At 44.7% G+C, this 72,089-nt stretch overlaps 3 protein-coding genes across 3 annotated transcripts in view; 1 reads left to right on the top strand and 2 right to left on the bottom strand.

Annotated features, from left to right (window-relative positions):
* Positions 1-9,094, bottom strand: part of LOC119457014 (L-asparaginase) — a 15,153-nt gene extending 6,059 nt beyond the window's left edge. The window contains exons 1-8 of the mRNA XM_049668657.1: positions 8,903-9,094; positions 8,562-8,679; positions 7,424-7,535; positions 6,025-6,150; positions 3,764-3,847; positions 2,103-2,229; positions 375-484; positions 51-236 (exon numbers count right to left, since the gene is read on the bottom strand). Of these exons, the coding sequence (XP_049524614.1) occupies positions 51-236; positions 375-484; positions 2,103-2,229; positions 3,764-3,847; positions 6,025-6,150; positions 7,424-7,535; positions 8,562-8,679; positions 8,903-9,065 (1,026 nt within the window). The 5' untranslated portion in view covers positions 9,066-9,094. The remainder of the gene's footprint in view (positions 1-50; positions 237-374; positions 485-2,102; positions 2,230-3,763; positions 3,848-6,024; positions 6,151-7,423; positions 7,536-8,561; positions 8,680-8,902) is intronic.
* A 6,280-nt stretch (positions 9,095-15,374) lies between these two features.
* Positions 15,375-31,290, top strand: LOC119457013 (tetraspanin-33-like). Its single transcript, XM_049669178.1, has 7 exons — positions 15,375-15,509; positions 16,345-16,602; positions 20,662-20,745; positions 21,096-21,102; positions 23,508-23,767; positions 29,524-29,798; positions 31,149-31,290. Exons 1-7 carry the CDS (start codon positions 15,375-15,377, stop codon positions 31,288-31,290), a joined length of 1,161 nt encoding a protein of 386 aa, XP_049525135.1.
* A 5,657-nt stretch (positions 31,291-36,947) lies between these two features.
* Positions 36,948-40,346, bottom strand: LOC119457012 (acetylcholinesterase). The gene is made up of 2 exons (XM_049669177.1): positions 38,866-40,346; positions 36,948-37,096 (listed from the first exon to the last, which is right to left on the bottom strand). Exons 1-2 carry the CDS (start codon positions 40,344-40,346, stop codon positions 36,955-36,957), a joined length of 1,623 nt encoding a protein of 540 aa, XP_049525134.1. The 3' UTR covers positions 36,948-36,954.
* Positions 40,347-72,089: the final 31,743 nt, after the last annotated feature.

The following is a 72,089-nucleotide window of genomic DNA, read 5'->3' as shown; positions in this document are numbered from 1 at the left end:
AAGCTTTCTGAAGTATGTTCCGGACCACTGCTGACAAAGCTATTACTCACGTTCCCTGTCTCATAGGCGGGATCCACGGCTCCATTAGGACACTGAGAGCAGCTCACTATGAGAACGCCTCGCATAGTGGCGCGACGAATTGCATGCATGATGTCCTTGCGGTTTGTGGGTACGTTCCCTGCACCGTAGGTTTGGAGCACGACACCTTCCATTGGTAGTCCAAAGAAGGCCTCCACCTGGGCAGTGACAAATTGTTAGAAATACATGTTCGACCCATTCGCACTGCATACATTTACCGCATTACAGAGAACGCGCTCTTAGCGGTCCTACCTTCGCGACTACACCTATGAGAATGACGAGACCAGCTTACTTACCAATTCACCAGTAATGCTGGGAAATAGGCGAAGTATGCCCACATTTCTATTCAATATCGTGTGGGCGTAGAATGTACCTTCTGGAGGCGGCAAGATGAGGTCCCAGTTGACTGAAAAGAACATCATTTTAGCACTTCCTGCATGACTATTACCATATTCGGAGGTTTGTTTCAGAGCGCTCTTGCAGCGTTACAAATATAATGTAAAAGGGTAACCAACCGTTAGTGTTAACATAAACCGGCTGCACTGGTGATAAAGAAGCAGAATCATTACTTACATATAAGATTATTCTAGCAATGCAACTGCAGAGCTGCTTTTCACCATTTTTTATGGTTAAAGGGCTCCGAAATGACCCTACTAGCAGCGTGCTGGTGAGGAGCTACAAATGTATTCAGTATGTTCCATTTTTTGTATTTCTGGAAATGCTTATTTTTGTACGTTACAATAACTTCGGCAATGAATGTGCCGGTAAACTATATCGTGAGTATGCAAAGACCACCTAATTGGTGCAGTAGGAACAACTCACTCCTTATTTGGTAACACTTAAATTCAGTATAGTACCTGTCTTGGGGACGAGAACCTCCAAACAGAGGTTTTTCTTCTTATTACTGGGGTTGGTCGGTGTTCATCATGCCATTTATTATGCAAGACGAGTGTAGATTTTGCATTGGTGGCAATTAATACAAATGCATAACATCGAAATAAAACGCAAATTTATACCACAATACGAAATCATCTTATAGCGGGATGCCTGAAGCTATGGCTGCCTTATTACATTCGACAGGTATTTTTTTTTCGGTACGATTTGCGGCAAGGCACATAGGGAATAAAAGAAACTCCAATAAAAGCTTCCGATCCTGCATTGTGCAGAAACTGCAGCAATGTCTCTGCAAAATTATTTTTAGTCAACCAACTTGCGCAGTTTTCAAATACGTCTGGGTTCAGTCAACGCTTTCTTAAAATCCCAACTCTGCCGCCTACGTTTTCATACACGTACAGCGGAAATAATCAGCGCTTTTCGTGCGAGCTGCAGCTTGTGGAAAAGCTTTCTCCTATCGTGACTCATCCCCAGGGCACAATCTCACGAAGCTTTTTGTTCGTAAGGAACGCGTTTGCAAGAAGACGTTCAACACACGTGCAACATTACCACTGTTTGGCAATTGCTCTTACGAACACCTTCTGGTGTGAGTGAGTGAGTGAGTGAGTGAGTGAGTGAGTGAGTGAGTGAGTGAGTGAGTGAGTGAGTGAGTGAGTGAGTGAGTGAGTGAGTGAGTGAGTGAGTGAGTGAGTGAGTGAGTGAGTGAGTGAGTGAGTGAGTGAGTGAGTGAGTGAGTGAGTGAAATAACTTTATTTCGGTCCAGAGAAGACGCAGGGGAGACCCACACCACCCGGCGAGCCCGACGTAGGGACCGCCAAGGTGACCTTGACGGCCCGATCGCGAGCACTCTGGACAGCCAAGGTTCTGGTGTAAGAGTTTCTTTTTTTTTTTTTGGGGGGGGGGGGGGGGGAGGTTGGAACATGAGCTTGTGATCCTGTTGGTACATCTGTCATGTCTTGCTTTGACCATTATTTACGTAATACCTTACTTACGTAAACTTACTTGCGTAAACCTATTGCTTACGTAATACTTACGTGACATCTCATGTCGCATAGACCACTAGATTAGATGATCGAACTTTCTGCACCACGATCTTAAGTTGAAGTAGCACGCCTTTAGCCTGAACTCACTTTGAACATTGATACCGATGGTCGCAAGCGGGGCCATGTTGAATGATGCGAAGGCATCCAAGTGAGATATGCTGAACTTGCTGACTCGGTTTCCGCGAAACAGTTGGTTGTGGAACATTAGCGTCACCTGCGCGTTGAGATGGCAGCTTTAATTCTGCTTTCCATGGCCGTAAATATTGAAAAAAAAAGACTATAACAAAAATAATAAAAATTTCACGACGACACACTGAGACGGCCAGGAAATGTCTTGTCGTGAACCACTGTTGGGAAATGTGACCAGAGAGCATGAGTGGTTTCGGCGGTAAGTATAAACACGTATAATATCGTAGTGATCGAATGTGAACAAAGGACCAGACTCAAGAGCAGCAGGCAGCGTTGGCAGTGTCTCAACTAGAGCAGCCCAGACAATCTCGAGCTCACGCCTCTCGGACGACTGGCAATGTGGCTGCAGCGCCAGGCATTCCTCTTCACTGCAATATATATATATGCAGTGGGAAAGTTTAAGTTTCACAGAGGCTCAGCAAAAAGATAAAAGAAAGAAAGCACAATTATGGGTTGAACAGCCATGAAAATGGATAAATAGATAACTTAAAAGATACGGAGGCAATGACGTAATTTGCCGTAGCAATGAAAACTACAATTAGAAAGTGTGCTAGAAAAGACATCGCACTTCAACGATTACTTGAGTTCTTAGCTCATTGCAGTGTTCACTTACGCTATGCACTACACTATGCTGCAGTGTTCTGCAGCGTACATCTGCAGAACAGCTGATAAATTTGGAATTCTTTAGAATTTTGTTGAGTTTACAGAAGGTGCACTGTATTCGACAACTATATACAAGCACGTCCGGATGTGAGAACATCGATTACTTTATGTATACCATACTTGTACAGTACCAATCCCGTCACTTGTAAAATATGGCTCATGTAAATTATCGTGAAAAAATAATGAAACTTAAAAGAAAGTAAGCAACTGTTACACGTTTGTAAAACGTGAAGACGAAAGCCTGCCAGCTGTGGAAGACGACGATGAACGCGCGAGCTGTGGCACGAGCGCGTCTCTAGTGACCACGTGACGTGTGCAATAAGGCACACACTAGGCACATCTTTAGTAAGCCATAATCGTGGAGCAGCCATGGCTTCAGGGAAGCGCGCTCGTCTCTCACCGCGGAGGCCCGGGTTCGGTTTCCACTCAGACCGAAATTTACCAAATTTTCTTTTCAAAGCTAATAATTTACTTTGTTTACAGGAACCTCCCTGAGAAATGTGACGTCAATACCAGCATTTTAGACGTATTTTTACTCCTTAGGGCGTCGGCCATCTTTCGTCACAACACAGCTTCGCCAAGGTCAGTCACGGAAAGATCACCGCAACATAGACACCTAAGGCTTTCGTCTTAAAAGGGAAGTGCACCCGGCTGCATGAGCAAGCACCCAGCTGTGTACCTTCCAACTTGCTTTACTAAAACATTTTGCGCACACTATTAACGTTAACTTGCTGTACAGGTACAAGAAGAAGTGTTTGAAGATGCACGCGCCAAGTCTTAAATATCCATATTTTCATAAGTGATATAGCTCTTGATGCACTATCTTGGCATGCGCAACTGTGCACACAGCGCCGTGAAGGGTTTATTTTATTTAGCGGGAAATCTTGCGTACTTACTTCTGGTATAACGTAGTTCCCAGCTATGATCAGGGCATTTAGCAAATTATCCCTGCCGTCACTACGAGTTTCAAAAACAGGAATCTGAAGTGAAAAGCGCACAAAAGTGAATGGAGAAAGAAATAACATATACGTGTAGTATAACGATCCTCTAAAAACAGCCACAAGGAAGTGAAAAGCATTTGATCAGCTCTCAAATCTCTTTTTCTTCCACTCGCTTTCGCACTGTATTGTAAATACATAAAGAGCAAGGGCGAAAACACTACTGAGGCATGCGTAGACAGGGCTGCTAGCACGCACAGTGTTTATTCGAGGGGTATGATGTAGAACGTTGCCTGTATATAATAACCATGGCTAGGGATGTGCGCATCTTCATGGATGAAATAACTGTACCGGAAAGGCAGTTTATTTTTATTTCGTGAATAACTACAGAAGGGGGGCGGGGAATACTTCATGAGCAGCTTACGGATACTGAACAGGTTTCTTGCCAGTAAATGATAAACTGCCTGAATTTAACACTAAGCATAGAACTACGACATTCACGCGCTGTTAGAATACAACCAAATGGCTTCTTTCATATAAGAAAGGCTTACGAAAAAGTTTTCCAAAATAATGGGTGGCACCATGCGACTCTCAACGAAATCCAGTAAATTTACGACGGATTTTTTATTTTTTTCTGCGGAAGAACAATCCGTCAGCGGTACGATGGCACTACGCATTATTTTGGACAAAATGTGAAAGCTGAACACCAAATGCATTAGGCATACTGACAGTAAATGCAATTTAAATATAATGCATAACAATGTACAGAAGTACACTCTCCTTGGGCTGGTGTCCCTCAAAGCAGTGAATTTTGTCGGTAGTCACAGCAGTAGGCTTGGTAAAACCAATCACAGCCAGAGTAACACTAGTAGTGTTGCGATAACAACTGCTTTTTGTAGTGAATAAAAGAGCAGAGCCAATAAATTAAATTAAACAAAAAAATTTAATCGCTGAACAAGACACTACTGCGTGGGGCTAGTTTCAGTTAACTTTCTTGTGATCATGCACCTTAAACGCAATGACGCCTTGGCTTCTTATAAGCCTTGCAACGTTATACCAAAGTTTTACGCGTTCATTTATTCCCCTCATTATTAATGGGCGATTGCTGATAGAATCCGCCAGTTTCCTCCCGTGCTACATTCCACGATGTTGTGACTGCATTATATGCTGTCGATTATTTTATTTTATTACAGACGCGTAATGTACAGCCAGCATCCATTTCTACAAATTATGTTATGTTTAGGAGCGGGATTGTTATTGCGAAATAAGGGGTTTGAAAAACGTTCCAAATGACTATGTGTATAACTTACTTTGAATGACTCTCTTTACTGAAACTTACATTAGAGAGGCAAAGTAAGAAACAAAACACAATTACATATTTTATTCCACTCTGCCTTTCCGGTAGACAAAGCAAAGGCAGGGAGTCCAGATTATCAGCTTTGGACGCAAGCGATAACAATGCATGCTAGATAAAATGCCAGCAATAAGCATTCATGAACTGGAACGATATTCACTGTCAACACAATCTATTCACAGACTATTATAAGGAACGAAATTACGACATTAATGCAGTATTTCAAACACAGACAACGTGTATTTGCTTCCAGAGGCCATTTTAAAAAGTCTGATAACGAAGGGCACAACATAAGACTAAGCTGTGGCATTAGTGTATCGGAAGGATTCCTCCCGCGGTTTGCAGAAAAAACATTCATTACTTTCGAAAAAGGGACAGTGGAATGTTTTTTTTTTCTAGTATAACTTCAATTGCGCTCGCACGATAACCGCCACCGGGATGTCGTCGCTCCTATAAATCCCCGATTTTAGAACATTTTTTTTGCATCCATTAAAAAAGAAGCACGAAAAAATGTCACATGCAATTTGCTACTGTTTCTCAGTGGATTCGAAACAATATTTAAAATTATCAATAATCGCGCAAGCTCTGGCATTACCTTCGAAACTAACACGTCACTGCCTTTAGAACGCAGAGTTTAGACACTTGAGATTTTGGGGTAAACACTTGGGCTTGTCACTTAGACTAAGTTCTGGTTTTTCGTCTTTTCCTCACATCTCAAGTATTTTTTAATGAGAACGACATATTGACGATTCAGGAAGTTTTATATCGCAGTATACCATAAGTTGTTCTTTTCATTGATGTGTGCTTGATGTATGCAAGGACACCTAACAACGTATTTCCAAAAGATATTTTTGCCTTTCACTACCTGTGCGCCGGTGAGGACGACCGATTTTCCCAGAGACTCAAGAAGAAAGGAGAGAGCAGATGATGTGTACGCCATTGTGTCCGTGCCGTGAAGGATGACGAAGCCATCGTATAAGTCATAGTTATCCTGCGCACAGACATATGCATTTTCTGAGGCGTAGGGTGTTGTAGATCAGCACGGACGGGAGAAATAAAGAAATCCCATAACTTTCAGCATGCTTTAAGCGTGGAAACTTGGGTTGTAGTTCATTGCGATGGCTATTTTAGTTATTTGCTTGTATATTCACTTGTATGTTTTTTTTTGTATTCTTCACCAGTGTTTGAAAAATGCCTGCATATTTGATGAATTTTGTATGTGTTTACATGCTTCCATATTTCAATGTACACCCACCCTGCTATGATCTGACTTCAGATCGCAGTATCTATAAATAAATCTATAAATAAATGGCTTCCACTAGTGCACGAATGATTTAGGAGATAACGCACAGAAAAATATTGAAAGAGCGCTGACTGTAAACAGATTTTGGTATTGTGAAACACTGAATATATGCACTCGAGTCAAGAAAACTAAGGCAAAATAAGAGCAGGTATACATTATTTGAGATTGCAGCTTTCTCTATCTAGCATGGGCCTCAAAACGAATTTGGTTATTCACTGGTGTGTATAGCCAAATGGTTTCTCTAGGAACAAGTTCGTAAGCACTATTGGCTGTCACCTCCGCTCTAGCGTTGCAAGTGCTTTGTGAATATAGGTCACTGAGTAGGAAGCTAAGCGTGCAGCAATGCTAACTTCTCCACTTAACATTAATCATAAGATCTCTATATTATGATCACTGTTCTGATCTGGAAGCGTTTCGACATCTGGATGCATTTCATTTTCATATGGACCAGAGTCTAGCGGAGTAACTTAGCGACTTGTAGAGTTGTAGACTGACAATATGACTCCGCGTAAGAAGTTTAGAATAAATAATTTTGCAAATTGGTAAAATGAAGTTTCATTTCTGAAGTCTAAGCTGAGACATACACGTGCTTGCTAATATTTGACATATGGACACATTTGTAGAACATTTCACTTGTAGAAACTGTGGCCTGGCGGAGCCGAAGGCCAATATAACTTAATTTTTTTTTTCATTTGGCTAAATATTTATTTATTAGAATTTTCCTGGCTAAAGCAGGAGTGGGTACATCAGTGAGTATGAAACAGTACAAATAATAATTACAAAGCATATAGGCATACAAAGCGCATTTCAAAGCCCACAAAACACATTTCCAAGCGCACAAAGCACATTTCAAAGCATACAAAGCATAGAAAGCATAATTCAGTAGTCGTAGGCAGGTATTTTGATCAGGAAAAAACCGAGTGGGCCCTATGACCTTGCAACCTCGGAATAAAGTTATCACCTTAATGTCGCTGGCGATTTTCGTCCAGTCATTAACCGTGACGTTAGAAGAGTCTATCAGTGGACTGTACTCCGATATGGTGTACACAACCCGCCGTGGATCTCCTGTCGACCTACAGGAACAGCCAAAATAGAACAAGAACGGACAAAGAAAGCCGTTTATTGGAAAGCCTTTTTCTCCTGCCAGTATTTTCCAAGAAGCCACTCTGCAGGGGAAAGCGCAAAAAGTGGCAAAGACTCAAGAAAGAGTTGGGCAAGCAATATAAACACAAAAACATGCAGAACACGCAATCTTGTATTTACAAAAATGGCTTTACGGAATGAAGGCAGGTTTCTGTCTTAGAAGTTGCAATGTTGGTAATATGAAGAAAATGTATTGGTGAGTAGAGAAGGGTGCGCCAACGTTTACCGGGACAGCTTATTGCATTAGGCCGTCTAAGCAGGAAGTTCTGAAGTTTGTGTTGTTTCGATGAGCGAGGCCAGGCATCTGACATGCAGAGTTGAAATGTCCAGGCACCGCCGCGGACTTGACGCAAGAACATGCGAGACAGTAGAAGGCGCTGCGCCGTAGTTCTGCAGTGTCACGCAGCTAGTCGTTTTCGAAACAATGCCAGTACTTTCATACCATCATACTGCCGCATAAAGGGCCACTTATGAAGATTGGTGAGAAATCGAAGAACCGAGTACTTCGCATAAAAAAAAAGGCATACAGAGTTAAGTGGTCAGCCACTTTGTTCCGCAACGCCTGTCGCTATGCTTACAAGGCCGAATTCACAAAGCTTTATTCCTCTTTGTATTCTAAGTCTTTTTCAATTTAGCAGTCACATTCACTAACGTTATGTCCAGCATCAAGGTTGGCTGACATCTGCACTAACGAACATTCCTTGCATAAGAGTTTTTTTTTAATTCGAACCATGATTCTTTGCATTACGTTTACGTAGCAGTACAGGTGCCATAGTCTGCCTCTACATTTTTTTCTTCAACATGGCACACCCGGGAATTTTAAAATGCGGAGGTTGCAGTGCGGCACGGTGTGGTGTCGCCGGCAAAGTGCATATAAACGTCGCTATAGGTATGAGTAGGTTGGAACAATTTTGCGACTTCTAATGATGCATTCGTGTCAAATGAAATTAACTTACGGCAAGGCCAGTGGAGAGTTTTCGCAGTCACCGAATTGGCTCCTCATGTATTCTTCGTCATGTAGCTGCGGAAACTCACGCAGGCGCTCGTGCAGGATACCCGATGCCGGTTTGAGAACTACGAAGAATAGGTAACTGATTGATTAATCAATAATTTTTAACGTTTAAAACAAGAAAGAACCAACAAGAAAGACTGTAGCAAACTGCTCCTGTTTATTCTGAACACATTCAACTAGAGTACATTTTTTAAGGCTGCTCATGCTTATAAACTGTACGTGCTATTGTTGCTAGGCTACACAGAGGTAGACGGAAAGGGAGTTAAAAATAACCTTCAAACGTACACCCTTTTTCGTCCTTGACCATGCCTATCGTGCCGCCGGTGTAGATAACCAAGACACAGGCCTGATCGGGGTCGGTACACGAGCACCGTGCGTATCTGCTGCCCGTCAGTGAGCGCAGCACCTTGGGGACATAGGAAGTATCTGTCGTAGACCGCTCAGCCATCTGAACGGGAATCCGACAAGATCAGTTGATACATCGACCATATACACGCACAGATCCAGCCGAAGGGCTGGTGCACACACACCAGAAGCTCCTCTACACAGTTTTCTGAAGTTTCATTTGAAGTAGTGAACATAGTCACGATCTGGAACCCAGCGGCTTCTTGGACTATACAATTATGAGTGACATTTTTGAACTCCCTTGGTTAGCAACAGAATACAAAACTAGCGTCCACTGTTTTGCATCCCTCTTCAGTGTCGCGATCATCATATCGCATCAAACCTTTGCGTACCCGTTACCCTCCCTCTGTGTGAAATGGCAGGCTGGAGCGCGATAGCTCAGGCCGGCCACTCCACCTTGCTTCAAATAAATCTCCTCCCCCCCCCCCCCCAACCCTCTCTCTCTCACTCTCTGCAGCCGATGGACGCCCGGTCTGTGGATACCTAGGGTGCTTAGACCGTTTAGACACAACTCAGAGAGTATACCTGTAACGTAGGTGCACATAGCCAGAGAGCACTGAGCCTTCTATCTCCCACCAGACTGTCGGCGCCAACATTGACGAGGTGAATTCGATGCCGAGACTGATGACACAAGACAATTTTATTCGTTAGCCGAAGCAGTTGTCATCGACCTTTAACGGTATGATGATGCAATGTAGCGGTCGCAACCAGTTGCAATGTAGCTGGTGGCTGCTAGAAGCCACCATCCACGAGAAACATACAAAATAGTTCAATGCAACACGCATGCGCAGAGGTGATTGATGATTGATAAGGGGCGTCATCCCGTGTTGGACAAAAAGATCTTGTTGTCGGCCCACTGATACCAATCTTTGCAACAACAAGATATGTAGTTACTATTTATGCATTATTGTAGGCACGCACGCACGCACGCACGCACGCACGCACGCACGCACGCGCGCGAGCTATCACTAACAGTTATTTCCCAACTGAAGTCAGGCGGTAACACAAAATAAAAAGCAGAGTACTTGCCGCTGTTCTACCTTGTTTCTTTGTGGTCTGAATGTACGGGTAAGTAAACTGCCCGTGTATTTCTTATCAAAAGCTGCGTCGCGATGTTAATGCCGCTTGTGGCGAAGTTAATCTTCGTAACGAACGCTGCCTTTACGGAGCAGCAGATTTCGTTGTTCGACCCACCTGCACCTGGCACTCTGACGAGCGCTCGTACATCACCAACGGCTATCTACTTGCTCTATTCTCTAAGATTGAATGACGCGCTAGAATCCATATAGCATGAAGATTCATTACAGCGAGAACCTGTGGAGTCGATGTGCAAAGAAGAGGTGCTACATTCTTATCCCGAACTTTCGGTAGCAATATTGCATAAGTGTCGTTAACATGTAGTGCGGTGCTATGCCGAATCTTCGGGCGTTTGTCGTCGTCAGGACATTTCAACAGTGACACAAAGGACAGGCTCCTGTATTGGGTAACTGCAAAAATAAAAAAAAAAAGAAACAAATGCAATGAGAGAGGTGGATCAGGTTAGCTTTGTCTCTGAAACCGCGTCTCGCGCAAGTCATCGGTGAATCTACGGTCCTCACCATAGATGTCTGCTAGACTCTGTGGTACAAAGCAAGCTATATATGCCTATATGAGATGCACATCCCCATTTCCGTTGAAGGGTAAACTATAAAACGGATAACTTGAAGAAAATAAAGCAATAAGACTTGAAAAGAGCCTTGACGTGCTGTGTGCATGCCCACAAACTCTTTGGTCACTCCCGCATCCGCTGATTTGGCTTAGGTCAATAAGTGCGGACTGTAAGGGATACCCGCAAGAGGTTAATTAATTTAATTATTGCTGAAACAAAGAAATAAATATATCGAAAGTAAAAAGGTAATAGAAAAATTAGAAATAGCCACTTTTTGAAAAAATTAATAGGAAAGAAAGAAAAATTAAAGCCCCTTTCTTAAAGAAAGATGCTTGAATGCGAAGCTTTCCCCCATGCTAAACTGAATCAAAATCAAAGTTCAAAGCCAAGGACCACGCAACGAGCCCAAGAATTGCTGAGCGACTCGATGTGATGCATATGTGATTTGATTGCTTGTTTAGGGTTGTATTTTTATAACATTGAAATAGAATGAAGATACATTTCGTTAAGTTGTATAGCCTTTACTTTAGATGGTGTAGCCGTTGATTACACACACACTCACACTGCAGTTGTGGCCTAGTGGCAGAGCGCCCGCCTCGGCTGCGGGAGGTTGTGGGTTCGATTCCCCCGCCGCCGGGCACCCACTGGTTCAAATGGGCACAAGCGTACCCCGGCCTGGCATTCGTCTTCCTTCAGGCGTGATGCGCTTGGGAAAGGAGCCTGCGCCCGGAATTCCCATCGAAACCCTCGTGAGCACAAAAAACAAAGCGATCGCCAAAAGCTTGTTTGGTCGCAGAAACGATGCGCGGAGCAAAGATGGTGCAGATTTAGCGCGTCGCTGGCATCAGGACAATGCGCTGCGACGAGGGAAGAAAACGAAAGTGAACAGCTAGGCAGCTCCTCACAGAGCCGTTCCGATGGTGATGGTGCCATCGGGACGAAATCTCAGGCGCCGATCATGATGTCTCAGGCGCTATTTCTTGCGTCGGTTTCGCTTTCAAAAAAAAAAAAGATAACGCTATCAATGCAGAATCATTCGTTCTTGTCTCATGGATTTTAATACGAGTTTAAAAAGTCACAGGCCAGCGCGGCTCACGCAGCGCAGTCACAGCGTAAGCTAGCGGAGCGGCTCAAGAGTAGTTCCGATTTAGGCACCACGCACAACAGGGACTTCGCGGCAGTCTGTTCGCCTCGTTTTGACGAGAACGAGCTGAACTGTCCTCGCGGCGTCGACGGTGAGCTGCGGCTTGTAATGCTCTCTGCACAGCACTCTGCTGAGCCCGGTCAAGCCTTAAAACTGCTACTTACATGTCGGGCACGCTGCGTTTGCAGGCACCTTAACTAGATGGTACTACCATACTGGTGGAGGCTCGGCCGCTCGGGATCGCGTTGATTGCGCACCTCGTCCGAATCGCATCTCGTCGTCTGCGCCTGCGCACGCTGCGTTTGCAGGCGCCTTACCTAGATGGCGCCACCATACTGGCGGAGGCTCGGGTCGTCTGCCCCTGCGCGCTTGCCTTATAGGGCATTTTTCCGCTGCCCGATAGCAAGCGCTTGCGTAGCTCAGTGGTAGAGTATCTGGCTCCCACGCAGCGGGCGTGGGCTCGATCCCGGCGGGAATCGGGTACTTTTTCGCATTTCCGGAGATAGCGGTTACGGCGGCGTACACCGTCGGCAGCGGCATCATCGCGAACCGAAATGGCTTTTGGAATGAGCCCATAACAGCTTACGTTGTAATAACCTCTATATAATACATTCGTCCCCTACGGTGGATGTAATGTATTGGTGGTGCTTTAACGCAACACCAATGTCCCGACTAAGTGCCATAAATGCATGTGCTGTTAGATGGTTAGTTGAAACTTTGTAATACTCGGACGATGTTTTGAAGTTTTCTAAAACATTTTGCCCATTCAGTTACGCTTGTGCATTGCCGTGATGTTTCTCGGAATGCTGAAGGGGCAGTGTCCAGAATACATGGGTATGAGCCAATGAGCGTACAGCCTGTGCAGTAAGTACTTACCGGCGACGCTGAAGATTTTTTAGTCGGAACACCTTACTTGCTCGATTGACTGAAGTTGTCGAATAGAGAAAAATAAAACGACGTCAATAAGCAGCTTAGATATTATAAGTACATACATCACAATCAATCTCCATGATCGCTGGAAGTGCGCGACCCCGTCGCCTAATCGAAATCCTTGACCACACCGACTCTATCTGCCCATGCTGGAAATGAACATATAAAAAGCAAGCAGTTCATTTTAGACAAGTTAATATGATACAGATAGAATTGTCTTGTATAGATGGCTTGCACTGACGTCATTGTAGCCGCCATGTTGGTGCACCAACACGATGATAAGCTGGGTGCGTAACGTCACGTAAAAGCTTTCAATAAAATGGATTGGACTGAAGTGCTCGTAGATCACCATGCTGGTGCCCTAAAACAGTGATAAGGTAGGTGCGTGACGTCACGTGAAAGCTATCAATACAGGGATGCCAGTTTATACTCCTTTTATTGCGAGAGCCGTTATATGGACACTCCAAGCGCATTTCTGAAGTCGCCTTCGCCGTAAGTTTCCGTATAAAGTTCAAGGGTGATAAAATCATCGCCGCGCGCCGCATGCTGTATGTGAGAGTGAAAGCGTGCAAGGTTGAGCCGGCGATCGCGGCTCAATCTCCCGCACGCAAGAGAAGGAAGCGGGGAGGAAGCGCGCTGTCTTCCGTCGCCCGCAAGGCTCCGGGGGGAGTATATGGAGGGGAGGGGTTCTACTCCGGGCAGCCCGAGCGGCCGCTGTATCTTGAAAGCCATCTGCGACAGGGACAGAGTCCGCCCTGCGATCCGCAGCTTAGTTCGTGTTGATGCGAGCAGAAGCACGAAGGTCAATTCGCTCGATGCTGCTTCTCCGTTTCCTCGCTCCAGCGTTTTGACAGCAAGTTTTCGTGGTCATCGAGTGAGGATGTGTTCATGTTTGCTTGCGCGCGGGGACACCATGCTTGTCAATTCATGTTGTATGCCTATGTTTACAAGTTTTTACGACTGATAAACTACCATCATTACTTCGTATAGCTGTGCAGTAATTTGCTATCGCAATCGATGGTTTGCCTTCCGGGCGAAACTGCGACTTTTTATGCGTACTCGAACGGGCAAGAATTACAGGTCGAAGAAAAATGCTTTGGTAATTGTAAAATAATGATTTGGAAGTCTTTATAATTGGTTTTTACGTGCAGTAGAAAATTCAACGCTAACAAGATGATCACAACGCCATCGTGAAACCCATTTGTGTTCGCTGCTAGTTTTGATGATGTGCTTTGGTGGCTGCTGGCAAGCCTTAGTTTTGTGTTGCAGCGAAAGCATGTAGAAGTTTTTCCCCCTCCGCTTTTGCAGAGAATTCGTTGCAAGAAGCACTCACGTTCAAGTTGTTTGGGGGCATTTACTAAGCCTAGAGTTGGGCTCTCAATACAATGACGCAGGAAAAATCTGTGCTATACTTGACAGTGCGCAATGCTTCCCACAAAAGAGCAACCGAGCTTGGACAGCTAACACAAAGATGAAATTATTTTTGAAAGTCAAGAAAGTGTGCCTTTTAAAGATTCCACAAACGTGGTCGCGATTAGTAGGAGGGCGTCTTCTCGTACTTGATGTACACCACTTTCTGCAAACTCGCTTTTACAGTTTCTACGGCTTATACACATAGAGGGATACGATGTATTTTATATGGAACAGTTTCTGTACATGGATACATAGAGGTTCAGGCGCTTGCAATGAGCTAAGTAGGCCTGCAACTTTGCTATATTTGAAACGATACAAAAAGAAAGTGATTACCACGACGTAACGATTGCTTTAGTTATGGTAACGGCAGCTTGCATTGCCGTATATAGTTCGTGCAGGGTGAAAATTGTTCGCTTGGTTTACATGGGCCGTAAAAAAAACGAGTAAGCGTACGCGCGCAACACCCTGTACGAGTACAAACTACAAAACTGCAGCACAAGGTCAGGCGCATGACGTAGCCCTCCCCACAAAATTTCTCGAAGCAAGGCACCCGAATAAAATCTAAATTTTGTCACAGCGTGGGCTCATGTCCTTGAAGCGAAAGGTACAGCTCATACTTCTGCGTACAATCACCACATTCCTGGCATACATTTCGTACTCTGTGGTGAGGTCGCTAGAAAATGTAACTTATTCTCATTTTCCGTGCTCTAAAAAACTTCTTAGGTCGGCTGTACTTGGTGTGGTTCAGGTCATCAGGATCTTGACATAGCCATGACCATAGAAACCCTGGGCTAAGGGCTCCACCCTTTTAACTTACGACGACAATAAAGTTTTTTTTCTCTCTCCCCATATGCTTCCGCATATGCTGTGGGTGTGCCCAGCACAGTACACACAAATTAACACCACGACCCTCTCGTCGAGGTTGCGTGAGGCTCTGCGGAGCTCCGCCCTCGACGACCAAACCTGGGCGATCCAGCACGCCCGTGAGGCGGCGGCGAGGCAAGCCCTCGACGTCCCCTCATGCGAGGCTTAGGCCCGGCCATCATGAAGTGCTGGTTTCGCAATAAAAGTTTATTCCTCCTCTTCCTCTCTCCCTCCCGCTACTGTAAGTTTGGACAAGTCCGTGCCACAGCAAAAGAACAACAAGGAGGAGGAAGTCGACGAGTAGCGCGGGCGAGCGGGTTTGCCCCACGCCGACTTTGAAGAAGAAGCTAACCATGGTTAAGAGGATTCCGACGCCGAAGGGTGACGACTCAACTTTGATCATCGACGTCAGCCCATGGCGCAGGGTGCCGCTCGTTTTCATCAACTTGCTCCTCTTCACCTTCAGCTGCGTTGTCTCGTTCATATGCGTGAGTACCCAGCTGCATTTGGGCCAGCGCCATACGAGCAGCTGTCACGACTATGTAGATGCTGCGTCGGTCTCATGCGAAGCTATAGATCACGAGCTTTATTTCCGCTGCATGCTTACTAAAATGTTGTGAAGTTGAATAAAAATGTTTAGCCATTATAGTGACATTCCGGTGCGAGGCAAAAATGGCCATGCCGGAATTCACTGCCACCCCTTTTCTCTGTACCCTCTGTTCTCTGTTAATTTACTAACAAGAAGAAGTAACAAGAAAGAAAGTTAACAAGCATTTTCATTCAAAATGCTTTTTTTGAAGTCTAAGAAAATACAGTCAACTCGCTTATCTATTGCTAGAGCCAAATCATGCGTGAACTCAACAAGCTGGGTTGAGCAAGAAAAACCTTGCCGAAATCCGTGCTGACTAGGTTGTAGAAGATATGTTTAACCAAATGTGTCATTATATAAAGGACATGTTCAAATATTTTACATGTTATACTAGTTAAAGACACCGGCTGTAGTTCTTAACGTCATTTATTGGTCCATTCTTATGAACAGGTGTAACACGTGCTACTTTCCTATTTTCCATTTATTCAACATTCGCCTCTAGTTTGCCAATGTGTTTTCAACGCAAGGGAAACCAGCAGCGCTGGGTGGCCGCAGACGGTCTGCGTCTGAAACACTGAAAAAGCGTCATGTTGGTTCGCTATATTGATTTGTAGACAATCGGCGTATTTGACACGACATGGTCGATGGCTAAATGAATAGTTTGGGTTTCCCGTACTTTTCGAGGTGAGCTTCTGCGTGTACTTAACAGTTGGACGCTTCTTCCCCGTCCACAGTTGGCATCCATATATGAGCGGAGCGATGAGATCTCGTTCGTGAACCGCTCACTGCTCATCAGTTTCGTGGTGAACATGGAAGTCTCGGTGCTGTTCATCTCCGGTCTTGTACTCGTCATCAGCTTCACGGGGTTCATGGGTGCCCTGCGCGAGAACATATGTTTCCTGCGCTGGTACGTCAGAGGCCTCTGTCTGCTTTTGATTATCACCGTTATCTTCATCGCTGGTGCCTTGATCCTCCCCTTCCTCAGCAAGAACGTGAGTAGAACATATTTTTTTATTGGCGCCAGTATGCCCTACTGCATGAATAGTACATATATAGAATAGCAGAAAAAAATAAAGATTTCCGTGACTTCTAGCAGCAACCGTATCCGTGACCGCGAACTGTTTTTATGCTGCAGCTCGCTCTATAACCGCCGCATCATATAAACGACGCATAGGCGAGCAAAGTACTGTTTACATGTGGTGATTTATTATGGCTATTTGGGGGCAATATTGTTAACGGCGCTGCTAAAAATCTTGGTGGAACAACTGCGGTACTGCGCTGACATTCTTTTTTATCATGGCACCGGAATTAAAAAGTAAAGACAAAGTTTGCGGGAAAGTCAACTTAGGCAGGAACAACCACACTCTGCTCCTCGACTTCTGCGACAATCGTTGGTGGCGTCATCTGGTGACATGTTCAAAAGCGGTGTCTTTGCAGTCTTGCTGCCTTTCGCGGGGTGAAGGGATGTGCAGGTGGCGAGGAGGTTTTTCTGATGCGGACGGCGAGACAGCACAAGTGTAGGGGTACGGGGTGTGTCGGCATACTGCATAATTTGGTGGGAGTAGCGGGTGAAAAACGAGGACATATCTGCACCCGATAAGCTTCAGGGCCAGAATGGATGCTAAGGGAATGGGAGCGCAGTGGAGGACGGCAGAAAATTACGTGGTGTCATGAAATGAGGAAATCTGCAGGCGCCAGCCGGAATTAGCTAGCGCAAGACAGGGGTAATTGGAGAACGCAGGGAAGGGCCTTTGTCCTGCAGTGGACATAAAAATGGGCTGATGATGATAAGGATGACAATAACGATGCTGATGAAGCTTCAGGGGAAATTTGCTGCCTCGCCAGGCCCTCTTGTCCCATTGTTCATGTAAAATTATAACGAAGCTCACAAAAGCAAGTTTATTGGTGATGCAGAACATGTAATTTTCCGAGGGCCGCGGTCATGTTGTCGGGCCTGTGTGGGCAACGGGTGGTTGCGCGAGCAATCGTCTCAGAGAGCATCGTAACGACGTCAATAAAAAAAAAAGGTGTCTTTCTTGATCTTCAATGCAGTGTGCGCGGTTGTCGACTAACTTATCAACCAGTATTGTAAGGAAAAGCCGTAACCATACCATCATAGATCATCGAAGGAGAATGAGTAGCTATGCTTGGAGACATTTGTTTGTCGGAGTCACTAATCACGCTATCACTTAAAAAAGCCGGGGACCGTATTCACAAAAACGCCTTATGCTAAATTTGTTCGTAAGAGAAAGTTTCAAGCAATCCTAATGCATAATATTAGCGAAAGCGGTAGGCTAATGGCAAAGAGGACTTGCGGACGAAGAGCTTTGTGAATTCGGCTTCGGGATTTTTCGGAGCCTGATGTGTGAACGCATTGCACATGTGCTGGCGACCATATACAATGGTGCAACGCTTACGTCAATGAAAATTCGTTGAAAGTTAGCGCTGCATGAATTGTCGTCTCTTCTTCTTGCCGTCCTTTTCGCGCGTGCTACCCACACCGTGTCAGCTGAGACGACGCAGTTGGCGCACAATGCGGCTTTAGTATCTGTTCGTTTTAAAAATTTCAAGTCTTTGCACATGCTAGGGTTTATAGAACTGCATACAATAAAACAAAATAAATTAGTGTTCTACATCGGCTTTCTTCCGTCATCCTGTGCAATTATGTGAAATATTGAAATATTTTTTCATCCATTATGCTCAACGTAACAGTCCAATATAACAAAGGACCTTGTGCAAGTCTATTATCCCTAGCATGTGCATATGCTCGAATCTTTTAAAGCGCCACAGATGTTAAAGGCGCATTGGGCGCCAACCCCGTTGTCTCTCCTGACACGGTGTGGTCGGCGCACGAAGAGTAGCAGTCGTGCGCTAACCACACCTTGTCAGGCGATGTGGCAAAATTGGCAACCATTGTGGCTTTAACATTTGTTCGTTTTAACAACTTCAAGTCTGTGCAGATGTTAGATTGTTTTTAGTGGCAGCAGGCGCACTTGCAAAGTACTTTGCGCCACATGCTTTGTTGCTTGGGGCTATACACTCTTAAAGTCGTTCTGTCCCACGTTCAAAACCAACCTGTCCCACTCTCACAACTGACTTGGCCCACCCACAAATTTTGGGTGGCCCACTCTCAAAGTTGACTTTGCCCAATTCAAGCAAATGGCGAAGATATCCCGTCATGAGGCATGGTCGCGTGACCAAGTAAGAACCTTAAGTTGCAAGGTCACATGACCAAGTGATGACGTCATGTGACCATGTAACGTGACATGGACGTCGAGATAGTCGATACGCCCAGAATGGTTTCGCATTCAATGCACGTAAGGAGACGTGCCTCTAACTTTTTCGAAGGTGATCCCCGACAACCGCACCACTTCGTTGGCGCTGCGGTGGCTCACGCTGTTGCTCACCTTTGAACACGTCTATGGGCGTGCGTGCGCGATGCCGCCGGAACTTGCAGTATCGATGCAGTATCCGCCAGAACGACGCAGTATCGCCACCATAGGCATGCACTCACCGTCGCTTCGGATGTATATCTATGACGCCTGGTGATGTTTACACTGCGCAGCAGCACAGGCCTCACGTGCTTGATATTGCTGCCGTCTCTTCGCCCATCGAGTGAAACTAATTAACAAAAAAAAAAAAAAAAAAAAACTGGGCACATTTATGTACTTGTATTACAAAATCTTGTCTGGTCGGGAAGAAGAATTACGAAGAGAAACAATACCAAGATGGAAAAAGTTAGTTTCTGCCCCGACTCAAGAGCCTTGTTTACAATCGTGAACAAGGCTGCCGCCGTGTGGGGGCCAAACGCCACGCTTTCCAGTGCGACGCATTATTTGCCACATTCTTGGCAATTTGCGGTAGGTAGGTTCCCGTCTCGCCTCGCTTTGAGAAAAATAATGTGCGACTGACATGGGAATCGAACCTCTGCGCCGTCAAGCGCAAGAGCTGGCTGCTCTAACCATTAGGTCACGATCTCACTTTTTATTGTCTTTATTGATTAGGCCTTGATCGAACACATGCTTCTCTCGTTCCAAAGTCAGCCAGCTCTTTGAAACCGTCGGCACGTGCGCCCCATGCCACTTTGTCGTCTTCTTTCCTTATGACAGCTCGCGTTTTGATTCGCCATGTTAGACTGCACTGCCTCCGGGACCAGTCCACATTACCCAGTACTTTCCTAGTAATTTTCCTAGCAGCTTACGCTACGTAGAAACTGTGCGACGTTGTCTCCGACGAAAGTTGGAAAGAACTATCATGGCGGCTTCTGGGCCAGCACGTCAAGAACGTGCTGGGCAAGGAGGCATGAGCACGTCAGGAGGCCCGTGCTGGTGCTTTGTTCCTTCGGAATGAATAAATCTGATTTCTCTCTCTTGCACATATTTCATGATCACCCAAGTTAATCAAGCTAACTTTACTCAAGTTAACTTCGCCTGCCGCAGAACGGCCGGCGTAGAAGTCATGTCATTGCCATCATACAATTGTCTACAACGTGGTTGTCTTAATGCTGCTGTCTTCACACACACATACGCTCTTTAATCCAATGCCCAAGTACTGGATTTACAGGAACACGTTGGTCCACTTAGTCTCGTTTTGTGGAACCCCAACCACTGTTGGATAGCCAGGTACCTATAAAATGCTTCGCCTAAGATTCCCACAGCGCGTGGTATCTGTATAACTAAAAATAATAATCTCATCAACTTGGCCAGCATCTGTTTTGTTTTTTCTTTCCGATATATTGGGAGCAAATAGCTATTGTTATGCTATTGGTCGCTCGATCGACCAGTCGAGCCACATGTTATGAACGTCTGAGTAATGTATCACCTGCATCATGCTGTGTCACCGTATTACTGTAGCATACAGCGCATATTTATAAACGGGCCTTAAGGAGGCAACACGACGCATGAACAATTCTAAATTTGTAAATTATTTCCAGTTTGTAAACCTAAGATGTACGCTACAGAAGTGACGATCCAACTACTTCATTCAAAACCAATATTACTGGGTCACCGAATCACAGCTGCGTTTTTTTTTCTTTCCTGCGACTCTCTCAGAGTGCCCAGAGCTTGTTCAGCATTGACCTCATAATCAGCTACCGGGACAACCCAGACTTCGCACGACTCGTCGATTTTGCTCAGGTAAGCTCCCAGAAGGACTCACGCAGCATATGGTGAAAAATAACACATATGTGCGAGCCAGCACTGGCTCATGACACTGGTTAAGCCGGTTTTCTGCAGTCAGGATGATTTTATCCGAAAAACATCTTCGATCAAAGCCTTCGATGGAAGACAATGAATACCCATGAATTACCGTCAACGTCGGCTCGGCCATGGGGCTGGAACCTCGGAATCTCGAAACATTACAGGAGTACCTCCACTTGAATACATGTAGTTTGCATTTAAATCCCTTGAACACTTACAGTGTGGTATATACACCCGAGTGATTTGGACACGAGTGATTGATGCACCCTCACCCTGTGATCTCCCAGTCTCCTGGTTAGCTCCTATGGTAGAGCGACCACCGCGGAAGGGGCGTCGGGGCTAGGTTCGATGCTCGCACTCGGACGAATTTTTCGTCAACTCTGAAGTTTCCCGAGAAACCCGTATGGGTTTACTTTTTCCAACTTGCGGGCTTCCGTGGAACGCATTTGCCATATTTACAATTGGCGTTGAATGGTTGTGGTGTCAGTGACAATGAGTTACTCTTTTTTATCGTGGCCAGTGTATTTTGAACTGTCTGCACTTAGCAGAATATATTTTACGCAAAATTCCTAGAAATTGTTTTTAGCAGTATGGCGATTTAGCGAACCGAGTGAACGACTGCGCACATGCCTCACGTGGCGAAAACGAATTCGCAGTGCACTGCCAGGTCACTCCTCGAATACACCCAGCGCTGCTTGGGAGAGAGATATCACGTCACGTATTCGCATTTCACGCGCTCACGTAAGCGCCATACATGAACACACTTGCAAAACGACTACTGTCATGTGATATGAAAGAAAAAAAAAGACCCGACATAACCCATCTCACGATGAATGTCGACGTTAATGTGATTAGAAATAAAGCAATGTAACGACGGACTGCACTGACACCGCAGATACACGAAATAGCAATATAGCTGCCAACCACAATGCCAAATGATACCAGGAAAGTGTTTTAATCACGCCCAGTTGAAACTTCGTTGCAGCCCCACTATCTATAGCATCCTGGCTGCAACTTGGTTGCAATGCATGGCTATCTATCAAGCGACTGTGGGTGACGCGGAGGCAACTGTTGCGAATTGGTCGCTATGGATTTAAGATATTTATTTATTTATTTATTTATTTATTTATTTATTTATTTATTTATTTATTTATTTATTTATTTATTTATTTATTTATTTATTTATTTATTTATTTATTCACAGTTCCTTACAGGCTTCTCATCGGAGCATAGTGTAAGGGAGGCTTTACATGGTTAATTATAACAAAACATATGATGACAAATATAGAAAAAAAATGATATCATACATATGTGCGGTAAAAGCAAAGTGACCGTGGAACTACAAGGCATCATAACAAGGGAAAAATAGGAACTTCAGCTAGAGTGTCTATGAAAAGTGCTTACTATAATCACAATGCTCTTTCTAAATTGAGAATATAGTTCGACAGATTAAAACAAGTTATACAATGCTTAACATAAAATTATTTACAACATGGAAAAAGAAAAACAGGTGAGAACATGTCCAAAACAAGTAAATATGGTATTCGACAAGTATTGAACTGTTAGAACGCAGGCATGAAATGTTCATGCAGACGGATATGGAATGTTCCGTGATCTGTAATGGAGGCGATATCACCACGAAGATCGTTCCAATGTGAAATGGCACGCGGCAACGCTGATGAGTTAAACGCTTGTGTTTTGCCAAAGATACGCTTGATGATAACGTGATTATGGAGCCGTCGAGACATGCGCATTGCAGTTTCATACTCCAAGGTTACAAACCCAATTGTCAGCTTGGCACATTAGTTTTGGAGGACTGGTCAAGAATGAACACATACCCATATGCCATACGTCTATAGACATACCCATATCCCAAATTGTCTATAGACAATTTGGGTCCTAGTCTCTGGCCTAGTATACTAGTCCAGAGAGCAGCCAGCGGCAAGTTGCCTTTTGGGTTACATACTCAGTGGCCCATGATTTCTGATCGGCAATACAGCAGCCAGCTCATAGCAAGTGGCCCAAGGTACTTAGACAAGTTGGGTCGCTGGGTGAAAGAGGTTATATAAAAACAGGCACGCCGCAAAGTAGGTAAAGTGCCCCAAAAATGCTAATCCCTTTGAAAGATCACTGGGAGATGGGAAATGCTGAAACGACTCGCAACATCACGCAAGCGCCGGTAGGAAGGAACGAAAGAAAAAGCAAGGAAGGTCGCCTGGCCGTCAGCCTTCGCAATGCATTGGTTGGTGTCTCTAACCGTATAAGTTAATGTGCGCCACAAAAGGCTCGAGCACAATGAGCCATATAGGCTCCTTCTGCACCAGTGTTTGGTGGCACGTCGATCAGGAAAGTTGGTACGATCCCATGATAATGGGCAGTGCAACATTTACAGTGACAGAGGATCAGCAATTTTTCCGCTGCCTCGTTACCATGGGGTTCAGGGCTTCCGCTCGCCCACCGAAACCCCAGATTGGTAAACGGTGTTAATACATCTCCCCTGCGCCACGTGCGACACATGACCACGAAAAATAGCTAAGTCTGAATGAGGTCTGGATGTTATTCATTCTCTGTGTTATATAGGCTTGTGTTTTCCTTTTGCGATGTCTAGAACATGAGCATGTGGTGCAGCCTCTTTTTTCTTTAGGTTAAAGAAGCGAGGGTCTTGCGGCGCAGTGTATCTCACAAAAAATAAGTAACAGTTGAAAACGGTTATCTTGGCTGCCACGTGGCGCAGGCTTCGTTCAGCTGTTGCGGCATCACAACCGAGCGATACCATGATTGGGGCCACAACATCTATTTCAACTGCTCACCGTCTAACCCGAGCACGGAGCGCTGCTCGGTTCCCGCCTCCTGTTGTCGGCCACTGGAAGGCGAGAGCCCGAGCCTTGAGACTCGCCTGAAGCGCCGCTTCTGTGGTTCCGGAGTGCTCTCGATGACCGAACAGCAAGCCTGGCAAAAGGTGACAATCGAGTTTACTGACTGACTGATTGGCTGGCTGGCTGACTAGCGCGTATGCACGTACACACCCAACCACACACACACACACACCCACACACACACACACACACACACACACACACACACACACACACACACACACACACACACACACACACACACACACACACACACACACACACACACACACGCACGCACGCACGCACACACGCACGCACGCACGCACGCACGCACGCACGCACGCACGCACGCACTCACTCACTCACTCACTCACTCACTCACTCACTCACTCACTCACTCACTCACTCACTCACTCACTCACTCACTCACTCACTCACTCACTCACTCACTCACTCACTCACTCACTCACTCACTCACTCACTCACTCACTCACTCACTCACTCACTCACTCACTCACTCACTCACTCACTCACTCACTCACTCACTCACTCACTCACTCACTCACTCACTCACTCACTCACTCACTCACTCACTCACTCACTCACTCACTCACTCACTCACTCACTCACTCACTCACTCACTCACTCACTCACTCACTCACTCACTCACTCACTCACTCACTCACTGAGAGCCATATACGCGAAGTTACTAGCACCCAAAAATAGATCAAACGTGCCTCGGTGCCCTATGCTGGTCATTCACAGTAGCCACTGAGAAGGCAGGCACGAGCCATTCGGTCACAGGCCTTGTTCAGGCGCAACCGTTACTGCGTATGCGAAGCGCCATCATTGGGCACCCGCACAGACTTCGAATCCTTTGCTCGTATTAATTCGCACACGGCACGTTCGGCACAAAAAATTGTTAAGCGGTGACAGCAAGCAATTATAAGGAATGCGGCAAGATTAGACGTTTACTTCATTTTCTTGACAAATAGTTCGCGATGACAGATATAAAAATCCATCTTAATTACTGATTTACTCTTTATTTATCTGGAGGTTAACCCGAATTTTATTTACCTTAAAGGATGACTTGCAAGCACATAACCGAAGCAGGCCAGTGCTCCAGGTCTGTCAGCTCTGTGGGAATTCTAGGCATATTTAATCGTAGCTCATAGAAAAAAAAGGTAAGAAAGAAAAAAAATGGCGCATATGCTAAAGTGAGAACTTTACAAAGGAGCTCTTATCTAAATACATGCGAACAGAGAAATAATTTTTTTTCAGCAACCACTTCACTGATTTTGATGAAATTTCTTGCATATAAAATAAAAAGTTAAAGTATAGTGACTGTACAAGCAGATTTGATTATTAGCTTTTTATAAATTCCCAAAAAAGCTTGAACATTGCAAATTAAAAAAAGAAACAAGCTGATTTATCAAGTTTACAACCCGAACTCAACTAAAAAAAAAAAGACACCACTATTCTGTAACCCACATTTATCAAGACATCTAAAGGGGACAAAGTAGGAGTACTCTACGCCGCTTTGACATATAAGACTACTTTCTGTGTAGAATTTTTGCAGCATTCTCCTCAACATTCTACCAATTTTACGCAAGTTGCAAATTCAAATATCAAATTTGTTCTTTGTAGGCGTTCTAGCAGATGCAGTTTACAGAGTTGGGACATCTGTTTTTGATGCGGAGTCACAAATTTGTAAACTACATGCTTCATTTTTATTGCGATAGCAACTATATGGACACTTCAACCGGATTTCTGCCGTCGGCGTCGCCGTCGCCGTGAGGTTCCGTATAGATAAAATCTTCACCGCGCGCCGTATGCCCAAACGGAAGCGTGCGGGGACGCGCGCTATCACGGAGAGCGAACGCACTCAATCTCCCACGCGCAAGCAACGAAGCGGGAAGCCAGCGCCGGAGGGAGCGGGGGGGGGGGGGGGGGGGCACTTCCACTTTGCCAACAACCGCGCTCGTCGCTCGACCGCACGGTCTCTTATCTCCACACGGCTCTGACCTTTATGCACTGTGCATTCGCCGCTCAGTTTCTGTTGAAGCGATAGACCGCACGTTACCTTCGCCCGCTGCAGCGTATGGGCTTGCTGCCAGCGTTTTGACAGTCGTTGTCTGCAGTCATTCAGTGTGATCTATTCATGTTTGTTTGAGCGCGCTCACACCACGCTTGTTCATACAGTTAGTAATAGTCGGGCCACATTTTCCAACGCACGCTACACATGTAATGCTGCCCGGATCGGCAGTGCAGCGCTATAGGTGTGTCCCTTCGCACGCGCGCTGCCCACGGGAAGCGCTTCTCATCAACACCACCGTTTCACACGCGCCTTCTCGTGGTCATCGAGTCTCTCTTCATGTCGGTCTACTTACGCCGCAGCACACCTGCTTACTTAATCAGCTCATGTTCACTACAATTCATATTGCTACCAAAGCCGCTCACCTTACTTCGTATGACATTGCTGTGTTGCTATCGCAATCATTGCTTCGCCCTTAGGGCGAAACTGTGACACTTTTATTTTAAACTTACCAATTTTCTGGACCCATTGCAAACATTCAAGGCAATTAATCAAAGTTCTGCTTTAAGGAGTCACTGGATTTTAACTTTATTTCTCAAATGCAGAATATTTCATTCAAATCGCTCCAGCGGTTCTCTCAGAAAAGCATTTCTGGGTTTGATGTGTTTGAATAGGTCAATCGGAGTTGGCGTTTTGCTCAACCTTCCTCTCAAGAACAACACTTCAAAAGAAATTTCTTTAGGAAAGCCTCGAGCCTAATTAAAGTCCCTTAAGAGCTCAATGCTCTCAGTAGACAGAATGAAGCATCGCAAAACAACGTAAGAAAGGCAGGTCACCTTCATGAAAAACAAAATGCAAGAACACAATAACCATGTCACTTGTGGTCGAAAAAAAATGTCACAGTTTCGCCCTAAGGGCGAAGCAATGAATGCGATAGCAACACAGCAATGTCATACGAAGTAAGGTGAGCGGCTTTGGTAGCAATATGAATTGTAGTAAACATGAGCTGATTAAGTAAGCAGGTGTGCTGCGGCGTAAGTAGACCGACATGAAGAGAGACTCGATGACCACGAGATGGCGCGTGTGCAACGGTGGTGTTGATGAGAAGCGCTTCCCGTGGGCAGCGCGTGCGAAGGGACACACCTGTAGCGCTGCACTGCCGATCCGGGCAGCATTGCATGTGTAGCGTGCGTTGGAAAATGTGGCCCGACTATTGCTAACTGAATGAACAAGCGTGGTGTGAGCGCGCACAAACAAACATGAATAGATCACACTGAATGACTGCAGACAACGACTGTCAAAGCGCTGGCAGCAAGCGCATACGCCGCAGCGGGCGAAGGTACGTGCGGTCTATCGCTTCAAGGGAAACTGAGCGGCCAATGCACGGCGCATAAAGGTCAGAGCCGTGTGGAGATAAGAGACGGTGCGGGCGAGCGACGAGCGCGGTTGTAGGCAGAGTAGAAATGCGCCCCCCCCCCCCCCCGCCCTCCCCCCGCTCCCTCCGGCGCTCGCTTCCCGCTTCCTTCCTTGCGCGTGGGAGATTGAGTGCGTTCGCTCTCCGAGATAGCGTGCGTCCCCGCACGCTTCCGCTCGGGCATACGGCGTGCGGCGAAGATTTTATCTATACGGAATCTCACGGCGACGGCGACGGCGACGCCGACGGCAGAAATCCGGTTGAATAGTCCATATAATTGCTATCGCAATAATATAACAAATCTCAGCCATGCACAAAGAATGAACTAACACACATGTCCTGTGATTTGTGCACAAAAACAAGTCTCAGATCTTCTTTTCGTTTTTATTTTGCTCTTTCTGTTACCTGCACTTCTTCCCCCCCCCCCCCCCCCTTTCCTCCCCTTTTTTTCCTGTGCAGTTAAACGTGGTTACAGTATTCAATTCCCGCGATATTCGGTTATACAGAAATCCTGAGCCGATCACCTATTTTGAGATTCTTGCACGTCAAATCTGCCACGACATATATTACTGAACCACACGCTTCCTCAGTGCGTAACGAAGCCTCTCTCTCGCAAAATAGGTGGAACGTATATACCTTAAGGCCATCAAAACACGCTGACGCTCGGCTTATTTTCAGAAAGACTTTGTTACACTGCGTTGGTCACAACTTCTCTATTCAGCTGTTCCGCGTTTCATCAACGCAGCGCAACTTCATTGATCGAAAAGCAACTATTCTCTATAAAAAGTTTAATTAAACGCCCTGAAGCAATTAAACGCCCTGAAGCTGGACGTGTCAGAAATCAGTAAATTTTGCTTGGTAAGCAGCGAATAGTTCAGTTCATAATTTCTACATAAAGCGTTATGAATCATAAAAATATACATAGCGATGGCTGCTAGCAGTGTTTTGTTTTATACTTCAGCTTCTTTAAGAAAAAGCGCCGAATATACAGATATTTTTCAACAATTTTTGTTATGAAAGAGATGGCCTAAATTATATATCTATACTTGCTATGGTCCCTCCATTTTAACTTTGTCTTTTATATGCAATAAACCTGGTGGCGTAAAGACGCCACCAGGTTTATTGCAATTAAGAATTTCCACTGATGTGAAGGGGGATTACCAGCGAAGCAGTTTAGCACACGACATAGAGGTGACACAGAATTAAGATTAAAGGTATGAGCAAATTTTATTTCTCTTCAGTGGTTACGGTGGTCATCCAGAAGAAAGACACGCGGACACACATTTTACACGCGCACATGCTTGTATTGCGTTACCGATTTCGGTGGCGGCGTAGTCACGCAAAAAGTGAAGTGTGGCGCATACCCGCATTGGATATGCGTGTACGAGCCAGTGACAACAAATAAAGAAGGAAGGAAAGAAGAAAGGAAAGAAACAAAGAAAGAAAGAAGGAAAGAAAGAAATCAGGTGCGGGGAAAGCTGCGCCGGCGCATAATCACGTGACGCGCGCGACCAGTCAGGGTTGTTTCGTGTGTCGCGGGGAGGGAAAGGGAAGGAAATAGAGTTGGCGCGCGCTCCGCCGGGCTTCCCTCGCCTCAGATCAGTTTCGGCGCCCGGATGGGAAGATCTTGCGTGGTGCGTTCCGCCGAGAAGCAGGCTGCGTTGAAGCAACAGCGCCGCGAACTCGCTCGGGAAAGGGCTCGTCGTCGACGTGCCGATTCTAGCAATGAGGGCTCCCGAAGCCCAGGTGAAACATCAGCGAAGAGCCGCGGTACCTAAGTTGCGGGAGCGCGATGTTGAGGCCAAACGTCAGCGAAGAGCCGCCGACCCTGATTTTAGGGCAAACAAAGCAGAACGCTTGCGACAGCGTCGTCTTGCCACAAGCTTCGCTTACCCCCATTTTCTCGACAGGGGATGGGCTCTGGATATTTTTATTTTGATCGGCGGCGTACATTCGCGTGGAAGACTACCGCCACCTCGGGGAGCCGAAGGAAAGTAGACACGCACGACGGGACCGCCCGCCGGGAGAGAGGAAGGAAATTGGGCATGCAACCGCTTGTGACGACGACAAAGAGAGGGTTGTACGAGCGTACACATGGCCCACGCGGGTCGCACAGCGGCAAATATTTGAGAAACCGTTATTATCTACCTGAGAGTCTACTGATTTTTAAAATCGTGCCTTTTTATAACTAATCTACTGAAAATGCATATCTAAGTGATGAGACGTATAAGCTTTTGCATAAAATGAAGCGATTCTGCATCAAATTCGGGAGTTTTTCCCACGCAGGTCTTTTGACGGAGACGAAAAATGCATAGAACCCTGGCCATAAACAGCGTCGCTGTAAAAATGTTGATGCAGTCGGCCTTTAGGCTTTCCATCAACGCAAATATTTTCTCCATTTGGCGCAGATCCACACGCGCAGTTGCGTGGATGCCTGCGTGTCGTTCATGCGTGCCAACGCGCTGATCACGATCGGCATTGGCTTCGTCGCTTACGCGGTGCTCAGCGTGCTGAGCAGCATGGCGAACACGGTCCACGACGAGGTCGTCTCGCTGACGCGCCTCTACGACAAGTACTACCGCAGGAGGGCGCAGGGCGCGCGTAAGTCCCTGGCACAGCGGGAAGCGCTGCAACAACTGCGCGCCGCCAGAGACCACCTGGTCAAGAAACACTCGAAGCCAGGGTGAGTTGGATAGGCCTGGCGCGGCAATCTTTCGACCGCAGTGAAAAAAAAATATGGGGTTTTACGTGCCAAAACCACGATCTGATTATGAGGCACGCCGTAGTGGGGGACTCAGGAAATTTGGACCACCTGCGGTTGTTTAACGTGCACCTAAATATTAAGTACACAGGTGTTTTCGCATTTCGCCCCCATCGAAAGACCGCAGTGTTTCCTACTAATATTACTAGAGTGAACGTTCAGCTATGCCATTGGAATTAAGTTTAGTACATGGATTTGTTTGATCGTCGTCCTTAATTGTGTCTTTAGATGTTCTTGTGACTTTGTTTAATATGTTTTATCTGCCTACATTAGCCTAAAGTTCAAAGCCATCCCTCTTATCTAAATGCAGAAGGCAATAAGACTGCCTATGTGCATAATTACTGTGAATTTGGGCATTTATATTACGCAATATTTTCTTGAAAACAATCAGTGTGCAAAGTGACAACACCATTTGAAGCCGTAAAGACGAAATTTAGGCAAATTCCATTTACTAATAATCGTTCCCACGGTGAATGAAGTGCCGCGCTTGTATCTCCCGTGGACAAAAGGGCCAGAGTTCTCTCCAGTAATTTTTGTAAAAGCCTGTGTTTTCAATTAATATGCCTAAGAACTTCAGTTTGTATGTCTAATAGATTTTTCTACAATTTGGCATGGCTTCTGAGGGGAAGCACTTTGATGCTTCTCTTTTGCAGCATTGCAGCATTGAGCGACTATTGCAACGAAACAATTCGCTTAAAGAAAGTTGAAAGTAACATGGGCGTTCGAAGCTACAATTAGGACAAAAGTTGAGATAAATGAATGTGCTGCCTGCTATTACCATGCTCGATTGACCACCACATTATAGGTGCACCGAGACAATAGCGCAATAGTTCATTCTAACGACCTTAGTATGACAACTTACGAGTTGACTCATGAAGCCATCGGTTCGTCTCAGCAAGGCAAGCAAGGGCTATGAAGAGTCACGAGATGAACCCACGCACGCCTGGGGCTATTCTCACAGCGAAGTCGGAAAATAATTTGTCGTCTTTGTATGGTGCTCGCGCTACACCTGATGTGGAGTGGCGAAGCCATGCCAAAGTGAAAGTGATGATAGGGGGTGGGGGGTGGGGGGTGGAGATAAAACTCATGCGGGAGATAAAATACCCCGACTGTCTCACCTTTAATAGCAGTACGAAAGGTAAAACGCAGAAAACAATGTAGAGAACCAAAACGTGCTTGTATGTTCATTAGCCTTAGCTACGGAAGAGGCTTTTGCGGTGTACCAAGTGAGTTGGACAATAATTAATCGTTTCCTTTTCAACGATTGCGCAGGCGCAACTATTCCGTCAGCCGGATGACATCAAAAGCCAGCTGGCGTCCACCACCCGCTTACGACCACATGCTTGCCCGTCGAGAATCGCAGTACTACGGGGCTCCTGCGCGGCCCGGACCTGCTGCGGAAGCGGCCCTTTAATGGACCGGCGTTTGCAATAATACACCAATTACATTCGTTTTAGTCCAGGCATCTACGAAAAGCGACGGCACGCTGTATATACGCGTATATATTATACGTGCTCAATGCCTGGCTTGGCTGCCACATGAAAGTGGCGAGACATTGGTCTTAGCGTTGGTCACCACAATCTGCGAGCTGCCTTTTCCGCGTGAAGCGCGTAGCCAACGCAGTGCGCAGTGGCATTGAGGAAGAGGACAAAAGCATTGAGTAGAGTTGATGATTCCGAGTGAGGCCTGGGACCGCTGGTGTCACGGCGCGCGGACGCTTAATCATGCGGCTATTTTCATATTTAGCGCGTCTCTATTATAACACGAAAAAAAATAATTACACGAGACATAGCAGGCAGAAAACAACTTAATCGGGTGTTTTAAAACACAGTTATTACTTTTATATAAACATTTCCGCCCTCAATTTAGTAATTAAAAAGTTCGTTAAGTAATCTCAACTAATTATCGATTGTTCAATAATAAAAGAATCCTCCTGGAGGAGTACGTTACTGCTGACAGAATCCCATTGGTTGCGTCCTCATATATTCTGTATTTTACTTCTGAGAGCTTGGATAACGTTAGCTGGGACACCCTGTATACCTGTGCAGTACAGCCCGAGTGCCATAAGAGTGGAGAATATTTGTTTACAGCGAGCAAACATCGCGTACCACCAGTAGAGGCAGGTGATGAATGTGCACAATAATGATCTTGATTAAAAAGTGGTTCGTGTCGTTTATGTGCGAGGAAAACGTGGAAGCAATAGATGATGGGAGCCTATCCACGTAGCCGTGAGAGGTTCTCTTGTCACCTTTGCTATTTCTTCATGATTGGTTTACCAGGATTGTTGCGTTTATAATTTTTTTTGCAAGTAGAACCTACCAGCCACCAGATTAAGTTGAATTAACGTACCCAATGCAGAGTCAGTGGTTTTATTTTGTTATACGAGGCCTGCAAAAATATCTAACAATATTTTGAAGCTGTTCCGTACGGTCGTAGCTATATAGGGTGGTTTTTCAGCTGCACCAAAAAAGGAAAGAAAAATCACTGTGGTAGGTAGCATAATTCTAACACATGGGCCAAATTACTTGATGGGGTGGACATTATTTCCACGAGCAATCAAATGCGAAATTGACTAATTCAGAAACATTCACTAATTAAGCTTTTACGAATTAATTTGCCTTTGCAAGGAATATAAACTTGGAACGAATACTCAGGGCTACATCAATTTTGAGATAGCACCGTCAAACGTAGTAATAATACACTGTTGTTGCACTCCCTGCTTTAAGAAAATGCTTTTTTTATGCATTCAAGCACAAAAGTAACTGGAACGCCAATGTATTTCGTCGGACACATTGGAAATGAACATCTCGAAACTGGCGTAGTCCTGAGAATTCGTTTCAAGTGGGGCCACCTAAAGCTTTAATGCGAAAGCATTATATGGCTCATGAAGTGGAAAAATCCGGCGGCGTGGCCGGCGATGGTAGCATACAAGTGTATTAGGGGAAACGTACGTCTACGTCACGTGGTCACATAGACCACGCGCCAGGTGAAGCTTCTATTGGTGGAAGTGCACGCGACGCCACCCACGTGCGCTTCCGCCAATGAGAGAGGAGTGGCTCCGATGGACGAACAAGTCATCACAGAGACAGACCGCGCCAGTGGCCGGTCTATATATAGCACCGCGCGTCGTGGCGCTGCCAGTCGGTGCGTGATTTCGGTGAGTTCTGTCGTCCGTTCCGGTTGACGAACCTTCGACTTCTAAGTCAGTAGCTGCGCCCAGCTCGTTTGGACGTCCACACGAGCACGCGAACGAGGCCGTCGCAGTGCTTTTGCATTCATCCACGTAGGTGTGTGTACCTAAGTGCCCTTGACTTTTTACTGTGTCAGCCATGCAAGTTTCAACGTTATTGTCGACGCTGGCTAAGCTGTTTATGTCCACGGAAACATGACTTCCTTCTCGTGTAGGTAATATAGTTCGCCTCCTCCAGGGCTGCCTAGCCAGGTCTCTCACTGAGCTGTGTAGCAGTCGTCAGCGGAAGTTCAGCTTAACCTAATTGGCAGTTCGTGTTGAGCTGATCTGTTTTTTTTTTCTGCCACTTGGTTTGTGGGAAACCAACCAAATGATCACACATTGATTCCAGAAACCCGAAATTTCCAATAATTCCGCTTACCACCGGGTTCCTCTGAACGGGAATCTTTACGGGTGAGGTACAAATTGTCAGGTGACGCTCCCGCCTAGTTTTTTTTTTCATTTCCTTCATGCGTACTAGAGACATCGGCCTTTCACCGTGCTGCATAAGGCAGTGATAAATCAGGTACGATGGGAATGCAGTTATGCGACAGGGGCCCGTCTACGATATTTGGCGGTTGAAAAGTTGCGCAGTTTTCAACAAATATTCGCCCGTATTCATACTCACAAAAATAGTTTTTACGATAGAACGTTTTTTTTTAAAGAACAGATATCAGCCAATCATGACGTCAGGCATAATATTAGCGACGAAGGTCAGACAATGGCAAACAGCGCTTGCAAACAAAAAGCTTTGCAAATTAGACCCGAATTTTAAAACTTCATTAAAGTACGAGGGTTTCGAGTTATGGACTGAAAATGGACAGCATCCGTGGCGAGTGGATAGGATGGGAATAAACTTTATATGTCCAAACGGTTATGGCTGTTGGTGCCCGGGGCTAGGCTGCCAGAGGTCCATCTCCGGAGAAAAATCTCTCGAGATCCTCGGCAATAGCCCTGCAGCCCGCTGGACGGCCCACTCCTGGTCCTCGGGTGCCTCGCTGAGGAGGGCGGCTTGCCATCTCTCAGCGAGGCGCCCGCCTTCAGAGGGTCCTGCTGTTGTCTTCTGCCTTCCTCTTGGTGCTTCTTGCTCATGACGTTGACATCCCCAAAGCATATGGGCCATACGAGCCCATTCGTGCTCGCCCCAGGGGCAGCCGGGCGATGGGTGCCGCGCGGGCCACAGGTGGTGCAGGTGGTAGGGGTTGGTGCCTGTCTGCAACCGCCTCAGGTCGACTGCCTGGGACCTGTCCAGCAGCCCGTGGGGTTGTGGATATTTCTTACGTTCTTTCTTGTAGTGACCAAGAACCTCTCGGTACGAGGCCGGAAACTCCTCGACATCGCGGTTGGCGTCCCCGTGGCCCCCAGCTCCGTCCGCCGCGATCTGGGTTGTGGCGAGTGCGGCAAGGACAAGTGTGCATTGTAGAACAAGCCATTTCGAGTTTTCGTTGTGTGGCCTAAATTCCTCAATGATACTTTTTACGACACTCTATGTAATTGACGGGCTGGTACTAATAAGAGCCATTTTTGTATTTTAATTGTATTTAGGCTTGTCAGTAAATGCACTGTTTATAACAGTACTGAGAAAGATACATTTTGGTAGGTCGTTCAAAACAGCACGTTAAGGTTGGTCTCGCTAGTCATGAACATATCCGAGGAAGAAACAACATGTCCTATAATTTTGATGGAATTGAATTTATATTCAGGCCGGATACGTGGCTATTAATAATTTTTCAACATGTTTTATATGCGTGCTACTGATGTGTTGTTTCTATAGCAATAGTGATTAAAATAAAATTACCTGCAGTTTATTAAGCAAATATTTTATACGATGTGTAATTATCCCACCACTGTGGCGCTGTTCGTATAGCAAAAATTTAGCCAGTTCCACGCTTGTGAAATTTGATGAACCAGCCGAGCGCTGCAAGCGTGGGTGCATAGCGTTGTGGGTATGACGCTCGCCTTCGGATCGTGAATACCCGAATTAAAATCCCGCTTCTCTCTCTCTCTTTCTTTGTCTCTCTTTATTTTTCTGTCTCTCCCGCTCTCGTTTTCTCTTTCTCTCGCTCATAGCAAGTTAGAACCGTCGGTACAACACAATCATATGGTTCCCATAAATGCATGTTCTGCACGCGTGGGAGCCTAGTGGTTATGACGCTCGCCTTCGGACCGTGAGTACGCGCCTCGCCCAAAAATTTTATTATGTTTTAATTATTTCTTTGTTTCTCTTACTCTCTCTCTCTCTCTCTCTCTGTGTCTCTTTCTTTCTCTCTCTGCACCTCCTCTCCTCATTTCACACTCTCTCCACTTCGTTCGAAACTGCGAACACCATCGCTCTGTAGGGATCAACCTCGACCTTAAACAGCTCCGCTGCTAATAATGATTAAAATGAAACGTGATATGAAATGCTTTCCAATTTTACCAGCACGTATGCAGGGCTACCACGTTCATACCGTGCTAACTCTCCTGACTTTTCTCTGTCTGCAACCAAACTCTCCCGATTTTAATCTGTGCGTCTACAACGCTTCTTCCAGCCATGTGTTTTGCATTGTAAGTGAAATGAAGCAAAAATACAATGCACATGAATCTTCATAGCTAAAATCTAGCTCAAGAACAAAACAAGACAAGAAAGGCTACGGGACACTAGCACCTGTCCAGTACATATCAACATGTACTATATCACCTAGCCCAGCAGTCCGTTTTGCTAATTCACATGGATGCACATAATGCCTTATCCGCTAAGTAGGACGCCGAGTCTTTTTATGCTTCCATTGCGCTTCTGTCGACAGCATTATGCACTACTATTTAGTGAACGCATTTCTAGAGAAGGTATACGTTTGTATGTATTCCTATACATACAAGCCTTACGAAGTCACATAAATGACTTTCAGGTTTCGGAAAGTGTACCCATTCGGAAACTTGCGAGCGATGAGCACTGTCATTGTAAACGAGTCTTTCTCACACCAACATACATTTTGCAAAAAGCATACTATGAAGTGTCGCAGATGGCTAATTGCAAGATACAGTCACGTAAAAAAAACTTTGTGGGGTCTGCTTTGTGAGCGTACCCGGCGCATGAAGAGTGGGGGAACGCGTAGAAATTTTTATTGCTTTTATAACACTATGGCTGGGTTTGTGAGACTCTTGTGATTCGGAATGAACTCAGCAACAGTTATGAACCACACCCGCCCACGTGTGCGTCTTCTCAAGGACTACAGTCTTAGACCTATAGAAATAGTAGTAATAATATTTTTATTGCTCTTCAAAGGCAAAGCACATTTACGGCCGCACTTAAGAACGCAGTGCTTGTGGGTGGGCAGGCATATCAGCGAAGCACACCCAGGAACACTGTGGAACTGTACAAAAAGTAAAATAAAAAATACAACGAAAAAGAAAGACAAACAAAAATAGACTCAATTTCGAATGTCAGTATAGCGTTAGGAAATGGCCGAAGTGATAGAGAAGTGAAAACATGAGTTTGCGAATTTCGTCACATCTCAGAAATGCCACATTTTGTACACTGTAAAGATTCGCATGGCTTCCCCAATCATATTCGCCATGTCGTATTCTTATGTTACAACATTACACCATCTACTGCATCGATCCATAATCATTCAATGTACCCTTGCTATACGATATTGCTCTGGCTAATACAGGCTACTTTCTTGGTGAATATAGTCAAATTGGCAGCGCATATTTGATCTGCCAGCTTCAAACATTACTTGCATTACTTGCAGCGTGAAAGCTTTATTGAGGTGACTCACTGGACCTCTGGTTTCACAAAATTGACTGCCCTGGTGCCAACGACAGAACAGAGAGCATCCATCAGTAGAACCATTTATGTATTTGAACTCAGAGAAACTTCCTCCAAAGCTCACATCCTGTGCTATAGAAGTCATTCACTATTCCGTAGTTGCCAGGTTGAAGCCACACGAAACTCGGATCTTCCAGTGAAAACTGAGGCCAGTTCTTGAATCCAGGCAGACCAGGAGTCCTAGAAATGAAAACAAGATGTTCATACAGTTTTCAAACTAGGTTTATCGGAAACGCGGTGTCTTATAAGTTGGCAGTAGCCAACCAAGTTCATAGGCGATTTCAACCATTACATGTTGGTTTCAAGTACCATCGAGTTAGTGAGCTTAGTTTTGCAAATAGGTAAGGTGATCCCCGCCGAATAGTGATAAAGTATGACTTTTGCAAGGCTTTGCCTGACTGTGCATAACTAACTCACTTGGTCACTCATTAACGCACTTGACTCACTCGCCTGCTCAGGCGCTCAACTATATTCTGTCCAGGCATCTTGCTCAACATCAAATAACGTGTTGGAGCATCCTGATTTGGCAGAATGTATAGAAGAATGCTTTATAGGCGATATGCTTTATGATAAAATTAGTTCTGATATAGAGAATGGGCATAGCTTTACGCACGGAAATAGGCATGACGTACCAACACACAAAAAAATAATAGAGACGAACAAATGACTTTGAGTTATTTTTCGGCTCCGAACCAGAGTAAACTCGCAAGAGAATTCTCGGAGTCATCTTAGTTATGAGTTGTCCGGAAAACTGAAAAGCGCACATGCAAGCAATTCCACCTTAAAGAGAGTTCTCTTCTCCTTACAGTGATAGAAAAGAATGTTTTGCTGCAATTACACTCTTTCGTCTTGTATTAAAAAAATTCAAGATAAACACTGGCAGAATTGCCCAAATTGTACTACATATGTACGTACATGAATCTTGAAGAATGTTTTACCCATCAATAGAGAGAAGTAGGTGAGGAAGAAAAAAAAAAGCCTTTGTGTGCTGGAATGCAGTTCATGAACACACACCTTCCCTGACCCTGCGCTGTTTATAATTAGGTGGCTAAATAATGCATGTTACATAATGTTTCTAATAAAATGATGAGACAATGCATGGAACAATACTCTAAACGTCATGCACATGAACCTGCAGGATGGCATCCGTAGCCTACTCTACGAAAAAAGCTCTTACGGATTTTAACTTGTTTAAAAAAGGTGAAGTACCAGATCTCTCTTAAACTCCGTAAGGTATAAGATTGGCACACACCTATTCAGCACTTTGAGGATAAGGCAAAGACGCAGTAACATTGGGCTGCTAACAAGTACACCCATTGTTAAAAATTGCAAAGAATTAAAGATGCAGGAAAGGTGGTTTGACAGTCTACACACCCACAAGGATGAACTTATTTTGGGTGTGTGTAGTCAGCAGCAACTAGACGGCGTTTGCAAAAGGGGGATGAATATTGTGCAACAGAATATGCAAACAAAAGGAAGGTAACGATTGCGAATATGAAGAATATGTACCTGTCGTGTATGTACTGACTAGCCCAAGCCTCAACGATGATGAATAAATGTGCTTTCGAACATGTGCATGGGCAGCAGCACGGAGTATTGTTCTCTGCTTATCTTGCATGAGCTTTCATATATGCGCACAGCGCTAAGGAGGACGAAACTGAATTTTGCGATAAGTGTAATGTGGGCTGTTACACTCAGCGTTATCGGCTGAGAGTTTCTGTGACACTGTTTATATTCATTTGCAAGCAATCATCTGCGGCATTGATTTTCTAGTGTTTGATAAAACCTGTTTTTTTTAAATTTCATTGCCATGACATGCTACACTACATACACGTACATTACTGGTTCAGTTCTACACTTGAAGTCACAAGTTTCCCTCACGAATGGCTATCAGAGCCTTCGGCACAACTTCACGCAAGGAATTGGCCAAGTAAAGGAATCACACTCACCCACTTCTAGCAAAGTTAGCAAGGCTCCTCATTACGTCCAGACTAACATTTCTGTCCTCATCGGTGTAGCTGTCCACATCCAGGAAAGGAATTCCGAAATTGTAAGGCACATCGTCCATGTGCGTGACCCCCATCCATTCAGGAGTCGTAGCCATTTTGGATCTGTGCGCAAACACTTGCCCGTACACCTTAGCTCCCTTGTTCGAGTGACCTTCAGCAAATAACCTACTTGGGCAGTAAGAGTTCTGCTTTCCAAAAAAGTCGCACGCTGTCTCCCTCAGTGCCAACTTGTCATCCGGCGGTGCGCGTTCCAGATACGCCACACCCAGTGGAACGACTTTATCCTTTTCCCACATATTCAACATTTCCTTGAGTGAAGACCGCAAATATTCAATGCTGACATCCCTTAGGTCCGGTTCAAGCAGCCTGCGGTCAGGCTGATATGTGAAAGGGAACGTGCCCTCATTAGCCGTAACGCTAACGACCGCGTCGATGGGCGCGAAGGCTCCCGCTTCACTTGCGGCCGAGGGAAGCAGTGGTATGAATTCGGTCTTGAAAGTGGGTATGAAAAAAATAAACTTCGGTAACATGGTTAACACTGTCGCTCGGAGAAGAAGCCCGGTCGGCACCTTTCGAAGACAGTCCAGCACGCGTTCGGTATGGGTTGTGAGATCCTGGAAAGAGTTGGCACAGCCGAGAATCCTCGCAACCTCATTTCCTTTGAAGATGCTTTCCGGCACGGCGTCGACGGTTGTATCGGTCATTAGCGTGCCGCTCATCAAGAACACCCGCCTAAACAGCCCACTGCTGAGCGGCGACATCACGTGGGCATGGGCCATCATGGAGCCAGAACTGACGCCAGAGAGTGTGACGGTCTCGGGGTCTCCGCCGAAAGAGGCGATGTTTTTCTGAACCCACTCGAGCACCAGTCGTTGGTCCCAGAGGGCGACGTTACCCGGTCCTTCCGGGTTGTCGGCGTCGAGGAAGCCGAATACGGATGAACGGTAGTCGAAACTCACGACGACGAGGTCGTTGACGGCTGACAGGACTGTGGCGTTGTACATATCCTGGTACGACGAACCGAGAATGAAGATGCCTCCGTACATCCACACAAAAACAGGCCGCCTGACAGCGTCTGTCGTGCTGGGAGTCCACACATTTAGATACAAGCAGTCCTCCGAAAGATGCGCCGGGATAGGAAATTTGGTTGGAAGTCGGGGCTGGCTGCAGGAACTCTTACGAAAGGTTGCGTCGTACACACCACTCCATGGTGTCTTTGGCTCAGGTTTTCGAAACCTCAGCTGTCCTACAGGTGGGTTTGCGTATGGTATTCCGAGAAATATGTTAATAGGGTGTCCGAGTATTGTACCAGAGCGCCCTCGTATTTGTCCTTGACGTATGGCGACAAGCACATCGCTAGATGCCGCAGTCCATATTAGCAGGGCCGAGAATAGAATACCAGCCTCTCTCCATCTCCCCATTTTTTGGTACAGTATCTGCAAATGTGGGAAGTCTACGTCAGGTCATAAATACATTTTTATGCGTTATGGCCCTTTTCGAGCTCACGCGTGGAATGAGAAGCTATAAGTAAAGTATCAAGACGAAGAAAAACACACTTGGAAAAAATATTCAAATCTGAAAGTGCTAGGTGATATTGTGAAACACTTTTACAGCTATGTCGTGAATCTCACTAGTTTAGAAGCTTCACAACACGTAAATTCACGGCGATGTTTTGATCAAGGAAGTAAAAATATGTACTATGCTGGAGTCAAGAGACCTATTTCTTGGCTTATCTGGTGTCAGTGAATGCTGTACAGATTTTGTTATAAACACAGATACAAAAACGCTGCTTCCCATTGCCATTTACTTTCACTTGCGAATATCTCTTCAACGATCAGTTTTTCTGATACTTTGCTGGTGCCATGAAATATGTGAATATGAGGAATGTCATATTTATCTAGAGTTATTCCGCGATGAATTCATATTTATTATTGTTCAAAATATTCTTAGTTACTTGGGGAATGACAAAGACTGAGATGAAAAGATTATAAACTTACAGCTCTGGCTCATTTTCAACTGTAATATTTGCTTATCAAAATCTCATACTGCAATTGTGGACAGGCACAATCAGCTGTCTCACTATTTATGTCATCTGCACTATGAAATCAGATCCACTATTCAAAGCCACTAAACGACGACAGCTGTGAAAAAATCAAAGCCCAGCACAGCCGCAAGACATCCACAAATTTATGTCGCCAAACTAGTATTAGACTGATGGTTGCTTAGCCTCAAACAAAATGCAAAATATTTCAAAACAGGCAAGGCGGACAATGCATGTACAAGTACGCTGAATTACGTAGCCAAGGAAAGTAAGCATAAACATTAAACAGGTCACAATAATAACACATAGAGTAAAGGAATATTACCTGACCCGATGAAAGCATTTGGGGTGGCCAGACTGCACGATTCAGTCTCTCATGCTGAACGCGAACGCTATTGAGATGCACGCAGGCTGCCGAGTCGTAACGAGGGTTCCATAAAGATTATCACGTCCGGCAAAGCAAATCCTGCTGTCAACAGTTTCCTTCTTCTTCCCTCCCCCCCCCCCCCCCCCCACCCCCCCCGGCATTTTATTCTAACAAAAAGCCATCACCGGGCGGAAATTCACACCATTAAGTGCTTCGAAGTGCAAAATGTGTTTGTTGAATCATATTGGATGGCTCGCGTTTGGAAGGTGAAGGACCTTCCGCTCCGTACACGCGATGATTTAATTACATTAAAACATTAGTAGGTTGCGTCGTATATGCACATGACGCTGCAATGTTTACCCGCTCTGTTATATTTGGCGATAATTATCTACATTGTACGTATACACAAGATATTCAGGGACCGAATTCGTGAAGCTTTTTGTTCATTAGCGCAAGAACATTAAAATTTTTTGTAGATGATACGGACCCAGATTTGCAAAACTTGTATGGCATATCAATAAAGTTCGGTGACAAACGCGCATAACATTTTCCATTGCAAAGTAGGAGGCATCAGCCTAAATCTATACAAACTTAGCTAAAATCTGCATCGACAACTGCAGTCTGTGACTACGACAGAAAATCAATATAAATGTAATCTGTCGTTGTCTACCAAATAAAAGAAAAAGATTAAATAAACGTTACAGGCTTTTTAACTTGCTCTCAAATACCAGCCTGCTGAATACAGCAACCAAGAAAGACAGTAGAAAGCCGTCGTTCACCGCCCATACGCGCATTCCAGTCTCTTCCCACCTCTATTTGTTCTCGGTAAATTACACTGAAAGAAACACGTAACCAGAACTCTATACCGTGATTGCAGGTGGTACGCGGCAATCTATAGCGACAGAAAGTATTTATGATCTGTGTGATTAATACGAATGTTATGAAAGCGTGTTGTATATACCTAGCGACGTTGTTGTATTTTCATCATAAAAAAAAAAAAAAAAAACGACGCTGTGCGTCGAAATGTCACCGGAGCTTGCATGGTGGGAGACGGCACAGCTTAATTCATTGTTCAGTTTGTACGTGGTACTGCCGCTGTCACCATGATTGGATTTCATTCTCAATATGTACTAGTACTTAATCACACCTTGTCTTCAAGCGATCCGTTGACCGTTACAATGTTGCCATTTCTGAGGTGGCAGCAATATTCGCGTGGCGCTTAGCGTTCAATTTCCGCCGAATTTCTTTAAACTTTATATGTAGCATGAAATAATAAATAAAACGCAATGAAGTTCTGGAGACAGGTCGGGGACAATAAATGATGTGTCATTCTCCAGGCATGGGAAGCAGTAGTATACAGATACCGTAAAACATCCTGCAATTTTATATAACATAACTCGAATTAAACGTACAAGGCTGCTATAACGTGAGGCTGTTCCAAACTGTTTCTATTCCATTTCTGCAATCAGCGTCCACGATTGGTCAAAACTTTTTCGGGCCACCCCCGCTTTGCTCGTCTGTCATGCGATGCCACGAAAACCGTGAAAACTCCTCATCTGATATGACGTGTACACACTTGTTATACATGATTGGATCAAACACAAGCAAAATAAGTATTTCCGATTCTACAACTATTTCCCCCTAACCCCTCCCGGATTGGACAAAAGAAGGTCGCCCACTTTGGCTGCCTGTAACGCGACGTAAAACTGTGAAAACTTGCCACGTCAATGACGTGTACGCATTAAAGATGCCATTATTATGCGGAACAAAACTCAGTTCTTTTCGGAATAGCCGGAGACTGCCCCCTTATGAAAGGATTAGATGATGTCGGCCTACCGACCACTCGGACACTGGTTACTCAGAGCTGCCGGATAGCATGAACTTATTTGCGTATAATAAACGTTTTTGCGTGGCAATATACCTTTGTCAAGCCCTTTCGGCACGTTTACGATACCGCTCTGCCAACACTTCTTCCCTGAGGATCCACTTTATAGTCATTTTTAACCTTCCGTTGGTCGCCGCCTTGATTTTCGACCAGCCACCGAAAGCTAAGTAAGGGGAAGCGGACGAATCGCAGACTCCGGCACCACCCTCCTCATCCGGTTATCTACTTTCACTGCGCTAGCTCAGTCCCATCGAAACCCTCTCCACTTGAGCGTGCTCCTTACCTCTTGTCAGCCAATTTGATTAGAAAAACCGCTCAGTGTAGGCAATGTTATTCGTTTTGAAAGCGAACAAAGGAGACCTATTATAAACGAGGAGAGTGTTTGATTGGGCTGTTTAGACAGTGCTGCGGGTCACCGCCGGATGCTTGCGTCGGCGGTTACGTAATTTTGACGTCAGGAGATTAGAATAAAAACAGATTGGAATAGTTCTACGTTATAGGGCTCAATTTAGACAATTTAGATAGCCCCCTGGTTTCCTCTTTCTAAATTTTGTTCTTTATTTCTTTCCGGTGCACTTTAATACCACGGAAATTGCTCAGTCATCCAAATTTGACCTTAACGAGTCTCGGCAATGCGAACATCGATGCATGCATCAGCGATGTCTATGGGTTCACGATTTTTACATCGAGCTATTTCATGTGTCTTATTGGTGAGCGCAAAAAGACACACAAGCGAAACTTCGCGTCTGCCATGCATTTAACCGTGATAGCGCTGAACTTCCCAGCTTGATTTTAAAGTACGTATACGCACTTATACTCGTTTATGTTATTGAACGACGGCTCAGCCGGTGCATGTTCTGCTTCAAGTGTGAGATACACTGGCTATAGCCAAATTAATACTTCAGCACAGCAAAAAGGAGGGCAGTATGCATAAGTAGAGTTTGTAAACTTCTACGCTGACAAGTATTGGAAGGCGAGAATTGTCGGAAACCTCTATTTCGGTCTCATTTTGTGACTACATGGCGCTAGAACAGCTACGAGGGCTGTTATGGGCACTTTGCAGAACAACGGCCTGGACTCCAGATGGTGGTGTACCTCAGGAAGCCATAGTGTTGCGTGTTTACTTTACGTACGCATCCATTGTTCCTGTTCTCACCATCATGTCGCTGCCTTTCCTGTAATAAGTTATCTTCTCTCTCCTTCCTTGAATTTTTCATTATGTAGGTCCAAAATGTTTTAAAATAATACTAGCATACCTGTGGTGTCCGGTCTTCTATTCTTTATGTCATTTTTATTCCCGCCACAATGGCTCCACCTAATTCCTACCTCTGTACGCCTATTTGTTCCACAGTAATGCATACGTACATAAAAAAAAAAGAAAACTTGCCTTAGCCACGTGTTCGCTTACCTGCACAACTGATAAACACTACTCTGCATCAATATTCACTCAATATCAATGAATATTTTCATAGTGTGGTTATCACTTCTGATTCAAACTGTATATGTAACACGATAATGTTTTAAAATGCTGATGTGCACTTCATTTTGATGTCCTGGTGTGTTATCTATGCTACTGAACTTGAAAACCAAAACATAGTCTGGTCCAGGTTATATTCCAAAGGCGTTTCTACAATGACATGCTCTGTGCCTTGCTGAGTTTTTGGTCATTATTTTTCCTGCTTCTTTGTTGACTTCCCAGTTGCTAAGTGGCTGGAGGACAGTCCCAATCGTGGTTATCCTTAAAAAGGGAGACCGCCTCGCACTAGGAAAGTACCATCCAATTTCATTAACTTCATGTTATAAAATTACTGAACACATTACAGCTGCTAGCATAAACGAGTTCCTGGAAGTGCACTGCATACCAAGTATTAACATGGATTTAGGAAAGGATGTTAAACCGTAACGCAACTTGTCACATTGGTTCGTCCTCTTGCATTAATCCTCGATAGACACGGTCAGATAGATATGCTTTTTTTACATCTCTGTATAAGGCTTTTGACAAGGTTCTTCACAATAAACTAATTTTAAAACTGCGAATCATATCTATTTCATAAATTCTTGTTTATTGGATTTCAACTTAATTAATCGCAAACAATACGTAGAATAGGGAGGTCAACACTCGAATTGTTTTACAGTGACTTATGGTGTACCTCAGGGCAGTATGCTAGGTCCCTTGCCGTTCCTTTTGCATAATAATGATATTGTTGATGTTGTTAATCCTGTTGTACAAATTAAAATATTTGCTGACGATCCTGTTTTTTTACAGAAACTACTTGCACTAACGATTACAATGACCACAGCAATAGTCGTGATAATATACCGGAATCATGTAAATAATGGGGATGGGCAGTCATCAGCAGCATCATCATCATCCTATATTTATGTTCACTGCAGGACGAAGGCCTCTCCCTGTGATCTCTGATTACCACTGTCTAGCGGTAGCCGATTCCAACTTGCGCCTGCAAATTTCCGATCACCCCACCTAGTTTTCTGCCGTTCTCGATTGCGCTTCTCTTCTCTTGATATCCATTCTGTAACTCTAATGATCCACTGCTTATCCATCCTACGCATTATATGGCCTGCCCAGCTCCATTTTTCCGCTTCATGTCAACTAGAATATCGGCTATCCCCTTTTGTTCCCTGATCCACACCGCTCTCTTCCCGTCTCTTAACGTTAGGCCTAACATTTTTCGTTCCATCGCTCTTTGTGCGGTTCTTAAATTGTTCTCGAGTTAACTTAACCTCCAAGATTCTGCCCCATATGTTAGCACCGGTAGGTTGTATTATTGTACACTTTTCTTTTCAACGATAGTGGTAAGCTCCCAGTCAGGATTTGTCAATGCCTGCCGTATGCACTCCAACCCAATTTTATTTTTCTGTAAATTTCTTTCTAATGATCAGGGTCCCCTGTGGGTAATTGGTCCAGATAAACGTACTCCTTTACAGACTCTAGAGGCTGACTGGCGATCCTGAATTCTCGTTCCCTTGCCAGGCTGTTTACATTATCTTTATCTTCTGCATATTAACCTTTAGCCCCACTCTGACACTTTCTCGGTTAAAATCCTTAATCTGTAATTCGTCCCCATTGTTGCTGAATAGGACAGTGTCATCTGCAAAGCAAAGGTTGCTGAGATATTCGCCATTGATCCTCACTCCTAAGCCTTCCCAGTCTAAGAGCTTGAATACTTCTTCTAAGCATGCAGTAAATAGAATTGGAGAGATCATGCCTCCTTGCCTGACCCCTCTCTTGATAGGTATCTTACTACTTTTCTTGTGGGGAACAGAGGTTGCTGTGAAATCCTTGTAGATATTTGCCAAGATATCCACGTATGCCTCCTGTACTTCTTGATTACGCCATGCCTCTATGACTGCTGGTATCTCTACTGAATCAAATGCTTTTTCATAATCTATGAAAGCCATATAGAGAGGTTGATTGTAGTCCGCAGATTTCTCTATTACCTGATTGATAACATGGATATGATCCATCGTAGAATATCCCTTCCTGAAGCCAGCCTGTTCTCTTGGTTGGCTGAAGTCAAGTGTCGCCCTGATTGATTGTAAATTATCTTGGTGAATATTTTATACAATACTGAAAGCAAGCTAATGGGTCTATAATTCTTCAATTCCTTAACGTCTCCCTTCTTATGGAGGAGAATAAAGTTGGCGTTCTTCGAGCTTTCTGGTACACTTGAAGTCGTGAGGCATTGCATATAAAGGGCCGCAAGCTTTTCAAGCATGATGTATCCTCCATCTTTGATTAAATCTACTGTTATTTCATCTTCTCCAGCAGCTTTACCGCTGGCCATGCCTTCTAAGGCCCTTCTAACTTCACCGCTAGTTGTAGAAGGAGTCTGTGTACCCTGTTCATCACTACTTCAAATGAAAGTAGCTTGGCTGCTCTGGGGACTGTAAAGATCAGCATATAATTCTTGGGCTGCTTTCACTATGTCATCGAAATTGCTGATGATATTACCCTGCTTAGCTTTCAGTGTATACATTTTGCCTTGTCCTATGCCAAGTTTTCTTCTCACTGATTTCATGCTGCGTTCATATTTTACTGCTTCCTCAATCTTTTCCACGTTATAATTTCGGGTATCCCTTGCTTTTCTTCTTGTTGATCAGTTTCGCCCGTGCGGCTGCTACCTTGAAAGCCATCTGAGGCGGGAGCTGAGTCCGACCTCCCTGTGTTTTCGCGGCTAAGGCACGAAGCGTCGGCACGAAGCTCAATTCGCTCGCTGCTGCTGCTGCGCTGACTCACTCCCGCGTTTTCACAGCGTTTTCATGTTTGCTTGTGCGCGCGTGACACCATGCTTGTTAATTTAACTAGTGTGCATATGTTTACAAGTTTACACGGCCGATAAAAACTATCCTTACTTTACATACCTATCCACTAATTTGCTATCGCAATGGATGCTTCGCCTTTTGGGCGGAACTGCGACTTTTCCTTCCCCAAGGACAATACATGAATGGAATTGTTTCACTGAATCAGATGATTAGACTTCGAATTAACATTATTGCGCCTACATCACTGTTCTTGTTTTTTGTTTAGTGCTGTTCTATGTTCAATTGTGTGACCCATCCGGCTTGGACCTTGAGTCCACCGTGTCTAATAAATAAAAATTAACAATAATAAATAGCATATATACTATATAATAATATATATAATATATAATATATAATATATAATATATATAATATATAATATATATAATATATAATATATATATAATATATAAACATATAACATATATAATAAATAGCAGTATTTACTTCACATGATCCACATAAAGCGAGACAAAAACGTTGATTTTGTCGTGACTTATCTCGCCTTTCTTCCAACGCTTTATTGTAACTTTGCTGATGTCGAAGAAAAAAAAATATATATATTCCGGCGTGCTACTGTCTGATGGTCAGCGCAAAAAAAAAAAAAAAGAAACGAAAAAGAAAAAAAAAGAAACCAGGGGCAAGACAGACGAGCCGAGAGCCGATATTGATGTGAACGACCAATTGAAGTCCCCTGTTTAAGCAGTGTTGCAAAAGAAAACGAAAGGTTAAGGCCGTAAGAACACCACCCGAAGCTGGAGAATTGCGCTGTATTTTGCTTGTTTTGCAATGCTTCCGCGAAGGTGGAATAAATGGCCACAATCCAGGGTGTTGTTGTAGATGTTGACAAGATCTGCAATGGCGGCAACATGTTATGGAGGATTGGTAAAGAAAGGGGCGTTTTGTCGAAGTATTTGGCAAAGATAAAATTAAAAATAATCAAAATATGCGATCAAAGCATGTATGAAACGGGATAGAGTAGAAAAAAGAAACGTTGTGCCAGAAAATATACAAGGTAATAGGAACCATAAAATAAGGAATGGCAAATAAAAAAAATGAGAGGGAGAGAAAACAAAAGTATAGATTTAAGAAGACAAAGCGTTAGAAGGAAGGAATATATCATGGACGGCGTAGCAAATATTACTATAGCCACGGAGGAAGGAAAGCGTAGGAGAAGCGCCGGCCAGCACGGACGTGTTGGAGAAAGTGTGGCGGGAGTGACGTCGTGTATTTCGCAAATGAGTACTGGGACTGGTACCCCAAACGTAAACGTTGCCATAGCAACCGCGCTCCTGAAGCTCTCGCTGCTGCTCTCGGCCTCTGAAAAGTGAGATAAGATTTTTCCGCCGGTGTCTTTCTCGCAGAACATTGTATTGGCATCCGGTGTACTGCACCCGGAAACGAGTATCTTTACGGCTGAGGTCAATGCACTATTGTCGTCCGTGAATCATATCAGGAAATCACAACTTCAAAAAGTAATTAAATTTACAGACTCCCTAAGCGTCGTGAAAGCCCTGATGCAAACACAAAAATCCTGTACTAACTGAGCTCTATTCCATCCTATGCAGAGCGTATATATCAAACCGGCATGTCATTATATGCTGGGTGTCGGGTCGTAGAGGCATTGAGGGTAATGTGCGAGGAGATAAAATGGCCACATCAGCTGTATCACACGCTACTAATCATACAGTTTATGTTCCTTCAACCGATCTGAAGCCTTTCTTGCGAAGGAAACTGCGAGGCCAGTGGAAGCGCTTGTGGGACGCTGAAACAGATAATAAGCTTCATTTGATAAAACCACAGTTATGTTTCTGACCCCCCATAACGAAAACACAACGAACTGATGTGCTGTTCTGTTGTCTCAGAATAGGACATACATATGGCACCCACAATTTTTTGCTAACTGGTGATGAACGACCAACCTGTGGTAAATGTGGTGAGAGGCTGACCGTCCTCCATGTCCTCGTGGAGTGTCGGGAAGCCGAAACAGAGAGAAAGAAATATTTTCCACAAGCGTACCGATATCATGTCCCTCTTCACCCCATTATGTTTCGTGGTGAAGAACCACTTTTTAATACCAAAGCAGTCATCGATTTCTTGAACGATGTGGTCCTGCATGGTATTAGGCCAAGTAGTTCGTAGCGCTGCCGCTGTGATAGTAGTTTTTTACAGCACATGCCTCCAGGCCCTTGTGGTTCAAGGGCTCAGTTTAGGCAGTAGTGCTTCTTGCCAATTACTGCATCTGAAATACTTTAAATATCGTGTCATTCTTTCTCAATGCATTTTTCATTTAATAGTACACCTCATTAGTCATTGCCATGATTTTAGTACATGTATATTTTACGCATTTTACAGAGATTATTTTTAGGCCCCTTTACAGCCACGCCTCATCTACTTCTCAGAATTCACTGCTCCACTGCAAACTTACAAACACTGGCATGACCCTCTTTGGCCATACTTCGCCCTTGCACCATTAAACACCATACATCATCATCATTTTATTCGCGAGAAAAGCTGACTTTGGAGTGTGGTGTGTAAGCTTAAAGGTTGTGTTTTGGGTCTGTGAGTGTGAGTCTCCACCAGCAACAGATACACTCAAGCAATAACGGAGCGGGTCTTCGTCGTCTTCTTCAACGTGCTACGGAAAAACACTGAGCGTGTCTAGTTCACTAAAACTGTTACATAAGTTTCATAGGCATTATTTTGACGCACGTCGCCCGCACACACTTCCGGCGGCTGGCAACAATGCAATTTGAAAGCTCGCGCGCTGCTCGCGCCTATCTGCTCCGGCGAGCTTATTGGAGGCGCAAAGAGACATGACACACCAGCAAGGCGGCACTTCGGCTTCATACACGTGACGTCAGGACCTCTCCTATTTTGTTTATTTCCTCCATGACTAAAGCTGAAAAAAAAAAGCTAAGGCTCCAGTGGATGCCCATATTAGCCACATATCTTTTAGGGGCGGAGCACCTTAGGGCCGAGCCTTGTCCCTCGTAGTCCGTAGCACTGGTTGGCATGGAAACCGCTATGTATGTATGTATATGCATATATACATATATATATGTATATGTATAGTATATGTACGCCAAGCTCCGGCTTCCGGTTCCGCCTCCATTTCTACTTCCGGTTCCGCTTCCGGTTCCGGAAGCTAGCTTCCGGCTTCGGGAGAACGCTTCCGGCGTTTTGCCCGAATGATTCCCCGGTGCTTCGCCCATTCATCATCATTCACTTCGTGGATATGCGGTGTTTTTTTTTCTCTCCGCTTTGAGGTAGTTCTGCCTTAAGCTCCTCTTCCTGCTCCTAAAAGGCGTGTTAGTATCAATGTTATTATTCTTGCGATTACCACTATTCGGGAACTTCACCTACTTTGCGGTATAGTACGGGACGGGGTTTCTTGCCGCTGTCACATCACTTGTAGGAGCGCAACACCTGTTACTAAAAAATATCGTTGGGTAGAATCGAACCAAGGTCCCACGGCTTCTTCCTCAAACACAGCAGCCCGAAGCTTTATCACTGTGCCATGAATGCCCATGGGCAGTGAGGAAATAATTCTCAGCGTTAGCACGCACTGGCGCGCCACGCATCTCGGGGGCCACGCGTGAACTTAGTAGGCACGCCGCTAGATGGCTAAGCGTGTCCAGAGGGAAACGTGAGAGAGGAACCCGTCTGCGGGTGCACGGCTTATACGATGTGTTGCTATACAATGCTTGAATGCTAATCGCATTGCCATAGAAAGTCATCGTGAGATGGGTTGTGCCTGAATTTTTATTAATATTATTATTATTAGTAGTAATATTGGTTACCTATTCATCGCTATAAAGAACAGAGAAATGCAGGAGCCCCCGACGCACTCTTTGACTCAATTCCCCCGTACCAATAACACAACAGAAGAGAATCACGTGAGATTCATGTTGTTTGTCATGGCTGAGGTGCGAAACAAAAGTAGAATATATGTGATTTTCAGATGCCATACATGTTGTAGTACATTCTTGGTCTTTTGTCATTGTCAAGAAGTAGTAGCGATTTCCAAAAGCAGCATTTTCCCTATGCTATGTTCTAGAACTCAAGCGGCCAAACTACGCAACTTCCCGTAGAGCAGTAAGATTGCAGGTTTTTCGAACGCGCCGTAGCAAAATGTGTATATAAGATGAATACCTTAAGCGTAGCATTGATGTCGCATGCCGGCCGAACATTTTTCAGTGATTTATGTGGAGATGGCAGTTGCGAATGTCAGAACATTCTTGCTCTATAGGTCACTACGCTCAAATACCATGTGTCCCAGCTAACGTTAGCCAAGCGGATGAACAATGCCAAAAAAAAAAAAAATTAAAAACACACGCTTAAAGATACGATCACAAGACCTGCAGTATTTGGTCGTCATACCTCTTACAACCTAACACCGTAGGTTTCATAATTATACCTTGCACCATGCTTTATTAATATTATTATTATTTTTTGTTGTTGTTGAACATCTTGGCTGACGTTAGCTGGGACACCCTATAGATTACTAATATGCACTGAGTACGCAGTTATGCCTGTACTACGCTCGTTACACGTCAAAAGAATAAAAAAGTGTGTTTTTTTTTCGGAAAAGAGTCCCAAATGGACGATACCGCTTTCAGAGGTGATGAAACTCGTGTCGTGTATTATTTTTATTTCAGCCCTATAGTAATTTGTCGATTGTGGAGGGCTAATATTCTTTCAGTTGCATCACATAGCATGTAAGTCAGCAATGACGTTTTCTTTTGTTAGACAATGAAGCACGCTGCCAGGCACAGTTACGGGAATAGCTGCTAGCAAAAGTGACAGATTGGCTGCGCTCTCTCGGCTGGGTGAAGACCGGGATCACAAGTGCCCCGACCACAGCATACTTTAGCCTCAAGAAAAGGTACTTCAAGGTCCACGTAAGCTCTTTCCATAGAGATGGGAACGCTCCGCTGATAAATAACGACGTGGTTTTCATCCGTCAAGGCGTTGCGGAAGCCACATGTTACGAAAGCCCATAGCAGCAAACACCCTCAACACGTTTCGCCCAAGCCCGTCACGCATATATTATTCCCTGAAGCATCTGAAGAGCAGGCAGAAGCCAAATCACAGGGAGGGGAGGGGGTACTCCAAACGCCACTGATGTGTCGCGGATGTTGCAATGTCGTGCGGGGTTGTTTAGTCGCTCCGCTGGCTGCGTGCTCTTGCCCCGCGGCGCACTCGAGATTGCGGCATGGTTGATTACCTCGAGCGAGAAGGCAAAGGCTGAAGAGAGCGAGAACGTGACGCCCTCTCGCGGAGCCCGTGGCCGCGGTGAACTCTCGAGCAAAGGGTATCGGCGCCACACGCTTTCGAAACTTGGCCGAAGCCCGTAAATATCGAGTGTTTCGAGAAAACAACAAATTACAGCCGATCAGCGATCTGGCCGGAACAAGCGGAATAATTTTGAGCTTTGTTTTTTTTTTTGTTTTCGTGGAATGCGTCGTGTTGGTTCCTGGGACTTGAGAAAGAGGCAATGAGCGACGGGTGTGGGAACGAGATCATCGCCGTTTCACGTAATGACCGGCGCGGAAACTTATACAGCGTTTTCTTTGTTGCCTGGAAAGCGCGCGAAAATGATTTCGTGGTGTCGCGTTTCAAACCATACTTCAACGATACGTGCGGCATAATCATTTGATGTTTTTTTTTTCTTTTTTTTGCGCTTGCGAGCCGTGAAGAAAATCGAAGGCCATTGTCCTGGAAAATACGTGTGCCTGAGGCAACCGCATCGCGGAATGAGCTTTAAGACGGTACGACTTACTGCATGCTGGGAGAGTCGTCAACTCTATTATGTTTCTTTTTAAAGCGTATCGCTTGAAATTTGGAAGTTAAAAAAAAAGGAAAAAATCACTAGCATTTCGCGCCGTCTTTATTTCTGAATAGATTGGTGCTGCGAGGAACGGTCTGTCGCTGCCGCTCGATGTGTCGCTGAGCCACTTGTAGCAGATCAAAGTGTCGTTCGCGGCAGAAACTTTTTTTTTCTCACGGTCTCATTATGCTAAATACATTTATGCATTGAGCTTCTTCATCTCACTTCACGTTCTTATTCGCGAAGCAAGAAAGTTTGCCTTTTTAGTCGTTCCTGCAAGTTTTCACGGTTGTCAGAGTACGTGGCATTTTAGTTGTGGACGTGCTAAAATTGAGGTATTAGTTTCTGGTGCGATAGCTTTCCCTCCGAGTCGTTGTATAAAGAATTCAATAGTGGTTCACGTCCATCTAGGAGCTTGCTATAGCCAAGTGGTCCCTGTTTCCAGCATGCTTTTAACGCGATATCGTTAAGGGCCCCGTGTCGCAGAAAATCTGGCGTCGGCGTTAATAAGCATCGGCGTCTGGCGGAAATAATCATGCTGAATCTCATCATACCGAACCACCCCGACCACACAGGCCCTCCGCGTGGCGCAAGGCCTTAGTGAACAAAAATTGAATTTCTCGAAGTAAAATTCGTCAGAAAAATCATAAAGTACGACTTAACCACAACCTACAGGCGTGATAGCGTTGGATTGTAATTTGAATATACGAGAAAAAAGCCTGATAAGCCGCCAGTGATCTTTGAATGCTATCGCGTTCCACTCTTAAAGGCGAAGCTTATGCGTCCTCCAATTTTGATGGTGTTTGGCTGTACTTTGGTTCTAGGCAACATTGAGGGGAATGTTGACAACCGAGCCTTTCTAAATTTCGGATACGCGTGCGCCTCGGGGCAACAGCAGACAATTATTAAAATAATAAAAAAAAAGGTCCTAGGGCCTTCCCATTTCCATATAAGACGGTTTAATTGCTCCTGTAAAAATGACTTCTCAGCAATACATTTGTGTCTAAAAGTGAAGCCAACTTTAAGGGGATCAGTGTAAGCTTGGTCTTTGTAAGCTGGCTTTCCCACGTTGTGTGTTGTAGTGAGATGCATGCATAGTGAAATGCATTGGCGTTCCAGTTAGGTTCTTAACAAAACGTCGCTTTATGCATTGAAGCACAAAACTAACTGGAACGTCAATGCATTTCTCCGCAAAGTTCGGGAATTAATATTTCGGAACTGGTGTCATCCCGAGAATTCGTTCCAAGTGTATCCGCCTTGCGAACTCCACGGCTACAATTTGTAAATTGCAATACGGGCCATCAGGTAATTAGTTAAAAACATAATTAGTGAATTTTTGGTAATTAGTCAATTATGCATTTCAATTTTTTGTGCAAGTAATGTCCACCTCTTCGAGTAGACCAGCTCATTAACTAGAATTGTGCTATCTGCCCCAGGCAACCTTTAAGAATTGTTGAAAGTGTTCGCTAAAACACCCTGTATACTCTTGTAGTCAAGAGTTCGACGAAAGTTTGTCTGGTCAGGTATCATGATGATGAAGAAATTGCGGTCACTGACCAAGTCAAGGTGAAAATAACACAGAGACGTTAATACCTGTTATTTTCTGTCAGTGCCTGTTAATGCCGCACACTTTCTACCGCCTGCGGTGAGCCTCGAGCCTTTCAGCGCTAGTGTGGCCATGGCTTTGCACTTATATTGTCGTGCATACGCCTACGAATGCATCCTCACTCAATATAATTTTTATCGATGACCTAACACAGACATTATATAGTCCGTGTCAATAAAAGCATACACATTGTATACTGTATGTAATTGTTTTGACACGAAAATGACTAGGCCAGTGACTAGAACATGTAAGACGAATAAAGGCCTTACATGTAAATGTCGCCAGAGGACGCGCTACATTTTCAAAGCAAAAAAAAAAAAAAAACCACACGTGCTGAGGAAGTTATAGATCACCCCCAACTCATCAAAGACAGAAGAGATCTCACGGCTGTCTCCTGCGCATGCACGTGACCCCGGTTGCGACGACAGTGAAAATTGCAGTATCAGACGTCTCGGACCTAAATGAAGCGATCCCAAGAAAGAAGAACAGCCTCACTAATTCGGGCCCCGATTAGCCGACTCCAGCACTGCAGCTATGCTGGCGCTGCACGGTTCTGGAGAGAAAGTGCGGAGGGAAAGTGCGCATACGGTGCGCAGGCATTCGCACACCGCGTATCTCTCAGCCCCACCCCAAAAACAACAAAGCTGGGCGAACGATTTTGCAGCGAAAAGCGCGGTCGTGTGCTTTTATGTATCGCGTTAATCTAAAGAGCGACGATGGGAAGCGGTGGCGAGAGCGAATGAAGAGATGCAGCCGGTTTGGGCGGACATGCACCGGCGTCGTTGTCACGTACGGCAAACGATGAGCCCGGTAACGACAAGGCCCACCCGCCATGCGCCGAGAGATCCACTCCGTTTATTGCCCGTACGCCTCCCTCTGGGCGGGGTGCGCCTAAATACAATGCGAGCGCTTCACCTCGGGAAACAGTGCCCGCGCTCTTTACCGAGGAGTGGTTGAACCGAAACCGAGACCTGCAGAGCGTGCGCTGAGACTCGATGTGTACGGCCACGGCTGTCGCCTCTTCGTATACTATACTCTTGCGTGCTTGTTTGTAGATGCAGGCATGCATTTAGACCTGCACCGAACGTGCTTCTACAGTATAGACGTATAATAGCGTGTGACTTCTCACAAGCGACAGCGCTGCTGAACACGGCCCGTGGTCATTAACCCATTTAGGGAAATTAGCCCGGACAGTGTTTTTATTGCGGCCACCGGCGTTTGTTTCGCCTGCTTTCTGCGCAAACGTCCATCTCTTTCCGGCGCTCGTGCGCTGGTGCTGTTCGTGACGTGACTGCGTCACGCGTGGCTGCCGACGAAATTGCGGGCAGTGTAGACATAAGGATCCGTCCTTCGGGCAAACAACCGTAGCACGTGAGGTCGAGGTAGGACGCACGGTGTGAACACGATCACGCTCCACATGTGAGCTGGTTCAAGCATGCATGCGAAAGGTAAAACCTCAACGTATACGCTAGTGGAGTAACATGTAGAAATAACTTCGACTCGGATGGTACGACTTGATTTCTTGCTGCGTATCATATGTGTAAACAACTGCTATTTTTAAAATACTAGGTAGTGCGTTTCAGAAAATGCTTTCAGAAAGAAAGACAGGAAAAGTGAGATACCGAAGAACCCTATAACGCTTTACATGTGAGCTGGTTCAAACATACAAGCGAAAGGTAAAACCTCAACCTGCGCAAGTGGAATATTTCGTAGAAATAATTTCGAGTCAGATGGTTAGACTTGAATTCTTGCTGCATATTATATATATAGACAAATGCAATAATACGCAGGATGTTTCACAAAATGCGTTTAGAAATGAACATATGGAAAATGAGCTACTCAAGAGCTTCTCAGAATGTACATACAGATTTATCTAAAGTTGTTTTGAGCAGAAATTCACAAAGTTTATGGGTAGCACCTAAATATATTAAAATGTTCTTCCTCCCCAAAAGCATCACATACAACCGTTGCATTCATCTATACCCTTCATGCGGTGGCCGAGTGGCTTCATTCTACCACTGATCAACAATTTTGTGACAATTTGATTTGATCGCCGGTGTGTCTGTTTTTTAGTTAATCACTGGTTTCTCCCCCTTTTCATCCCCCATCGAAATCTATTTAACCATTATTGTCGTTCCGGAAGTTTTGGAGTATAAGCCTAGCGGTATAGTGAAGGTCGTGGTTCACTGAGTAGTAGCAAACAGGCCAAGTATGTACGTATACTAGGGGCCGTATATTGTATGGGTTCTGTGAGTTCGATTCTATGCACCTATAACCCTTCCCGATGAGTGACCGATTCTAGAGATTGAGGGGACGTTGCTTTGTGCAAGCCAATAGTGAAGGGGGAAAAAAAGAAAGAGAAAGGAAAAATATGACCCCAGAGCCTCTATTTACTAAGCTGCTCTCACCTAGGACGTTTGCTCATTGACCAGTATTTCCGCGGTTCTTCCTACGTTTACATGTTTTACATACATTCGCATGTATGTGTTACTGTAGGCGAAAAAAAAAGTCACCGTGACGTTCCATAAAATATAGCCGTTCCTCTTTTTCTCGAAGCATACAAAGATTAAGGAGATTAAGAGGTGGTAGCATGAAAAAATGTGCATATTAATTCAAGCGAAAAATGCTCAAAATTTTCTTGAGTTCAACTGTTGCGTTCGTTGGAATCTAGACAGCTACGACGTCTAAACAACTGCGCACGTGAAAGTTGTGCAGTTATCACAATCACGTTTATTTCGCAAACACACACAGAGAGAGAGAGAGAGAGAGCGAAGGGAGGAAGGAAATGCAGGGAGGTTAACCAGACTTAGTCCAGTTTGCTACCCTACACGCGGGGAGGGGATGGGAACTGAGTGAAAGGAAGCCAGAAGACACGAGTCTTGATCGCACTTTCACATGCACTAAGCTAGGTGCAGCATGTCAACAGTCTGGCACACAAGTCTGTCACCTTCAGGTACTGAAGAAGAGCTCGAATGGCTTTCTGGGCTGATGAGCTGTGAGCCCACTCTCCCAAGACCTTTGCTTCCGTAAATGGCCTATCGTCCAGTCTGTTCAAGGCACACTGGAGGGTCTGGCGTCGATTATGGAAGCGAGAACAGTGGCACAGAAGATGATCGATGGTCTGCTCATAATAAAAATATACTAAGGAGGAATCAAAAATCCACACAAAAAGATGGCGGGCTTCGAAGTCTAAAGTAAGGATGTCACTGAATATGTCCCTATATTATCTGCAGGTCTAGCTTTGCCTCGCCAAATTGTTTCGGAAGGAAACATTTCTCGCATAAAAATTGGCCATTTCAGCCGATAGCGAAGCACTGAAAGGGACAGCAAGGTTTGGCATTGCGCTGAAGGCTTCTAGGAAAGCTGTCGGTATGAGGAAAAACCGCCAACGGCGTCACCAACGTCGCATCTCGATGTTGCGCAAGATGATACCGAAGTAAAACCATCTGCGTTATTCAGCATACACGGAAAGGATTAGATAGATTTACCTTGACGTTTAGCTGAGACTAGTGTATGCAACATGGGGTCGTTCGCACACAGCTGCTCAACAGGGACGTCATTGTGTGTGCGCGCAACATATAATACCAGCAGCGCGGAAGCCAAAACGCTGCCCTGGTTCAGGCAGAGCCGATTGAGCGCAGCGCGATCGTAAGTCGAGTTGACAGCCAAACGCACTGCGATTCTCTGGAGACCTTGTAGTTGTCCACGCGCAGGGCACGCATGCGCATAAATACTGTGACAGCATGACAACGTCAACGAAGACGGCGCAAATGAACTTCAAGCGCCCGTATTACAGTTTCTATCTCAATAGAACAATTGTGAACTGACGTTTGAATGCTGTAGACACTCAGAACCACGATTACTTCAGTGACGCCCTTGACAGTATACTAAACGCAACGCTTTTACGAAACGTCCAAGCTACACGCTTTCAAAAGGTATGAAGCGCAGGACAGTAGTCATCCTCGAGCCCTATTTTAATACCATCTCTTTTGGTCCTTAATTGATATGAGTAATGGGATTAGAAGAAATCTTATCGTTGTCAACAAATGTAATAAACAGCTACGTTTGTTGAAACGATGCCTTATTAGGCATCGGCCACGCGAATTTCGCTAAACCAAAAGTTGGCGCAAACGGAGAAAGGAAGGCGTGTATTTAATGATACGCGAGCAGCAATAAATGGAAGCGTAAGTGATCAAGCGGCAAATGGGTCAGGTTGCTGAAGCGAATAAATGATATGGTAGTAAATTGGAGCCAGGATCATTTGCACGACTACGCCCGTGACCGCGAGCTTCTGGCGTCGGACTTGCTGGTAATAAAATGAACTCGTAGAACGGCCGACATTCGGGGAACGCACACATCTCGCACACACAAACCGAGGCCTCACCGCCCCCTTTCGCCGACAAATCATTCGCTCTCTGGTCAGCATGTGGTTATCAGCGTCGTTCATTGCCTGGCCGCAGACGCCGAGTTTGCTAATAAATCTCGTGGCCGGTTTCTCGAGCATTCCGAGCATATATGATCCAGCGATAGAAATTATACGGACGCTCACGGCACGCTTTCACCATTGCTGTCGCTGTCATTGCCGTCGGGTTGTCATGATATCGACGGCAGATGCGCGTCGAGGGTTAGAAGGTCTCCAGAGACGCCACAGACGAATATAGTTCATTTGGCTCTCAAAAAAATGACGATACCAACTGAATGCACCGTCAAGATCTGCATAATCGGCTGAGCCAGGGCAGGATTCCACTTTCCGCTGCGGGCATGGGTGTTGTGGCACGACCTTTTTTTTTTTTTTTTTTTTCCAGCGGCCGGGGTTTTTTGGCAGGAACAGTAGCGCTCCTGCTGTGTGGCTGTGTGCAGTGTCCTGAGCGCAAATTAGACGGCAAGCTTGAAACTACCAACCAGCGTTACTATGAAGCTGACGGCTTCTCTATTAGTCTCATATCGTGCATCACCGAGTTGCGACACCTGCAATGCCACTGGCGGCGCTCTTCATCATGCCAGTGTCCGGGCGCTGTTTGCGCCACACAGCAGAAGTTGCCTAGCGTGCTGCGCCGCGATAACCTGTGGCCACCGGTTATTTCGGAACACCATGTTAGAGCAACTTTAAACCTTTCTACCACTTTCAGTGCTTTAAGCGGCAACCACATGCGCGCGATATCCAAGCGACAGCGACAATTAGGCGACGCGACAGGCAGACCTTGTCGCGCCGTCGCGTCGCGGCGTAGAGCAACCACATGGACGCGACAATGCAAAATAATATAGCGATGAATTTACGTTGCTGTCCGAATAAATTCAATCGTACGCACATAAAGAAATTGTAAACAGTGTTTTCGCCAAGGTGCATTAGATCTACTAGAATGCTGTCATATGCTGTCATTGCCAGTGGAAATCCGTTCTATAGACCTTTTCACAAACCGACGTTTGAGCAGCGCCATTTGCCGACGTGGGCGACGTCTAGCGTCAGAACATGTTATGTAGCCATTTTGGACTGTGCGCCTTGCGAGAGCAGGCCGGCCGCACTTCGGTTGTGTGATCTTCGCCGCGCATTATTTCGATTGTTTTCTTCCGTTTCGCTTGTCTTGTGCCGCTTGACTTGTTACATGTTTCACGTGCTCTCGTGAGCGCTCAGTGTGGTGTGCCATGGCAACAGCAAGCCCAGCCAGTGGATGTGGTGTTTCGTCGTCGGTAGCGGCGGCACCGCGTCTGCTTCGTCGAGACCTGGCGTGCTAATCAGCGGTATATTTCATTGTTATTTCTGGACACATGTGACCGTATCGTTGATTGAATCTGATCACCATTAGGTTTCGCGGTTGAGGGTTGCATCATTTAGCGAAAGCAGGCGCGTACGTAGCTGTCGGGCAATGCTTAGAACCAGGCGCCGGCGGCCCGGCGACGCGTGTCAGTGGTTGGTAGATATGCGGCGGTTACTCCATACGCTTCCGACGCAACTGAACAGCTCAATCATGCAAAATTTATTGGATCTGGTGCGGTGCAGTGTGCTTATAACCAAATTTCAAAGCATAAGCATGGCGATCGAGCAGGGCGGTATACCTGCAGCGAACCGACGCGCGACAGTGATCACAGATATGCCAGCGCAACTGATTCAGCCCAGGTGCTAGATTTTTATTTTTAGTATTTAGTAATTATTTATTTATACATACTGTCAATCCCAATAGGGATTATAGCATGACTTGTTATAAAGATACATTTGTTTACCTATTTTTACGTTTGTTTACCTGGAATGGCTTTTCTTTCGAATGTCTGAATTTGGAACAAGCTTCGCTCACAGTGAACCTTAACGTACGTAGATCGTGCGCGAAGTTTGTATTGAAGATATCGCGTACGGAAAGAATTGTTCATGTGCGCTATCTCTGAAGCGAAATAAGATAATAAAATTGCAGCGTTAGGGCCATCTCTGCTCTTTGTCTAGTTTCTGTGCAATGTTCATAATAAAGTAATGTCGAGTCTTGACAATTGTCGAATAAATAAATATGCGTATGACTGTAAACCACTACTGACCGTGAGTGAAAAGCGCTTAGTGGTCAGCGAAGCGGTCACTGCACGCACGTAAGTATTTCACTTGATCGACTGTGCGAATAATTTTTTTTGTTACTGTTATTCTTCAAGTATGATGCTATTGTCGGCGCGTACCCATACGAATACCATTTTTTACGTTCTAACTTGCGCGGGCTCATTTAGCGCGTTTCTACGCCATGCACATGTAGTTAGCGCATTACGGTTCCCGAACTCTATCTAGCACTGGCGCTAGGCCGCGCTGATGAGGTTGACACGTTCGTTTTTGCATTCTCTTGCTGCTCAAGCACATAGACAACGCTCAAAGATGGGTGATCTCGATGCAGAACCACACTGTTGAAGTTATTACCTTTATGGGCAGGGCCGCGCAGGGTGCGTGTGAACGCAGAGACAATGTTTTGGTGGACACAGGGTCTGCATACATCTTCCATAGGACACGATTTTTCCAGATCGTTGCGAAGTGTATTTACCGACTAGTTCTCTCGCAGAGTGCTTCAATTTGTGTTATACCGGTGTCACACGGCCATTTTGATAGCGATCTAGACCGATCTGGATCAGAATGTTCGACCGCGATTGGCTCCCTTCCGCAGATTGAGCAAAGAAGCCAATCGCGACCAAGAAATTCGACCCAGATCGGCCTCGATCACGATCAAAAGTGCGCCGTGTGGCCCCCGTATTAGGCACTGGAATGAAGTCGTGTTTGAAAGAATAACAAATGTAGCCTCTGCCACTAAATACGAGAAAATATTGCATCGAAGAGCTGACAATTCTCGCAACCTATTGGGAAATGTGCCGGAAAAGGTTTACCAAAATGCGTTATTTTACTGCTGTGTGCATTGGTTCACATTAGACTGAAATGGCAAGTCCTCAGGTGATGCAGGAAACCGGCGAAACGTGAACATATCACATCGGCAGTGGTCTCGCGGAGTTCTGTGTTGTGGACACACTTAGTCCCCAATATTTTCCGCTGGTTGTTTGTGCACCCATAAACGGCACAGTGCTGGCCTGTAGCCTTTTGATGAGTATATACGCTATTATTTACGAGCGTAAGTCATTCGTGACAAAAATAAACGGAAACATCGAAGGAAAGTTACCACTCCGTAATGCAAGCGCAAGGCAAGCTCACAGTCCAGACCGAACAGGCAACACTGACGCATACTCTCCACGCCAGACCGTCGGAAGCGCCCTCGTGAAAACGTCTATACCACTGGCGTGAAACGGCGTGGCGCCATCTGGCGAGCAAAACTCAAAACACTTCCACGGCTCTAGGTGGCGCCCCAGGCCTAACAGCGTCAAAACAAACTGATCTCAATAATAACGACAAGACAACGCCGATAGTTTGGCCTCACCTTGAGCTGAGACGAAGCGATGGCTGATTTTAACATTTATTATAGCGAAGCTGTTAGCCTCTAGTTGGCCGGGATTTTTCATGGCCGCGTGCTTAGGCAAAAATGTAGGTCTAACCCGCGGAGAAAGCGCAAACGGGAAGAGCACAGTGTGCTTCTCCTCCAAGAGGCATCACATGACGTCACCTGGTGGCATCATCACTTGACGATGACATCATCGCGTGACATTACATTTGACGTGATGACGTCATCATATGATTTCATCAGACGATATCATCACGTGACGGTGCTGTTATTACGTAACGTGACGTTTGACGTGGTGTTATCACGCTACCTTTGGTGTGAAGACGTCATCACGTCATGTTTGACGTGATGACGTAATCACGTTACGTCCTAGCGAACGTGACGTCACTACTTGGTCACATGGGTTTTGGTACCATTGGATGTTAACGCCCGATTTTTCACTTCATGAGCCATATAACGCTTTCGCATTTATAAAGAATACCACCCTCAGCAGTTGTAGTGGCGGTTTTCCACAGCTTGGCTGGACATGCACTTTCCCAGGGCACGGATGGTGAGTGAATTTTTTTAAATGCGCAAGCATTATGTGCCCAATAACGCAAAAATTCGGCGTCGTGGTCAACGGCATGACCGAGCGGTGGTACCAAAAATGGCCGATGGTGCAAAGAGTAAAAAAAAAAAAGCCGGCAGATCCCACGCCCTGTAGGAATCGATGTTATGCGAAGTTGTGTGCGGGGAGCGTACCAAGTTCACGAAACGGCAATGAGAGCACCAAGACGTAGGCGGCTGTTTCATGACGTACATGACACGCATGTCATGACATTCTTTTCATCACCTATATTTATGTCCGAAATCATTTCAGTGGTTTTTGAGTGTAAATGTTTTTTCGCTGAGTCATTGTCATTTTTGCTGAGCCATGCTTATGACTATGACTTCTACCATCATTTATTTCACTTAGCGCCCGCGTCTGAACCCACTCCAGGGGCTTTTGAGTGTTAATAATTTTTCCCTGATTCATTGTCGTTTTTGCTGAGTCATGCTCATGACTATGACTTCTACAATCATCTTTTAGTGTTTTCTTCACTTAGTGCCTACGTCCGAACCAATTCCAGCGGTTTTTGATTGTTAATCTTTTTTCGCTGAGTCATTGTAATTTTTGTTGAGTCATGCTCAGGACTATGACTTCTACCATCATCCTTTAGTGTTTCTTTCACTTAGTACCCATGTCCGAACCCATTCGAGTTACATACCAAGTTAACCAAACAACCATGAGAGCACCAAGACATAGGCGGCTGTTCCATGACCTACATGACACACACACGTCACGACATTTATGTCATGACCTAACATTTATGTTCGTCATACACTCTTGTCAGTCTATGCTAATTGTGGTACCTACCGAGTTAACGGAACGACCATGAGTGTACCAAGACGTAGGCGGCTAGATCTATCTATCTATCTATCTATCTATCTATCTATCTATCTATCTATCTATCTATCTATCTATCTATCTATCTATCTATCTATCTATCTATCTATCTATCTATCTATCTATCTATCTATCTATCTATCTATCTTATCTATCTATCTATAGATAGATATCTATCTTTCTATCTATAGATAGATAGATATTAGATAGATAGACGACCATGAGTGCACCAAGACGTAGGCGGCTAGATCTATCTATCTATCTATCTATCTATCTATCTATCTATCTATCTATCTATCTATCTATCTATCTATCTATAGATAGATATCTATCTTTCTATCTATAGATAGATATCTATCTTTCTATCTATAGATAGATAGATATATAGATAGATAGATAGATAGATAGATAGATCTAGCCGCCTACGTCTTGGTGCACTCATGGTCGTTCCGTTAACTCGGTAGGTACCACAATTAGCATAGACTGACAAGAGTGTATGACGAACATAAATGATAGGTCATGACATAAATGTCGTGACGTGTGTGTGTCGTGTAGGTCATGGAACAGCCACCTATGTCTTGGTGCTCTCATGGTCGTTTCGTTAACTTGGTAACTTTCTATCTATAGATATCTATCTTTCTATCTATAGATAGATAGATATATAGATAGATAGATAGATAGATAGATAGTCTAGGGTTTGATGAAATTTCGTCTGGCGAGGAAAGAATGTACATGGCTGAATAAACGTACACTCGGTCAACTGCATACAATCTACTACTAACACGATAAACCGGACACGGGGCCGCCTCCCTGAGGTGTACGCAAGCGCATTACGTCTTCCGACGCATATATAATAAAGACCCTCATACATTCGTTCATCATATATATATATATATATATATATATATATATATATATATATATATATATATATATATATATATATATATATTGCGCCAACATGTCACACCCAAGTATCGTTCAAATACAGTGTCAAGAGTCAAAGCACAGCTCTATGGCTGCCAATGCTTCGCCCTTCGGCCTAAACTGCCAAACTAAAAAAAAAACATGTGGTTGATCCCTCTTATATAGGAATCGGTATAGAACACGAAAGTGAAACGTGTCTTCACAGAAGTAGTGTAATGTTTATTGCACATTGATATATAATGTCTATTGGTGTTTTGTGGCTAAAGCGCCCTTAGGCGTTGATGCACCCACGCTGACGCCTGGTGGCACGTCTCCTCCATCACGACTACCAACGTCGATGACCATGAGCAACCGTCGTGCATATGGAAGCTGCACTACGCTGCACACGCTAGCACAACGCGAAAGACGAAGCACGTAACTGACACACTAATACAACGCGCAAGACAAAGCACGTAACTGAATCGTCACCGAGTCAAATCAGCGCGTACAGCGCGTCGTAATTGCAGCCTCCGCGATCAACTTCAGAAACATTTTCAGAGCTAATTGCGGAGGCCACGCTCCGCTGTGCTGAGTACGGTGAACGCCACCTAGGTGGCGTTGGTAGTGCTTCTTGATGCCAGCGTCCCTTCGAATGCTGGCATCGAGGCGTCGTAGTGCTGAGACCACCGAAGCGTTCACTGTCGGTGCGCGTTAGTGTCATAATGCAGTACTTCTCTTTTCTGCTCGTAGGCGGCGGCACCGCCCCGAGCAAGAGCGCGGGTACACGGAGGAGTGTTAGATATATAAGGCGCGTCTGTGTAGCTCTCTGCAAATGCGTTTGTGGCGCAATGGGTTAAACGCTCGGCGATCTATCGTCGCGGACCGAGAGGTCGTGGGTTCGATTTCCAAATTTTGCATGATTGTGGAACTTTTTCTTCTGGTTTCTTTCTTTGTATTATGTTCTATGACGTATTTCCGTGACGGAAATACGTCAGTGAAGTCTTGGTGGACCCCGGCATAAAACACTTTCGTGTTAAAAAAAATATATTATCTCCCAAGTATTTGATGAGCCGCCCGTTGCGCTGCGCACCACGTAAAGCCTACAGATGCGTCTCACAGTAGGCCCACTGTGAGAACCATCTGTACGCGGCCTAAGAAGGTCGAAAACGGCCTACAAATTCTCAAAGAGCACGAAAAAGCTATCTCACAGCTGCTGAAAACAGTAAAGGCATCAGATGCAACTATTCAAAGGCAACAGGAAAGGCTTGTTAGCTTAGAGGATGAGAGCAGACGGAACAATTTAACGGTATTTGGAACAGCGGAGGAGGAAAGTGAAACACCGGATGACCTGCGCAGTAAACTACTAAAAGATGTGATGGAAAAGAAGCTTCCCATCACTCTAAGCACTGTCGAGCGTGTGCACAGAATGAAACAAAGAAAAAAAAGTAGATCGCGAGGCCTCACCTTGTTGTCTTAAGGTTATACGATTACAGAGAAAAGGCAGAAATCTACAGAAATTGCAAGAAACTGAAAGGAACTGGCATTTCAGTTTCAGATAACTTTTCAAAAGCAACCTTTGCTAAACGTAAATTGCGTTGGACCTCCGCTGGGAACGATAGGGCGCAGGGACAGTGCGTGCGTCTTCACTACGACAAACTATATATCTATAAAAAGGCGTTTTATTGGGACTACTCTAGAAACCGCCTGACCGTAGTCCACAGCAACCAGCGCAATGAAGGCAGGGCTGAAGGTGTGCGCACAAGAAAAAAGATGAGTTCCGGCTTGTCAATTTAAACGCTAGAAGCCTGGTAAATAAAATTGGCTACCTGCAATACATTTTAGCCAGCTGTGGCCCACACATTGTCACAGTTGCTGAGACGTCGCTACATCCCGACATAAGAGACGATGAGTTACTACCACCCCGTTATAAGATAATCCGGAATGACCGAGAATCCCAAGGAGGTGGTCTTGCCATAGTGGTTAAAGAATATGTGGAATGCATACGTTTGCAAGGTATCTAAAACCACGAAAGTGTGTGGTGCAGCGTTAGAATTGACAATGCCTTAGTCTTTCTCGGGGCAATTTACAGACAGCCCAATAAGTCAGCTTCGTACCTACAGGATATGAAGAATTATTTAGATGAACGAAAACCGCGAATTGGTCTCACTATTCTTTCAGGGGACTTCAATTGACCAATATCGACTCAGAGTCTTTCATTATAGGTTCACAAGAGCGCTAAGAGTGTGAATCACTCATAGATATAGCTTTCTCTCATGACTTATAGTAAATGGTTCAGGAAAGCACACGCATGGCAGGTGCAGCGGGATCTATCCTAGAATTAGTATTTCTCGACGGGTGCTTTGATAAATAAGAATGAACAGTTTAAAAGGAATATCGGATCCCAAGCTAGTATCAGTTCAAATAAAGCACGATTCTGTGCGTACTAAACTCTAAGAACACGCCGTATATGTGCCACATTTCTCGAAAGCCAATGACACTATAGCATATCTCATTATCTTTCATACTCCTTAAGCCATTTCAGCACTGAGGCTAATGTCAAGATAATGTGGTCTAAATTTAAAGGTATTATCTTTCATTGCATTGACAGCTTCATACTAGTTACAAAGAAAAAAAAAAACAAACGGAACCCATGGATTACTCGCTAGATCATCCACCTTAAGCGGAGGATCAGTGGCGAAAGACAGAAAACGAAAAGGGATCATCACAAAATATTAAGTATGTCAGCGATACTACGAAATATGCTAACAGAAGCAAAAAATTAATATCACGCAGAAACCCTCACAAACTTCACGAAATAATAAGATAAACGTTTTTGGCGCTACTTATCAGGAAGTGATAGCAAATCTCACAGCGTAGTCGTAAACGATGCGCTTATGACTGACCCCGTGGGGAAATCGTCACGCTTTAATTTATATTTTCGGTCAGTTTTTTTTTTTTTTTGATGCTTCAAATCAACTTGGTTCATTGCCCCTTCCTCGATATCAGTATCATAACGCACTTATGTCTGACATAACGGTAACGTACGAAGGAATTCTGTCTTTTATTTTTGACATGGATGAAAAAAAAAAGAAATATGTTGGTCCGGAACAAGTACCTAACACATTTTTACGAAGATATGCGGAATGGGTAGCCCACTACCTGGCAGTAATGTTTACTACATCAATCGCTCAAAAACAACTTCCGGACGACTGGATAGTGGCAAAAGTAATCCCAATATATAAAACAGGCGACAAGCAGGAAATTGCAAAATATACTACCATATTTTTGGTCTCTGTTTGCTACAAGCTACTCGATTATATTATATCAAAACACATATGCACCTATGTTCAATATAACAAAACTTGTTTTTTTCGAAATCAACCCGGGGTTAGGCAACGCCTTTCACCACCAAGCAGCTAATGGAGCAAGTTTTCTAGCGCTTTGAAAAAAAAAAGAAAAAACAAGCTGATGCGATTTGCTTAGACTTCTCTAAAGCCTTTGACAGAGTGGTGTACTCTCTGTTAATAAGGCAACTGGCACAAATAGAAATTAATCGTAATTTGGTAGTATGCATCCACGCATAACGGTCCGGTAGAACGCAGTATGTGGAACTAAATGGCATAAAATCAAGCACCTTAACTGTGAGCTTAGGCGTACCGCAAGGGTCTGTTTTAGGTCCTGTTTTATTTTTGGCACAAATTATTGACATCAGTTCTGGTATTCGTGAATACATCACCATGCGTTTGTACGCTGGTAATTGTTTTGCCTTCTAAACGCCACTTTAACATCGACATTGCATCTTACTTAGCTCCACCCAAAAAGCGATCTCTAGCGAAAATGCATGACTCAAATTTTCTTTGTGCCGCAGCTACATATCGACGCATATGCAAACTCATTCCTGCCTCAAACTATAAAAGACTGGAATGCCCTGCCATCATCCGTTATGCACCTTCTTTTCGCACAGAATACCCTTGTCGACCAAGCTTCCTAATAGCATAGCTTCATGTTCAGATCGAGGAAAATTTCGCGAACAATTTAACCACAGCCACCATAGCATGTTGTTAACTTCGTTCTATACCGTACGCTACTACCGTTCGTACTACCGTAAGCTACTTTTATTTGCTGTATTTCTTTTGTTAATTTTGTTACCACTTGCTTATTGTATTTGGAAACTCGATGTACGCCCCCTTTGGACTGGCTGCGGGCCTTTAAGGTGCAATAAATGAAATGAAATGCAGTGCACCTCAGCTGAAACCTTCGAAAAATGCATAATGACGTCATTACAAACAAGAACGTTTATGTTTGCTTATATTGTTGTAAATATTACGCATGATCTTTTTTATGAGATGCTACCATATACCATGTATTGTCTGTTTTCTGAATTCGAGTATTTCTCATGAATTAGAAGTTACAAAATTATTCGCCGAAGTGTTCTACTACTGTCAAAATATTCGTTTACGTCTTTTCTATGAATGACATTTCATTGATGTAATTTGGAAATTAGGAAATTGGTTGCCGAAGTGTTATACTACTGTTCAAATTACTAGTTCACCTGTTTGCTATGATTGCCACTTGATTTATATAATTGAGAAATTAGAAAATTGATTGCCGGAGTGTTATACTATTCTTGAATTTATTAGTTGGCCTGTTTTCTAGGACGCACACTTCGTCGATGTAATTTACTGTTGTAACACCCAGTTTGTATTTTTAGAAAACTTATTCTTGTAACACCGTTTGTAATTGCTGTGCCTTAAAACATACTCTGTGACGGCCTTATCGCCAACAGTATCCTACATAAAGTATGACTCGTGAAGTTTTTAAGCGCCTGTAGGACACCCTGTCGGTTCTCCCGCAGTTTGCTGCAAAGGTTGTGCATTCCGAAAGAGGAGCCCTCGACTCGACCGAGCTGTGTCGCTTTGAACTTGTCGGAAGCTAATTCATAAAGGAGTGCCGCCAAAGTTCATTAGCGGGCTTGTTGGCTTACGTAAGACGTGATACATGCTGTGAGTGGGGCCAAACGGGCTACAAATGCAAGCACTGCTATTTTTTTAATGGAGAAGCTTTGACTTACCGTTTGATAGAGAACACTTCCGTGTGCTCGTGCGTCATCAATCTTGCAGTTTCTATACTGATTGATTCTCTAAGTGCATACGTTAGAGTTACACACATTTGCTTACATAATCTTTCGCTGCACATCTTTTGATCACGCCGCCATTGCAATTAGGCTTATAAGAGTATCGAACATAGTGTATGAAGGTTGTGGAGGGCAGCAATAAAACTGTAGGGTGTTCTTAGTTTCATAGTTTCATAGATTTGTACAAGGAGGCCGCATTAACAAAGCAGTCCCAGCAATATAGCCGTTTGTATACAAGATCACGCACTGCATAGTATAGAGGAAGTAAACGTGTTAGGGATGGTCACCGACCAGTGACAAAGTTCTTATAAAAAAAAGCATTCGTGATAACGCCCCTGACGTCGAATTCCCAAAAACGAAGAGGCCTATGTTGGTAAACTGGTTTTATTGTTCTCAATTTGAACTTGTTACCTTTTTCTTGAGGAATTGCCAGAATTCCATAATACTTGCGTTTTCTGTATTGTTGACGGAGAAAACGCATGGAACTATGGCCCAATTCACAAATTTTCCCGTTCGTAAGCACATTTAACCATCGGTTGGTGCCCTTAACTAATAATAAAAAAAGCCCGACGTCATTATTGACTGGAATATTCTTTTACGAACAGCTTTGGCGTACGAACTTTCTTGTGAACACGGGCCATTTCTGTGTCATCTCCGTGCCCATCTCCGGGTCAATTCGTGCCATCTCCAAGCTGACCTTGTACGGTGCACGTTAAAAAGTGCGTTCATCGTGGTCTGCAGATGAACCAGAGGCCTTGCAGTCAGTAGAAAGACGTTAGAAGGACGGTGTACTGCTGTAGCTATTGCGGAGGGCGCAAGCCAACTTGGAAGCGAGAAAGACCGCCATCACCTTAAGTACACTTTGGGAAGTCGCTATGAAATCCAGATTATTCGGCTATATTGTTCAGTTCAATAAACTATTACTCTCTTGCCAGTAAGGTTGGCCTTGCACCGACGTTTTTTTTTCTTTTATTTTTGCCTCTAGTCTCTTCCGACTGCACGTACTGTCTAAAACAAAAGTGAAGTTCTATGTATACTCATCGTTGCGAACGCACTGTCCTACTTAGGCTTCATAGTTTATAAAACTGCCGTTACGAAAAAAAAGCATTGAAGCATCACATTTTATTCTGGGCAAATCCTCAAATGAAAATACACATTCATATTACGCAACGTAAGTAATTAGGACTTCTACAGCCGACAAAACTGGTATGTCATACACCACTGCGAACGAAACCAAGAATTTGTGTGGTAATATCAAGAAAACAAAGTAAATATTTCGTGTGGACTCTGAAGAAACATTACCTTTTTCTGTAGTCGGTTAAGCGATTGCCTAACGAGTGTATTTCCTAGTTTCACATAAAATTTAATAAGTACACCATAGTTAGCGCCTGGCCGAAGCACATTCTAGCATAACATTCCCCCTAGAACAAGCTGTCTGAAACAGCTTTGAAATGTGTAAGCCTACGGAAAGGGAAAAGCCGTCTGTCCATTCGTCACGTAAGACGAATCGTTATAAAGGAATTGCTGAATGAAACAAAATAAATTCGAAAAGGAAAACGCTGGTGGTGCTAAGTTTCGAACCTACGACGCCGCGCTCAGAATCAGAGTGTCGTAACCACTGAGCTAAACACCAGCCTTTTTATTTTGTTTAATACATGGCAGCAAAATCTTCATCAAAACAAAAAAATACAAAGCGCCGCGAAAATTTAAGGTGACTGAAAACACATTCAAAAGTC

This window comes from Dermacentor silvarum, chromosome 6 (genome assembly GCF_013339745.2).
Source record: "Dermacentor silvarum isolate Dsil-2018 chromosome 6, BIME_Dsil_1.4, whole genome shotgun sequence".
In the NCBI taxonomy this organism is placed as follows: domain Eukaryota; kingdom Metazoa; phylum Arthropoda; class Arachnida; order Ixodida; family Ixodidae; genus Dermacentor; species Dermacentor silvarum.
This window is presented reverse-complemented; position numbering and strand designations above follow the sequence as displayed.

Bases quoted from the DNA above. Each gene is read 5' to 3' on its own strand.
- LOC119457013 (XM_049669178.1), top strand. From the start codon at position 15,375: ATGGTTAAGAGGATTCCGACGCCGAAGGGTGACGACTCAACTTTGATC. The intron at 15,510-16,344 runs GTGAGTACCCAG...CCCCGTCCACAG, and splicing joins GCGTTGTCTCGTTCATATGC to TTGGCATCCATATATGAGCG. The intron at 29,799-31,148 runs GTGAGTTGGATA...ACGATTGCGCAG, and splicing joins AAGAAACACTCGAAGCCAGG to GCGCAACTATTCCGTCAGCC.
- LOC119457012 (XM_049669177.1), bottom strand. From the start codon at position 40,346: ATGGGGAGATGGAGAGAGGCTGGTATTCTATTCTCGGCCCTGCTAATA. The intron at 37,097-38,865 runs GTGAGTGTGATT...TTTCATTTCTAG, and splicing joins GCTAACTTTGCTAGAAGTGG to GACTCCTGGTCTGCCTGGAT.